At 45.1% G+C, this 71,614-nt stretch overlaps 4 protein-coding genes across 4 annotated transcripts; all 4 read right to left on the bottom strand.

Annotated features, from left to right (window-relative positions):
* Positions 1 to 12: 12 nt before the first annotated feature.
* On the bottom strand, positions 13 to 8,213 carry LOC142563965 (uncharacterized). The gene is made up of 4 exons (XM_075674720.1): positions 7,817 to 8,213; positions 5,406 to 5,589; positions 1,381 to 1,528; positions 13 to 182 (listed from the first exon to the last, which is right to left on the bottom strand). The coding sequence occupies exons 1-4, from the start codon at positions 7,896 to 7,898 to the stop codon at positions 93 to 95; spliced, it is 504 nt and encodes a 167-aa protein (XP_075530835.1). The 5' UTR covers positions 7,899 to 8,213; the 3' UTR covers positions 13 to 92.
* Positions 8,214 to 24,795: 16,582 nt separating this feature from the next.
* LOC142564507 (uncharacterized) lies at positions 24,796 to 33,325 on the bottom strand. The gene is made up of 4 exons (XM_075675525.1): positions 33,304 to 33,325; positions 32,410 to 32,593; positions 28,117 to 28,264; positions 24,796 to 24,909 (listed from the first exon to the last, which is right to left on the bottom strand). The coding sequence occupies exons 1-4, from the start codon at positions 33,323 to 33,325 to the stop codon at positions 24,820 to 24,822; spliced, it is 444 nt and encodes a 147-aa protein (XP_075531640.1). The 3' UTR covers positions 24,796 to 24,819.
* A 6,277-nt stretch (positions 33,326 to 39,602) lies between these two features.
* Positions 39,603 to 59,906, bottom strand: LOC142564505 (uncharacterized). Its single transcript, XM_075675524.1, has 6 exons — positions 59,872 to 59,906; positions 46,701 to 46,929; positions 45,920 to 45,956; positions 43,508 to 43,709; positions 40,990 to 41,137; positions 39,603 to 40,178 (listed from the first exon to the last, which is right to left on the bottom strand). The coding sequence occupies exons 1-6, from the start codon at positions 59,904 to 59,906 to the stop codon at positions 40,089 to 40,091; spliced, it is 741 nt and encodes a 246-aa protein (XP_075531639.1). The 3' UTR covers positions 39,603 to 40,088.
* A 6,143-nt stretch (positions 59,907 to 66,049) lies between these two features.
* LOC142564504 (uncharacterized) lies at positions 66,050 to 67,832 on the bottom strand. The gene is made up of 2 exons (XM_075675523.1): positions 67,769 to 67,832; positions 66,050 to 67,408 (listed from the first exon to the last, which is right to left on the bottom strand). The coding sequence occupies exons 1-2, from the start codon at positions 67,830 to 67,832 to the stop codon at positions 66,075 to 66,077; spliced, it is 1,398 nt and encodes a 465-aa protein (XP_075531638.1). The 3' UTR covers positions 66,050 to 66,074.
* Between the last annotated feature and the right edge of the window lie 3,782 nt (positions 67,833 to 71,614).

Here is a 71,614-nt window from a genome sequence, read left to right as displayed (position 1 = left end):
ATTCAACGTAGGTTGGCGTATCGTCCCTGTCTTTATTAGTGCCTTGAAATCAAAATTCAGTGCGAAGAATTTGCAAACAGATGACTGCTCGTTCAGTCATGCTCGATTTCTACAGGAAATGTCACGCACTCAAAAATATAACCTTCGTCTCGTATCTTGAAGGTGAAAACCAGACGACCATCCTGAAAATGAAACAAAATAAAATGTGCGTCAAAAGAACAGCTACAGTGTAACAATGCATACATGTTGCTACGAATTACCAAATATATATCGAATGAATTATGCGATTTGGTTGTTCGTATGTATTGCAAGATGACCACATAGTTGCGCTGTTACTGTGTGTTCTTTTTTTTTCTTTTACGTATGCTGTCTGTTCCGCATAAACTATATATTTACGACTTGGCGCTTGTCTTGTGTTTACGCCCTTGTCGCACCTAATGTGTGTGCTTGTTAATCATATGAACCAACCAGCTTGCCAACACGGCATATTAAGATAGCCGAGCTCTCTAATGCAGCGATAAACTTTTTATTCCTGATAAGGTACTTGATCGAAAATCACCACGATTTAAAGTGAAAGCAAAAGGACAACCTAGGCGTTAACCGCGTGAGAGAAAGCTTACTCATAAGGAGTTACACGTAGCGGTGTTTTTTACCTAGGAGGTAGTGTGAATATGTTCGCGCGTAGACAACAGTCAGAACTCAAGGTATAGAGTCTCTGGCGAGAGGGCCACCTGGATCTTTCACTACGGAAACGAACTTCCGAAACGTTTTGCATAATACGTCGCCGTGTGCGAAAATGCGAAACTTACGTCCTCTATTCAACTTGTTTGCCTACGTGTTCTTTCCGTGTCCTTCGTCACCATGTCAGAAAATTTGACACTGCTGGACGACAGAATATACACCACACGACAGACAACATCGCAGAATAAAACACAACCATAAAGTTTATATATTATTGTTTATTGTGTGTTCAGCTGAGATTAATGAGTGTCACCTTTACATTCAACATCGTACGTCATGCATCACTGCCTGGAAATGCGCGCCTTTGAGGTGACAAACAGTTCATGTAGCACATTGCCATGAATTCCGCTACAACGCTTTAAAAAAGGACTACGAAGTATCACTGGTGTATTGCGGATACATAATGCTAAATAATAACTTTTTCTTGTAATAACACATCCTTAACACACGCAGAAACTTATAACCAACGTAGGAAGGCTGAGCAAAATCAGACAATTAAGCTGTTAGAAGTGAAATGGCTCTTGTAAAATGTAATGTGAGTTTTCTTCTGGTAGTATTGCGCAGTGCAATTGAGACGCTTTAACCAACACTGTTCGTACGTTTGGGTACACCTGTCCATAAAAAAGATAATTTACGTACCCCTATGCACTTCTCGGCGGAGCTGGTTCGAGGAAGCTTGAATACAATGTGGCCGCTGTATAGGCCTGACCTTAGCGGACACCGGTTTCTCCATTCTTCGGTAAATAGCCGTTCCAGAACAGTAGCGCCGCGGCAGATCCTAAGCTCGCTGCAGGCAGTTGGTGCGGATTACTCAAGTGCATAAGACACGGGAAGAGAGTGGCATATGTTAGAGAGCTAGCATAAGTAGGAGATATTTCAGTTAATATAGCAGGAAAACAAAGAGAGACTGGCAGACCGCGTGATAGCTATGGGATATCACGTGGTATGTTGCTATGGTCTGATAGCTATGGTCTAACCGTTGGTCTGTTGGAGTTGGAGGACGAGTACCAACAGAAGTGGCGTCATTAAGTTAAGAAAATTTCGAGTTAAGGAGCTGACGGAAACGGCGGCAGTTGAAGATCGCTGGAAGAGGCTTTGAGACATAACTTATTTCCATGTTGATAATGATGATCCTGGTGACTAAAGTGTGAACCAAAGAAAATGCGCAATCGTCGAACACTAATTAGGAACCCAGTTGCGTCGCCTGACTGGCTAGACCCAGATAAAGAATAGCTGCTTCTGCAAGGCCTAAGAGGTCGTAAAGTTATCAAAGATCCTATACTTGGAACCATAAAAAAAGGGAAAAAGCAGTAATTTGGAAATAATCACCCTAAGTTAGGTCTGAAGACTATCTTGCCAATGAAAGTGTAAGTTGGCTTAGATGAACTCTGTGAAGGTTCAGCGGATAAATAATAACGCCTCCATACTGCCTCAAATAGTAAGCAGTGCGTTGACGTTGCAAGTGCGGCTGACAACTGTTCTTTCACGCTGCGTACTCTGCATCTTGGGAAAACAAATAATACGATAAGCTTAGCTAAGTGGTAGCTTCCTATACAAATTTATAAGACACAGTTATTTCATTTTCTCTAGCAAGTAGACTATTCCCTTCCTCCATATTTTCAGTGCCGACTGAAGGAAATTATGCATCATGATATGGCGGGAAGCACATAGCAAAAAAAAAAATACTTCAGCTGTGTTGACCTAACATAATCACAACCGAATGTCCAGTGAAGCGGTTTCTCTGGAGCAGGTCCATGAACAATTTCAGTTATCTTAAGTAAACCACCCACTTGAAAACGTTGCGCGTCGAACTACTCTCCCGACGTATGCGCCCTGTAGCTGACCCACTCACTCTAAGGTTACGCCATCCTAATCACCCCGCATCACTCAAATTAGCCATCATGTTTCCCCCACTTTCACCAAATCTTATCTTAATGGCTGTTACACTTCTTTCAGGAAACCTGGTCAAATTCTCCGCCTTCCGTAAAACAAGCTTATACTGCTCCGGAACGCTTGCATGCACTATTTTCTGCAAATGTTTTATTTACCGCAGCGCATCAAACCACACACTACCCATAATCTGTCCCCTATTTAAAAATAAAAATAAAAACGACGTCACTCGTTCATTTTGTCAAGGACACCCTGCGCGTTTGCAAAATACCTAGAATTACAACAAGAAAGTTTAGGGTTTAGCAATTATTTGTGAAGCTCCAGTAATTACTCTTAGCGAGCCTCCCATTTTCATCATATCTGAAATTGGTGCGACGTAGCATTTTGTCGGCTCTGGGAAACATTGCAAATAAGGAGTTTTGCTTGTTTAGAGCGCGGTAAATATTTTTTACAAACGCTACAAATCAGCCGCACTCACCTACGTTTGAATTTATGAGAGAGACTGTTGCCCTCTTTTTTAACTGTTTTAACAGTGTTGGAACCCAGCGGTGGTTGTAGTTTCCCCAAGAGGGACGGCTAAATTCTTCACAGTTTGTAAAACACACTTATACTGCTTGAAAGTGCATGAATACGTAATTTACGGCGAATTCCGTAAGTGACCGCAACACTTTGAGGTTTGGCTGCAGATCGTTCACAACCTGTTTCTTGTTTTTGCCCAATATAAAGTATAAGAACCGCGACTTAACTGCATCCATCCGTAGATCTATGCTCCCTTACACTACATGGCGCTAGCAATCTTTAGTTTCATTTATGCATCACAAACAAAAAAAGGCCGGACACCGCACAGTCGAAAATCATTTCATAAATACATACGAAGAATTAAATATACAATAAATATCCCTTAAGATAACAGCTGGGACAAAGAATCTCGACCAAGGAAGAACACATGCCATCCACAACGGTTATTATATGCGGCGAACCTCAATAAAAAAACATCTGCGTACTTTGTTCCGTTTTGTTTTTGCTTTCTTGCCTTACCTGCGATTATTGTTGGTCACGTAAGCAAATTACTACTTAAATACAAACTTCCCAAAATAACTTTCCAAATCTCTCAAAGGTCTGCTCATGAACTCGAACGTAAATCCAACTAAAGACACCGCAGGAGTTCATTTAATAATGCAGATTACCGAAAACCGAGCATTTGCCTTGTCGCAGCTCATGGCGTAGCAATTCCCAAGCCGGTTATCAGGTTTTTAAGTCGTAAACTTCCTGGAAGTTCTTTTGAGACTGCCCTTGTTACGGATACTGAGCTCGTGGTAACGACATAGCTGACGGAGTTCCGGGAGAAGACGAAGTGCCGAAAGAAATATGTTTAGTGGCGCAAAAAACACGTGCACATACGTGTAATTTAGAGCGTGAGAACAAGCACAAAATTGGACGGGGACGAGACAAGACACGTGACTGCCGTTCGTCTGTCTTCTCTAGTTGCTGTCAAGTTTTCTCCTCGTTCGCACCCGCTAAATACGTACCACCTCTGCGAACCGCGCCCGTGCCTAAGATACGAGTAAGCAAAAGCAGCCTACGGCCATACTACGACTTGCTTGAGTGCTTTATCTGGAAAGACGTGCACCGGGACAGCGTCCCGTATGCTGACAGGCAATACGTTTCATTTAGATATTTTCGATGCTGTCAAAAAATGCAAAATCCTGTATGACTGTACTGCAAGTACATGGGCTACCGACACGTGCCCGCCAAGGGTACGCTCAAGTCAGCCTGCCATCTACGCCGGTCAGCAACTTTTTTCAAGGCCACACACAATTCTAAAATAGGGCTGTGCGTATATCCGAAATTTCAAATACAAATCGGTTTGTTCTTTCTATACGCTTCGTATTCCATTGGATAATTTCCTGTCAGAAGTCGTCGAGTGTTCTATGCTTGCCAATATAGGAGCGACAGCCCCACTTGTTTGACAGTTTGGAAGGAGAGAGAACCACAGAAGTGAGGACTGTTCCGAGTGATTTGGTGACACGAGAGCTGTGGTTGCTGCGCAGAGGCACGGCTTCCAGAGTACATGGACGGTGCAGAGTGCTTCTGCTTATTAAATTCCAGCCGTTCAATAAAAATAGCTCGAATTTAGGCAGCCTATTCAGGAGTTTGTTTCCATATGCTACTTGGTGAGTCTCCCCATTTTCGCATCACTTTAAACAATGTGCCGTTATGTGGTATCACGCATCTCACCACCAGTGAACACAACACTGTACGCGTGTCCGACGACGTGCTAATTTCATTCTTCAACACAGTCACTGCCATGGTGCCCCACATAACAGACAGCTGTTTCTCTTTCTTAAATTAAGTTCCTCAGTTATCTTAACTTGTATTTGTCAGTGGTACCCACGCACATGCAAAATAATTTGAACAACCATCATAGCTTTTTTGCAGAAATGGACTCCGCGCACACTAACATGTCGCGTTGTTTTAGAAAGCGAAAGATATTAGATTCGATGTTCGGCGGTCGTTTACTGTAATCTTCGCATTCGATTCGATTCCGAAAGTTAGGTGCTCGGACACCCGTATTCAAGAGAGGCCGGAACGAGAGCGACCCCTCCATGCGCGATCACGAGAAATGTGCTACATGTGTACGTTGGTGTGCACTCTTATACGCAATGTAAGCGTCGAGTTCTTCAACGCGTAGGCCATACGGGCCAACCTGAACGGGAAAGCCGTAACGTTTTGGCATAGGAATTATACGCTGTCATGAAGTTGTACGCTCTTACTCGGGCAGGTAGTGGTGAAAGCAGCGCAGTCGCTCTCCGCTGGCGGTGTCCACGTAGACTTCCAACACGGGATACGAGCCGATGGGTTTAAGAACGCGTATGTGCGTGTCCACGGTCATCTCAAGTCCAACTTTTGCGTTTCCGATGGTGACGCCAGTAATCTGGACAAATAAAAAGTCGCTCCCTACGAAGCAAGGAGAATGAGAGGAAACTTAAGAAACGACAGGGATCAAAATATGTTGTCCTTGGTCAAGTTCGATGGTACTTAATAAAGCCACTGTGGCGTGAATAAAACAAAGAAAGACCAGACACCACGGGCACTACGCTCAAAGAATACATTTCCCTCCACTAAAATTTAAAAAGAAACGTTCAGAATACTTCGCATGCGTGCGGGTTTAACACGGAATAGATCTCACTTCGAAATATACAGACGTGTCGCTGAAGTATTGCGGCATCCCCGGTGTCCTGTCTTATGTTATCTGTGTTTGTTTCATATGCGCCACGATCGCTTCACCAGGCCGGGAGGCTCACGAGTAAGGCGATTTGTTCAGTGCATTCTCATTGGCTGTTTTTAAAGTGATGCTTTCTATCTTTTCTTGTGTTTGAGTAGGTGCATACGGACGAGCCTTGCGGGTGCAAATGCGAATTTCCACGTAGCCAATTTAGAAGATCACTAAATAACTAGTTATTCACATTAGTAGACATATTCGAATTGCGACATTGAATTCACGCACTAACGAAGTCGTGTCAGCTAAATTCCAGCAATCCTAAGAAAGGAGAGCACGATGTGCCTAGAATTATTAACGCTGGAGCCTCCAAATAAACGATAGCGAGACAAGGGTACAATGGGTAGCAGCAGATCCGTGTATCTGTTTGGTCTGGTACGGCATCGTTAATTGTCAAACCAATCTGCAGGTAGATGAGGGAGGGCGCCACACTATAACTGATCACGTAAAGGTAAAGATTATTAGAAAAATAATCCTTATACATGTCCATCTAAACTAGAGCGGCAGTAAAAAAGGAAAGAGTAATTTCGGTGCCAAGAGTACTCGCTTCCTTTCCCTCATTTCTCCAAAAAGCATCACGATAATGCAATTTAGCATTGAAAAGCAACACAAGCGACAGCTTTTAGCAAAAGCGACGAGGCACATTCGCAAATACATAAAGCGCCGCTCTTATGTGCTTTCTTACAATTGAAGCGTGCCGCGTCTAACAAAGGCTGGTTTACATCGAAATTGAGAGAAGGAATTATTACGACTGTTCCGCAGACTTAACAAAAGACGATTGGGACGTGTTCAATATGAAGGCAGGTGTTCACGAAAAAGCCCTGCGCAATTGAGTGGTTCGCGAGAAGAGGCAAATGGAAGATATGCAAAAGCCTGCCAATAGTTTCTCCTCGAACCTCGTGTAACCGAACCAAAATGGCGTACCGCTCTTCTAGAACTGTGATTCAGGTGTCAACATGCGTACTGGTGACGTAATACCATCCGGCTTCGCGTTTCTGCACCGTCCGAAGTTTCAAAACGAAGTTTCTCAGTTCTCACAGTGCTGCTAATGGGAACGTTGTAATTTTGTTTAGGGCATGCTGGATGTGTAGGAAAGCCTGCTTAGGGAAGTTTGCATATCTTCCGTTGTTGATTGTGAATTTAGTATTAGCAAAGATGACCCACCACTACTCTTCCAGAAAAGTGCGCAGAAATTGATATTGGAAGACCTGCCTACAGAGCACCCGAATTGCTGACTCGTACACGCTTTTGTCATCGCATAATATTTAAGTTTCGGCAGAGCGAATCACTCGTTCCGCGTCTAATCATCGCTGAAATCTCGTTTAAGTGCGACGCGAGAAAGTGGTCTGAGAAACTGGCAAACCACTCGGCCACAAAAAAAAATAGGTTATCGCTTGACAAAACAGTGAAGACAATGCAAACTCCACAGGCACAAACGATTAGACTTGCAGATGTGTGGCCCCCATTTGAACACCTGAAGAAACTTTCTGCGCATTTGAAAGTCAGACACGCAAATAATAAATTCTGGATTTTAGAATAACTTTCGTTGGCACTTGTTGTAACTCAACATGGTTAGAATGAAAATAAGTGCGAACGCTCATCAGTCATTGTCATAGGGAAAGCGATGAATAGGTTCTTCTAAAACATGCACAGAGAAACGAATATACTGAGAAACCAGAAGGGGCAACAAAAAGAAGTAAGCATCAATTGCATCCTGTGAGAACTATGCTGCGCAAATATGTTCTAAGTTTCCATATTTAAGAAAATACTGTGAATTGTAATATTTCTGAAACGGAAGGGAAAGATACTGAAATTCGCTTACGAATTGCATTTACGATACAGATATGAAACACAAATAAAGATTTAGGCAAGAAACTGAAGGCTTAAAATTTCAAACAGACTTACGCGGACACTTCGTTACATTGGGAGTCTGCATCCAGGAGGCCACCAAATTTAAGATGGCCAAGAAACAAGCAATTGCCAACATATCGTTCGTCAACCAGGACGTACGAGTTGTTTGTGTCCTTCGACAGTGCTGCCTTTGCCTATCTTAAAGCACCCCTCTTGCTCACTTTGAACAGTCCACGAGAGTGGAGAAAACTTGAAGACCGGATTGCCTCGTTGATCGAGCTGCCAGCGCTTCTTTTGACGCCTCGACAGTACGTCACTTCCGTTGCTTTCCGTTTCCGCACAAATGTCCACAGTGTCGATGGTAGTTTTGAATGGAAAGGAGTTCGGTCAGATAGACTTCAAGCTTTGCTGACACATTTGCCTCTATAGTGTTCTCGACTGGCACTACGATGTTTACGTTTCCCATGTTTGCGTATCCTAGCCTCAACACCTGTGGATTTAAATTTTGTGCATTCAGAGAATTGCTGTTTGCTCTTTTGTTAACCGAGAACAATCCGGCTTAAATATCTTTAACTGCGCACAGCTGCATATATACAGTCGCGGTAAGGCGAAATTCGTTAGTTCTATGGTTTTATGACGCTGTTTCATTTTATTATTGCAGTATACTGACAACTCCTGAGAACTCCTGACAACCATGGGTGAAAAAGGCCGCATACTCGTCCGATTCTTGCTAACGGCTTAGATCATGGTGTCCACCTTTGTGTGCGCAAAAATGTACCCAATTATATCCAGTAATCTAGAAGAACAAAACGCTGGAATTGAGCTGCTGGTCAAGCAATCCATCTGCTTACCCCCCCCCCCCCCAATGATGCTGATGAACCAACACTGATGAACGTTGCAACGAATGACCCCTTTACTAAAGGCAATACCGTGGTTCACGAAACGTTCGACGCAACCTGTTCGGTTATCAAGGGAGAAGTAGTAGTTTCTAGTTCCACGTTATGCCTTCAAACAATGATAAACTGCTACAGAAAATCTAGACTAGTTTGTACGAGTACGCACTAGAAAAATCAATAAAATCCCACCCATCAAATCATGTTCATATTGTTTTATTCGAAAAGAAGAAACAACTGCCTAGACGCTGCTTGACTAGGCAGTTTATCTAGGGTGCCACCTCTATAGCTGGCAGCGTGGGAAAGTAGTTACACAAACACAAAAAGGTACAAGTATAGTTTCACTGGAAAACTCATGATGGCCGGCACGAATAATAAAAACGAACAACACGCCCAGACTAAGCATGGATCATCGCATAATTACGTGTATGTGATGGTAATTCATGCATACAAATCAAAATTTTTTCCATACAAAAATCGATTCACAGAAAGGAGGTTATAAGAATCTTTACAAGATTTTGGAACAAACATATCAGGTAGGTAGGCTAGTTAAGGAAATCAAATTACACAAGCATTTGCATACCATCTTTCCTTACTTCGAACATATTCTGGAGCGTCTTGGAATAAAATTATACGATGACGCGAGTCATGGTGTCCTGTCAATGAATGTGACAAGTTGGGGAAATGTGTGCAAAATACTAATGGCACACTGTAGCTTGCAAAAGAAAAAAATGCATCAGTGCTGTGTCATCGGGGCCAGAGAGAATGCTAACGCGACGAAGCGTTTTAATATGTACAAATTGCATTTTAACTACACATTTAGGGTCCTATTGCTGCCGCATAATTGAAGCTAATGAGGGCACAGAGCGCGCACATTTCTAAGATACATTCTTTGTTTCTGTCACTCTCAGAAAAATGCATTGCTAAACATTTGGGCAATTTTTTCCTAACACACACAGGACTGTTGGCAGTAACACAGATATATGTACAGTGTACTTTAGGTGCACTAAATAATTAAACGTTGCCTGTGGTAAATATCACAATTCTAACCCTTGAGCTAGGTTACTCAATGAAGTGGTCATTACTTCCACGAGAAATGCAAAGGCTGACATGAATGTTTATATGCAAATACAGTAATTAAATTCTTAATTATTTAATTTGCGGCACATATGTCAATCTATATATTGTAATTAGTGAGGTTGCAAGATATATCCGCTTGGAACGAATTCTGAGCATGGCAGCAGTTTCAAGATGTGCACCGTCAAGGTTGCGGTAAAAATGCGATGTCGCTCCACTTACTTTTTTTTAATGAAAACGCTATTTTATGTATGAAGCGCAAAAGCAATTTGAAGGCCAATGAACTTCATCGAAATTTTTAAAATTATTATCTCGAAGATTGTGTAGTCCCGAGAATTCGTTTTACGTGAATATGCCTTGCGAACTCACCGGATAAATTTCGTAAATTTTCAAATGTGCAGTACAGTAAAAAGAGTGTTTAACTGAGCTAGTTTATTTTTCAAGGATTGAAGCAGCATAACTTATGGAATACGGACACAGAAGGAACGTCCAGATGGTGACGCAACTGCAGCTGCATCAACGTCTAGTCATTTCTTCTGTGTCTGTGTTCCTGGAGTTGTGTTGCTACAATCCTGGCAGCAAAATAATTATTGAATAAGTCAGTTGGCGCAGTTACGTTATTTCTTGAATTAATCATTGTGATTTTTCGTGCAAATAATGGCTCCCTGGTCGAATAATTTAGCTCAGCGGTTGAAATTGCGATATCTACCACAGGCAATTTTAAAATGTTTGGTGCAGCTAAAGAAATATCTTATAGGGCAGTACAATTTTGAACATATTCTTGAATGTGGTTCGAAAGACATATTTTTCTTAAGATGAACATTCTTTGCATACTGGCTAACGCGCATTTTTTTAATTATGAATAAATTGTCCCATCCCACGCTAATTATATCATTCCAATTTTGCGACTTAATGTACCGAAAGCGTAGAGTGGGCTATGCAAGGACGCTGTTCTGGGGGCACCTGCATTCATTTCAACTACCTTCGTTTCTTTACCATCCTATGTTAATTACTACTTATTCAGTAAAGTTTTCTTCACCTGCGAATGATATCAATTACAGCCTCTCAAACGACGTACTTTGGTGAGGGTCTCCTTCCCACTATCCACAATATTTTTCCTTGAACACAGATACTCGTTCGCAAGTACTAGTTCGAATTCCTCTATGTTTCTCCCCACCAAGTGGTCCTGCTCGTGCTGTGAAGTCTCTCCTATATGTCCGCTCAAGTTGAGGATACTCCAGGACCTCCCTAGCCTCTGATTACTGTCCCTAAGCCTACCCGGATTCTCTACATAGTACACAACGTCGGAATCGTTACAAGGTCAACAAACGTATTTCAGTTTATTGTAGCTTCGTATTTTAACCCATATTCATTTCCTGGAAGCTTTCTAGAAAGTTGCATTGAATTGGCATTTATTGCTTTCCGGTTTTGATGTTTGCCTGTACGCTTTGATAACGTCGTTTTTAGAACGACGTATTCGTCACGCGCCCACAAGCTTTTCCGCAAATTTCCACCAACATATCTTCTCTACTATTTCTAGAACCGATGCCACAGTTTCTTACTGACTGGTTTCTAGCCTGCTATTCCTAATCTTTGCATTGAAGTCAGCCATCACTACAATGTACTAATTTCTGAGCTATTTTGTTCTTGCTTCAATGTCCTTATAAAGAACTTCTACGTTGTACGTTGGCATGATCCTACACCTGCACAATTTGTTATTAATACTTCTTCACAGGTTTATTGCAATGGTGGCTGTGTTTTAAACATTGCAGCTGAATTCCTCAATGTTCACCACTATATCAGTATGCAGCATGTGATAGATTCTGCCCTCTATCTGTTATTTGAAAAGCCTCTGTAGCAGAAGGCGTACTCATTGGTGAGTACTCTACATGCCTAACCAGTTCTTCTGACCTCTCTAAACACCATGGCTCCCTAGCTAGTCTGCCAATACCTGAAAGAGCTTTAGTAATTCGACAGGTTTTGCCTGTTGGACGCCGCAATATTTACTTTCAGGCGGACATTACTAGGCACGCGAAAGGTGCTCTGTGGTGAATGACAGCTCAAACGGATTTTTAGATGTATTCGCTGGACTTGAAATCTATTTAAGTGCGTTGTGCGAGGTGTTGACCATCATCATCCTAGTATGTTATATTACACTGAAAGAAATACTTAGCCCACCAATCTTTCACCAATATCTAATAGAGCCTTGCCCTCCCAGCCAGAAGGTGCTGTTGCTCAAAGTGTTGTTGGAACTTATTAGGTTTGGTTGGCATGTTACAAACTGCGCCTGCATTTGTTTTCCGCGTTTTGCATTTTTTCTCACACATTCCCAAGCCTTTCTTTCGCCCTAACACTTGCCTATGTGCAGGGTAGAAGGCCAGATAAATTTCTTCCAGTTAACCTTCCTGCCTTTTCTACCTCATGCACATTATATATATATATATATATATATATATATATATATATATATATATATATATATATATATATATCAAGTAAAAAGTAACCAAGTAAAATTATCCTGCAGAATCCGACTCCATGTAGCAGCATATTTTCTATACCCAGATACTGTGTTTTTTGTCATTGACACTCCCTATGCTACACTTGTGCAACACTGTTTATCTCGTGTGGGCATTTAATGGCCTGCGTAAACCAACTTCTTATTAATCTGGCCTAGAATGTTAGCAATGTGCATGCTCGTCTGGCCGCTAATCTACACCGCTTTCATCCTGGTTCCTCACGTTAGGCCCATGATTTGTTCTCCATCAATCACTTGCAAAACTAAGCCCCCAAGGGTGGTGTGCTAATAGATGTTTGTATATTCTTCACATTGCACACTTTTAGATTGCAACATTAATTCTATACTTTTCACATATTGTAACCAGCAGGCTATGACTTCTGTGTACGAACCGTATGCGTTCAACTCCAAATTATTCATTTTCCATGTCCCGTGTGATAATTTGGCCTATTTAAGCACACTATTGTATAACTTCATGAGGCTGGCTAATTATCAAGGAACAGTTGTTCCATTGCCCGGGTAATGAATATTACTTCGCTGTTTTGTATATTATTCCTCAAACCTTCTTTGCAGGTTAACATCGTGGTCATCGCGCGTGGGTAAATCGGCAAGTCAAGACCAAACACAGTGACAGTGGAGTTACGCCAGACATATATTTTCGATTCGAATAAAATTAGTTACATGTGACTTATGTACCGAAAGACAGGCTGGAGTATTGCTTTTGTCACTGTTCCAGTGGCCACAGGGCTACACATAATTTCTCATAACTTCGATTTTTGTCTTGCATCATGAAAGCGTTAAAAAAGCGTATCTACAGTGGTTGCATAGGAAAACTACTGTAGTTAAGGAAAAAAGAGGAGGATATGTTGACGCATTCTCTTCACCTGTATCAGCTTTATTATATCTAAGTGCAGCGTGATACTCTTGTGCAGATTTGACGGCGTCTTCAAAGACGGACAATGTTCACAGGAAATGTAACAATCCATAGTTAACCTCCGTCTCTCATTCTGAAAGTGAAAATCAGTGGGCCATCCTGAAGACAAAAATGAGGCGCTGCAGTTCGTTGGCGGCTTAACAACAAGAACAGCATGAACCACACCAACAACGACGACGAAGACCTTTCTTGGAAAGTGACAAGAAGGGACACGCAAGCGCACTAGTAAGTGAACCTAGAACATGAATTACACTGTCGTTTGCGGTGTACTGTGGGTAAAACGCGGCATACCAGAGCAAAGAAGCATTTGTTAGTAAAGTCTCTGTCACGTTTCTTTCTGATATCTGCCACGATCACTTTTCTTTATGTTCGCGTGAATAATTACTTAACTCACGGGTCAAGTTCTACACTGGTGTTCACTCCACCATCGGCACGGACACTGCTCAATGAGGTTATATGACGAAAAATTCGGAAATGACATGATCGCCAAAATAGTACTCAGATTAATGTTTACTCAAAAAAGAAAGATGTGCACATCACCGCATGCCTCAGTACATTCGAAGTCATTCAGTAAGTTCGTGCCCAGAAAACAGCGACATAATTTAAGGCATCGAATCTTTCTTCGGCAAAACGCTTTCACTATTTTTTTTTTCTGTCGAAAACCAACTAGAAAGCATTTTCCCTTCAAACGCAGGTTAAGAACGCACGTCATGTGATGTATGTGCAAGGGTAAAAGAATTATTGTTCATTTGTAATGTTATCGTTAAGACTTGACGTAACTGAAGGGTATCATAACAGTTACTGTCATCTAACATCTGTTTAGCGATGGCAGTGCAAGCGTGTGCGTTAAATAGGGTACCGTATTTACCTTGCGTACCGTAGCGTAATAATACATAATGTTTCGACTGTCTTAGTTCATATTGTTCACTTCCCTTAGTCTATGAGTGAAAACATGTTACGCTACGAGAACGAGCACGATACCGCTGTATAGAAAGTAAAGGATAGAACCCGACCATTATAACATAACAACTCCCAATTGCTTTCGGTTCTATGCATTTAGAATAAATCATTGCTCACGACCAACTAGTGCTCGTGATAGCGCGAACGGATAGAATTTCAGACAGCCGGCAACGCGTGAAGAGTAATGATCGAAAATAGAGATATAATGACAAAGAGACTTAGAGACAATAGGTTGGACTGCATTTGAATACAGTGAAGAAATAGTGTGTGCTATTAAAAATATGGAACCATTATCACAAACATCCGCCAGAAGAAATGGAACTCCCTTCCTGGAAGGTGGGACGTACTGAAAACATTGAGGCAGAAAAATTATGACTCAGCTTGTATCTTGCATTTTGTGAAAGTGCAGCTCCGTAGCTTTTCCAAGGCTATAAGGAGCAAAGCTCGTGCATTGTAGAACGTGTGATGGTGACACCAAACCGAAAATTGACTTACGCTTACGCATGACTAGGTGAAGGAGGCACGGGTAAGCATGAATAAAAAGTGGGCTGCGCAACCACCCACGCTTAAGGGGCACCGGTCTTTCCATTCGGCACTCGGCCTTTGTTTCACGGCTGTCGTGTCATTACAAAGCCCAAGCTCTCTGCAGGAAGCAAGTGCAAATCAAATGTAAATAATGGCCCAAAACTTCACACTCACCCAAACACACTCACTCAAACACCCCGTTCTGCAGCTGATTGGCCACCTGGTTGTCCAGAAGAGTGGTCGAACAACGGATGCCACACTTGAGCCAAATTTGCAACATGGAACTTGTCTTCTTTCTGGCCCTAATGTATGCATTGAACCAATGCCGTGACGAAGACGAAACGCGCATAAATATTGGTTCCTACCCGAAGCACTCGATCTCCCCCTGTCTGTGAACATGTCTTGTTGAAATCAAGATAAAGCGAAACTTTCTGCGCACATCACTTTAACTATCATAACTGCGCCAAGCTTCTAAGCACAGAACCACGAATTGGACCAGAAACTTTCCAACACGATATTCCGCAAAGCAAACTGCAAATATCTTAAGTGAATGTTGCGAAAGGAGAGGATAAGTTACATGGGTCCGCAGTGACTGAGGTTGCAAGCAATGGGTTGAGAGTACTAGCATTACTGCCAGCTGTTTCGTCATGTGATTTACTCCATTGCTTGAAGGATAAAGATCATTTAACCCTAGGTTGAAGACTGGGCGTGTTGTATAGCATATTGGATGGAAACAATTTTATTTTGAATCCGGCAAATTTGACGACCCGGGCTCAGGTCTCCCATGAGGACACTTCGAGGCCTTGCCTCGTCCCCGCCTCTCGGGCTTGCTGGACAGCCTACTCTTGTGTCTTGAGGTTGGAACTGCGCAGAACGGCGGCCCACTTCGACACAAGAGCCTCCGGAACTACTGCCATTGTAGCTGATGTAACACGACACTCCCACAACACGTGTGACCGCGTCGCTCTAGTTTCCTGACATAATTTGCAAAGAGCAGTCGGGTATGGCGCGGGGAAAATGTGCTGCAATCGCGCCGGACTGGGGAAGGTTTGTGTTTGCAATTGTCGCCAGACGACTGCCTGGCAACGTTTCAGCAATGGGGTGAGGTGGGGGCAGCAACCGCATGCCTATCTGGTAGTGCTTGGTGATGTCATTGTACCTGACCAAGCATTATCGCGTATTTTGAACCAGGAGTTCAGAACTAGAAGAGGCGGTCTCCAATTCTGCGCGGCGGGTTAGTTCTCCAGCATATTAGAGGTTGGATTGCGCAACATTTTGACGAGACACACAGAAGACAAACACCCACCACAGAGCGGTTATTCTGTGTGTCTCATCTGTGTGTCTCGTCCAAATGTTGCCCAATTCAACCTCTAATATCCTTTAACCCTGCACTTTGTTGTTTTCGCGGTTGATACTCTAATTTTTGAATTTTTACCATTTTTCGACACCTAATATTTAGGCTGAAAGCCTGCGCTTCGAATAAACGTTTCAACAGGAATGACAGCCAGGTACCATCGAAAGTGCAAGCAGCTGCATTGCAACAATGTGGATAGCAAAGCCGTTCCTCGAGGGATGTAGTTTGTTTTAGTGACGCTTCATGGCGAATCATACTAGAATATGTTTAAAGTAGCAACACTGGGCGTATGTTCAATTGGTTCAAGTGAAACTGCTTTTATAAAGCACCTACTTACTCGAATCATCAACTAGCTTTGCTAAACCACACTGTATGCCTCTTCAGGTCGAGCGATGTCACTATGTTGCATTCTATGTAGTCGAAAAAGGCTTTTGATTCGAGGCCTGTTCGCAATTTTTTTACCTAATCACACGCTTCAAAGCTGAACAAAGGCGGATAATCCATATACTATTACAAGAAACGAAGTTGCCGTATTTGATAGCACATAAGAGTTGGATTTTGTAATGGATTTACGGAATGGTCAAGGTGGGCTGGCTGGGCCATAACATTGCGGTAACAGACCTGCTTTCTTCTTATTTCCTGTTCTCACCGTAGCAAGTAGTTGTTGAAGCAAGGAAGGGATTGTCCTGTTATTGTGTTCACGTAGAATTCCAACACTGGGTACGGGCGAAAGTTTCTGAGAATGTGCACTTTTTAGTGCGCTGCTACATCCTTTACTAACTCTTCTTTGACGCTGACGCCTTCAATCTGGACGAAGGACGAGTTCTACCCTGCGAGCGCGTGGTGCAGAGCGCCATACATACAATCCTTTCATTTTGTGCACTGCTGCACGAAGTTCCTTATCTCCAGATATTGATTCTACACATGACGCCTACAGTTCTTTCATATGGCATGGCACGGTACGCAGCACAATGTTTATGGCCTGTACGTCTCTGGAGCCAGCATACCGACAAGGACACTTGCCTCTGGAACTGGAAGCTTGACAAAGAAACATGCCTTAGGCTAGGAGAGGAAAGCTTTTCTTCTACCAATGCTGATTGCCTCATGTCGCCGTCTTCCTCTGTTAGCATCTCTTTTGTTTGAAACCCTTGCTTTGAAACAAAGCCCTTCTTGACACGTCAGTGTAGACCAGAATTCCCACCCCCTCTTGGCGGCCACCACGTTTCTCTTATGATGATTGAGAGGCAACTGCGGAAATGGCGCGGTGGATAGCGCGCCACAGCGTGTTTGGGGTTAACAGCCGCCTGTGGTGGATGGTTCCGTATGTGGTCCAGCCATCTTGTCTCTGAATGCCGGTGTGTATTCTTTAAGGCGATCACATTCTGACAACAAAAATGGACCGCGGATTTAATTAAGCGAGAGCACTCTGCGGCATCATCTACTTTAATAGAGCTTCGTCTGCTTCACCGCACTTGCACCGTAGTCCAAGTGGCCTAGCTTTCTGCGAGATCCGCATAACTATACACGTCCTTTAGAGCTTGAAGTACAACATAAAAATACTATAGGGCATCTAGTACGCTACACCTGGTTCATTTTTTTTAAGACGAGGATTATATCAGTGCCGCGCACTACCGCCACACAATGTGCTGTATCTTTGCTCTGCTTTGCGATCTCGATCGCCGTGTGATTTTAGCATTCTACGATTGATATGTATAAAATAAAGTTACTTTCTAGCTTTGCAAGCTGCACACAGCTGCAGCGAAAGCTCCAGCTCCTATGTCCTTACGTAAGACTTCGACAAAAAGTAATTATGAGCATCATTTTCCATGGACAATGGACACATACAGAAACATATCCAATTAGTATGATAGTCCAGTGCGCACAAGATCTAAGCCTTACATATTATGTCACGTGCGCTACCAGTTACACACCTTGCATTATTTTCACCTGGGCAGTCAATAGAGAGCACACAATAATTTGCGTAACTATGTACGACATCGCTAAGGGGCACGTACCAGCTCTGTTAGGAAGAGCTGAACGTCCTTCTCGTGTGGTTGAGTGTGAGCACTGCTCAATTCTAGCAGTTCAAGCAATCACACAAAGAAAGAAAAAACTCGAAGTTTCAGCCTAAAGACAAAGCATCGATTGCGAGAACAAACTAGTAGAGAGCTATAGGAATTAAGGGTAGTTGCTCTATCAGCCGTGTAAACTCGTAAAAGTTCGCTTACTAACTATATTAACAAGCACGGTGTTGCGCGCACACAATCAAGCATAAACGAATCTCACTCGATCACCGCGCACACTCGCTGTCAAAATGCAGGAGTGAGGAAGCACCGCGGCATCAGCGAACGAGTTGACGTTCGTGCTGCATCTCGTTTAAGCGCGAACTTAGCTGCGACACCACAGCGCACACGAAGCTATCAGCCCTCGGCTCACTCTATCCCTATCGCAGATCGCGTTCAAGAAAGGGCCCGTGCAGTCACCGCAGGAGTACAACGCACCAACTCCCCTGCGGTGCCTTGCGAGCGATGGAAGACGGCGCGCTTCCTTCCCGCTTTCTTCCCTTGCACGCGCGAGATTGACCCACCATCGTCGGCTCACCCTCGCAAGTTTTCACTGCCCATGCAACACATGGCGCGCGGTGACGAAGTCATCGCTCTTGGACTGTAGCGATGCCACTATCACCTAAAGAGCCAGCAAAGAAGATACTTCGCGTGTACGTAGCGCGAGGATAGAAAACACTAGCGCGCTCAACCAGAGCGGCCGCGGCAACTGCCTCTCCAAAGATCTCGTGGCACCTTGGCTTAAATGATCCGTCGCTACGGCGGCTACCTCATCGCACCGCCTCCCACCAATTGGTAACACTGGACGACAGAGGCTAGTCATGCCAGCGTCAACGCACCGGCACTATGAAGGTGAGAGTGACGGGGCCTCACGTTGTCCGGCAGACTTCCCGCGGTTTTAGAGTGTCCGGGAATTCTACATCGATATGCCGGACATCTGGTTCATCCAGGTGGACAGCCACTTTCGTATCAACAGTCTTCCAGGCTCCGGCTGTCATCCTTCGGCCACGACTTGTACGGGCAGTCGTGCCTGCTCACTACGTCATCTCGAGCGCGCAATCACAACAACTTTCGCCGTTTGAACCGTCGCGTCATTTCGCGTCTTCTCGTCTCACATCGCCTGTGTCCACCCTTGCCGATCATCGGCACCCGCCCAGAATCGAACCTCTACTTCGTCCGCGAGTCTCCTCCCCAGCTCAAAGGCAGCTGCGCGACGACTTTTTTCAAGGAATTCACTGTACCAAACGCAAGCGCTTTGGGCTACCCTACGACCCGCTGCTGTCCTTCCTTGAACTTTTCCCGAAAGCTTTCCGTTCGGGGGCGCGTCACTCATCGCCGATTCAGAGGCTCTTCCACCGGCTCCACTAGGCGCAAATTTCGCTCTCACAGGCCCCGCGGCGCACAACCCCAACCTTTGGCGATGCCTTCAGGCACCAGTGCAACCCTGACGCGATCGGCATTCAACATTTCTCCACAAGCAGCAGCAGGCGAGCCTTCCGATATCCTGTGCTTGTGCCTTCCGCGGAAGCATGGCCTACCGAAGTTCTGCAGGAGCAGCTCTGCCATCTGGTTCGTTCAGCTCAAGAATCCCTTCTACGTTGGCAGCGTTAGTTACCAAGACTTGCCCTATGTCCACGTAAGTCGCGAACTGCTATACGGTCTCCTTTCGGAGCTCCGACTTCTACCACGCCCTGGAATCTACGAGAACGTGTGGCAGACAGTGACTTCATAGTACTGCATCACTGTCGCAGCGCCTCACTCACAACGTACGCCCCCGGCGCTGCCTGGTACACCACTCTCGGATGGCATCAACTCTAGAACCTACCAACAACGACAGCATCTACTTTCCGCACTGCGTTGCGAAATGCCTGGCAAATTCGTGCCAAACGAGCAGAAGCCGCGCTGACCACGCCATCTCGAGATCAAGGTCTTACTGGTCGTCACAATACGGCGCCCTGCACACCCGTACCCGCACCTGAAATCGTGAAGCAGCATGAATCAGCAAGAACAAGGCACAGCGCCACTCGCAGTTCTCCGCCACTGCCACCGTTGCATGCCGTTCGTTGGCACCGTCTTCTGCCTCAACTTGAGGTTGGCGCCTCAACGGCCTCAACTTGAGGCATGCACGCGCCAAGCAACGGCCAATACACCTCAACTCGGCTTGCCGAGTTGCACAGCACAGAGGGCGCAGACGTGGACAACGCAAGACGACGTCCTCCTCGGCCAAGACAGTGCACTCTTGACTTCAGGCACTCTGAGCCACGACCACCAAAGAGCTATTTGTGCCCTTCGCCGCAACACGGACTTGGACTTCTTAACGGATGCTACGAATGGCGATTACTGTACGTGGGCTTGCAGTCGCTCTTCTTTCTGCACGCGCGCCTTTTGCACATATTTCAATCATGCTTCGCACTAGGAGCGGGACCCTACAGCGGTCCCACTATCACTTCCAGAGCCGGCGAACAAGACGGCTCACGCTTATGTAGTGCGAGAATAGAACACGCTAGCGCGCTCCATCTTTGCTGCCGCTCCCATGGCACCAGGCCTGGCCGGACTAAATAAAGACCGCTCGATGGCCTTCAACAGAACTGTTATGCCTTTATCGCAGGCACGCAGCGCGGGAAGGCGATACCCATACTTTCGCGGTGCTCGCGACAAAAAAACTGTTACCTTTGCAATTCCAGCTCAGAAGATGCGGTAAGAACATGTCTAAAGCAAGGACCTCAGCAGATGCATCAAGGACACGTCTCAACACACTACATTACGCGAACACGCAGCCCAAAGTGCAGCCACTTTCTCCCGCCTCCCGCTGTCCTCGGCAAGAAGGCAGCACCCGGTGTCGAGAGTAGCGGCGCTCTTGGCACTCGTGCTACGAGGCTATAAAAAACGTGGTCTACAGAGCACCAAGAAATGCGTCGCGGGCTTGTTTGATAGCAGCCCAGAATGATTTTTTACAGGCGTCATCAACAGCGTTTAAGCCATTTACCCAATGTCATTCGATCCCACCACCTTGTTTGAAATTCTTTGCCTTATATCGCGATAATTCATAGTTTCTTTTTTTTTACTCTTGTGCTTGAACATTCTGTTTGTCCACGAAGCTTATACGGAACCAAGCACAGTGCTACGCACGATTCGGCTGGGCGTTGATTTGACCCGCCGCAAAGCAAGCCTTATCGGCCAGTCGAACAGCCCAGACTGTGAACACAATCAGATGCCTGAAACTATGGAACGCATATTATGCGATCGCGCAGCATATATGAGAGAAAGACGGACGCTGGGAAATTTCCTTGCTAGCATCGGCAGCTAACCACTGTCGGAGGACGTTATGTTCAGCCCGTAGCCTGATTCTACAGGGCGATCATTTTAGAGCGCAGCTCTTTGGCGTCCGTTCCTGGGTTTCGCGTCGTCGTCGGCGTTGTCGTCGGCCTCGTAACCAGCTCCGCCCCCCTTTCATCCCCCCAGCGCTAGCAGCGACCGACTGATACCGCTGGATGCCGCTGACGCCGCTAGAGAGTCAAGATAACGTGACTGCATAGAACACCGTCGCCGCCATGCAGAAAGAGGAGGAAAGGGTCCCCCCCCCCTGTTCTTGTGTGGCGGATAGGGTGCTCTTCAGTTGCCGACGCGCCGGTTATTTCACGTAGACCCCGGCACGTCGACGAATACGTGACCACCTTCCCACGGCTACACCTGGTTCTTAGCGCTGCGGAAGCGAGGGTATCATATTGTTTGTGTCGGCATCGGCGGCGTTGTCCCTGAAACCAACTCCGCAGCTGGGGTTGACTCACTATCGGCGTCAGCGGCATCAGTCAGTCGCTGCTATCTCTTCCCTCCTACCTTTATCGTGTTGCCCGCTTGCTGCGCGCGCTTCTGCCCCCATCGTTTGCCGCTGGGTGTACACGCCGCCCCCCTCCCCCCTCTTTCTGCGAGTCTCCGGTTGTCAAAGCGCCGGCTCGAACTTAATTCCTTTCTTCGCTCCTCCTCCAATGCAACCCCTGTGCGGTGGCAATCAGAGAGCCAGATCGGTGGCGGCGGATCTGTATATGTGCACCGCCCGAGCCGAAATTGCCGCTGCCGTTCGCCCTGTGCGGTGGCAATCAGAGAGCCAGATCGGTGGTGGCGGATCTGTATATGTGCACCGCCCGAGCCGAAATTGCCGCTGCCGTTCGCCACTGCGAAATTATCTGCCAGTTCTTTCTGAGCCATGAGCGAGACGACCGATGGAAGTCCTCCGTCTGCTGCTGCTGCTGCTGCTGCTAAACGAGCTGCCAGAGCAGAGGCCCAGCGCCGTCGCCGTCAGAATCCAGAGGTGCGTGCCGCCGAAGCAGAAGCTTACCTAGTGGAGTCTTTGTTAAAGGAATACGTGTGAAAAATAAAAAAAAATTCTGTGATAGCGCATACATGTGTTGCTCGATTTCTTTGCCTCAATCTATCGAAAAGGTGAAACAGCTTATTTGCTGCGCTCAAATTTCGCATTAGGAAGTAACGTAATCGTCGGTAACTTTTTTTTTAACCTATACGATTTTTTTTCAAGAAGTCGACTGTTGCAGATAACCGAATTCTATTCCTTGAGCTGGATTGTTTAGATAGGCGGATATTACATGCACCTAAAATGGGAGCACATATTCAACTAGTTGCCAAAAATTTACTGGTTAAATCTATTATTTCTTCCTTTGGGGCAGATATTGCAATTTACGAATTACAGCCGGTGTGTTAGTCAGGCGTATCTACTTGGAATGAATTTCCAGAATCAGCGTGGACATATGCTCCACCAAACTAAACATAGACATCACCAAACGCCTTTTCATGCATTGAAGCATTAAGGCGACTGGAACACCGATGTATTTCATGAAACATTTTGGGAAGTAATATCTCGGAAGTGTTGTCATCCTCGAAATTCATTGCTAGTGGATGTGTTTTTCAAGCTCACTGGCTACAATTCGTAAATTGGGTTATGTGCTGTAAATTATTAACTAAGAAGTTAATTAGTCATTTTTTGTTCATCAGTTGAACCTTTGTTTCCATTTGTCGTGCTAGCAATGTCCACCTTTTCGGATAGGCTAGCTCAAGGGCAAGAATTGTGCTGTCTGACGCCGGCGGTTTTTCAATATACGATAAAACAAATGCGATGCGGACAACGAAAGGGCTGTTTAGGTTCCTGCATGACAGAAAATTAGACTAGTCGCTTCAGTAGGGCCGCTACCTAATGTGCAGAAGCACTCGCCACTTCTCCTTATGATCATCCCTCCCAATATTATCACTCCCTTTTCCCTTTTCCCCAGTGCAGAGTATCAGATTAGAGCGCACCAGCCCAATTATATCTCTCGGCATTTCACGTTAAAGTACATACATACATACATACATACATACATACATACATACATACATACATACATACATACATACATACATACATACATACATACATACATACATACATACATACATACATACATACATACATACATACATACATACATACATACATGTTTAGGTAGTTCATAAGCTTTTTTTTCTGTTACTTCCCATTTCATCAGCCGCTAATCGTTCGCTTTGTCTGCTTTTAGTTAAAGAACTTGCGAAGTGCCGACAGTGCTGAAAAAGATTGCTGGCTTTAAGTGGCAGCCACACGGCGAACATTGATTACAAAGTACAAGTGGCCTCATTGCATATTTGTCGTACTTTACGCACAAAACTCCTAACTTTACAATGCTTATAATCTTCTGTTCAAAGATCATACGAGAATCATCCATTGTACATTGCTAGACGGATAACCGCACTGGAAATATAATCCTGCCAAAGCACGGTAGATGCGTTGGTGCTGTACTGTAGACGAACTGTGCTCCTGTCTCAGTGGCACTCGTAATTATCATCGTCGGCGCTACCACCAACAGCTATATCACACACCAACACCACAATCATCATCGCCGTTCTGTTTCAAGTCTACTGCAGGACGCATGCTTCTCCCAGCTATACCGAATTACCGATGTCTTTACTAAGCCAGCTCCATCCAATATCGGCAAATAGGTTCGTGTTGTCACAACACTTAATTCTGCGCCGTCCTCGACTGCGTTTATTAACACTCGTTATCTTCTTGTCAACAGAGCACCTGGTATTTACACTCGCGATTACCATCAGTCATGCCACTTCACTTTCTAGTCTCAACTACGGCACCCATCCACACCCGTTTACTCACTAATCTACGCTGCCCTCTTCTGGTAACCTAACACTACACTGAAGGTTTCTTTTTTTTCAATCCCTCACTGCGCGGCCACTCGTTTTTTTCTCAGGTTGCATTGCCATCCTAGCGATGCTGAATAAAATGCAGCAATGGTGGGCGTCTTATTTTCATTAATTCGAATACATTGCACGTTCATCACTTGAGCATGTCCGTTTAAACCACTGAACCCTGTGACTGTGCAAGCACGACAGAAATACGCATTCTATTCTAATAATGTGAATTCTTTGCAAACAACGTTCTGCAAAATAAGGGTAAGCTAAACTATTTCTTTTTTGTCCGTTTTAGCGCATGAAGCAAAATGCGTGATTTATTTTTGTTTGCAATCTTGCTCCATTAAAGCAACAAAAATAGCGTATAATGCATAGTTTTTTATAGAAGAACTGCTGTAACCAATGAAAACTTTTCAGTTATAGGAGCACATGTCTCCCTTCTTTACTGCTTTCATTGTAGCAAAATACAGCTCGAAGCATCTGTGAAGAGTTGGCGTCGTGTTCAACGACGATCAATCTTGACAGGAAATGTCACACAGTCCAATACATAACCTTCGTCCCGGATTTTCAATGTGAAGACCAAATCCCCATTCTGAAATAAAAAGGAAGTGTTGTAGCTTTTCTTTTAATATAGAAAGAACGATAATCCGACTTTCTAAAAATCCAAATCCCAAGTGCATTGCTCACGCAAGAATAACCAAGAAAAAAAACAACAAAAAAGCAACCCAAACACGAACGCGTTAAACCCAGACAAAAGAGGCAAGCCCACAACCCCACTTTCAATGATACAGCTACAACACCGACCAAAACAACAGCAACAACGCTTTACAAGAAAAGGAGAATATTAGAAATGAAGACGCAGTGTACTATTCAACCCTACCAGGGCGTTCGAATAATTTCGCACAGCGACAACGATAGCAGGCTTTGACATATGTCTTTGCTTCTCGGCAAAAAGTATTTGTTTCTTTTTACGGGAAGAATAACTGTCCAGCTCTTCAAATTGGCGATAGATGTGTGAGGTCGCGAAGCAAGCGAAGGAAGAAAGCCCCCTAAAGGCGAACAAAATTTTGCTCCGGGGATAGTACGAAGGAGCGCGAGGAGCGCGCGGCATAGTACCGCCACCTAGAGGAATGTGTAAGCAACCTTGAGCGAAGTGGAGATGGAGAAATGAGGCGAAGCGTCGCAGAGGAAGAAGGTAGGCGGATTCGCGCTGTGTTGACCTCCTCTGGCTGTTGCTACTGGCTTTCTTTGCGATGCACACGTAGTAGGTACGTCTCGTGGTAACATCGCCCTCGCGCGGCGTACTACGATTTTTGTGCGAGTGAAAGCGTACGACGGTGAGCCAACGATGTCGGCTCAATCTCTCGTGCGCGAGGGCAGGAAGCACGCCGTCTTGCGTCGCGCGCATTACACCATGGCAACGGGGGAGGGGATGGAGCGGGGGCGTTGTACTTCGTTCGGCAGCGCGCGGTCGCGCGCGCTTTATCTTGAAATCGATCTGGTTTGAAGACACAGTCTCTTTGGACAGACGGCTCGTAGCTTTGCATGCACTGCGTTATCACCGCTGAATTTCCATTGAAGCGTTAGACAGTGTATCGTCAGCGAGTGTTCGATGACATCGAATATGAAGTGTTCATGTTTGTCTGTGCGCGCTGTCACCATGCTGGGTAATTTAAACAAAAAGCGAATGTTTACAACGGTGCGCTCTACTCCGGCTGCTGCTGCTTATGGGGCTGCCGCGCGAGCCCTGTCTTGAATACGATTTGTGATGCGTCAAGGCGAACGGAGTGCCGATAGCGTCATGTTCGTTATAGCACCCATAAGCCGCGTTCACAATGTGAAACTTCACTGCAACATTATTTTTATAGAGAGACATTTTGGCAACCTCATATTTATATTGTTATCTTTGATATTGCACCACCACCCTTCCGCTTCACGCTAACTAGAAATTTCACACGAAGAAACAAAATACGAATGCGTGCGACAGAGGGCACGAGAAGCTGAGAGAATAGAATATAACGATTCCTTTTGTTCGGTTTAAATTTATTTCCGTAACATCCAGCGCCCCCACCGGACGATGCTTGTGATAGCGCGTCCGGTGCGGCGCCTGTAGCAAGGGAAATGCGCAAAAGGAGAGCGATTGATACGGAATGGTCTCAATAAGGCCGAGCCCGGACATCATCATGTACCATCTTCTGACATTTATATTCAGCCCTGATTCAACGACGTATACAAATGCTCCTCAATATTCTGAATGTTCAGAATTACTACAAAAACCCATCAAACGAGACGGAAGTGTTTCGTAGATGGCTAATTTTCTGTACCGGAATCTCTTAATACTTCCAGCAGACCATTGTATCCTATATAAGGACCATTCTGAGGTGATAACACACCAGGCTAGCGTTTAATAACGATGCTTATTACATATATGGAATGAGTAGCTGTCGAACGAATTCTTGAGGGTGCATGGTATAGAGGCCGGCGTGGAAGTACGAGCACAATAAAGCGAGTTCAACACAAAGGCCGCCAGTCAACCTAAAGGTCGCACAGAAATAAACATGTGTCAATATCGTCCTCAAGTTCACAACGGCGTTAGTAGTTGTCATTCGGCTTGCAGGTGTATGTAGAAAAAACATTGAATTGTGCGGAAGAAACATGATCACAATGATCACATGGTTTCGTCTCGTTCCTGCCTATATATATATATATATATATATATATGTGTGTGTGTGTGTGTGTGTGTGTGTGTGTGTGTGTGTGTGTGTGTGTGTGTGTGTGTGTGTGTGTGTGTGTGTGTGTGTGTGTGTGTGTGTGTGTGTGATCTGCTATTTATGTGCTATGCAGGATGAAGGCCTTAGTTATTTTTCTACTTCGGAGTTGCCTTCAGGCCTTTATTTTTTTTAAGTGAGCACAATGAGAGAAGCACTTGTCCTGCTTTTATCACCTCCCCTCTCTGTAATCCTGTTTCTGGCGCGCTAAATTCAAGATTATCGGAACTGGAACTTCAAAACGTAGCGCGAGGGAACACATGCACGAACACATGCATGAACACATGCATGAACACATGTGGGTGAGGGTGTCCGCATGTGTTCATAACTGACGCATTTATTTTGTCCTCGTTCTACTGTGCCCGTGTTTAGGCACTTGCCTTTCTGTATCGTGAATTTATTATCTCTCGGCGTCTCGTAAGGTTAATCACATGCTAAAACCATTGAGGCTAACAAAACCGAGGGATTTACTTACTTTTATCAGTACCATGTAGATACGTAAATAATGAGAGGCACAACTTCGCGGTTATGAAGGTCGGTCGACGGCCGAAACTGTTGAGTAAATAAATCAAAAGTAACCGCGAAGTTGTGTTTCCCATCGTTCTAAATGCATTCTAAATGCATCGACCTGAACACTGAACGTTTCTCGCTGGCCCACCAGCCGAAAATGTAAACACGTCTTACGTCCAAAAAGTTGGTCGTCTCGTCTCGTTCCTGCCTATATATATATATATATATATATATATATATATATATGTGTGTGTGTGTGTGTGTGTGTGTGTGTGTGTGTGTGTGTGTGTGTGTGTGTGTGTGTGTGTGTGTGTGTGTGTGTGTGTGTGTGTGTGTGTGTGTGATCTGCTATTTATGTGCTATGCAGGATGAAGGCCTTGGTTATTTTTCTACTTCGGGGTTGCCTTCAGACCTTTATTTTCTTTAAGTGAGGCATTTGCTGTTCAAATGCGATCATAAGCAAAGCTCGCGCTTTCTCGAACTGTTTTTGCTGGCAACAAAAGTAATAAACACATACTTACCCCTATGCAGGACTCGGCAGATGGAACGTTAGGAAGCTTGAACACAAGATGGGCGGTGTATCCACCTGGGCTTATGGGGCAACTGTTGTTCCACTCTGAACTCAGTTTTGCTTCCACAGCCGTCGTGACGTAACAAAGCCTCGCTTCTCTGCGGAGAGTAGATACGAACGTATTGCTGAAGCGAGTTCAAGGGAAGCTGAATCCACAGAACGAAGCTATGCAACACTGAGTCTCGCAGCTTCACGTGTCACCAGAGCTATCTGTGCGAAGTGAAAGGTGGGAGCTTTTGCGAATCATTCTTAAAGATGGAGTGATAGGAATGAAACGAGAGAGGCAGTTACCTGTCAATTATTACTAGATTTGCTGCCCTACAATAGGAGATGGGGAGGCAGAAAAAGAGACAGAGTGCAGCCGCATCCACCCAGCCGCTTCCGATAACAGCACTTCATCGCGCGTAGCACAATGAACACAAATGACGGCTAAGGCCGTTTGCACAGTTTCATCGACCTTAAAGGGGCACTATAAAGGAGCACTAAAGTAGTTTAGGTTGTAATTCAATCTTCAATAACTTTATTCTCGCTCATTTCAGATTAATAATGCTATTTCTCCGTGTGTTGCTAATCTCTCTCAAGCTCTTTAGAACTCAAAGGCTCTAAGGTATCCATATGACACTGCTTTAACATTTAGCGGCGACTCAGTCTCCAGTCTTCCGATATAATATCTGATATACTGCTTGAGTTATCAAATATTTCGTCTCGGTTTTTAGAACATAATTTAACTTAAACAGCGAAAAGAGCAAATATGCTGCTTTGCGCTAGAGAGGACAAATTGTTGACAGTAGTCAAATAAATATTAGATTAAATATCATTGCCACTGAAGAAATTGCTTCTTTCAAGTATTTGGGTGTCGTATTTTGACCTACATTTATGCTGGGAATCTCACATTCATAATATTTACGAGAAGATAAACTGAAGCTGTTGCATTCTTATTAAAACTAGGCAATAATTGCTCCTGGAAATTTTTCAGTCACTGCATTTTGTGTTTTGTTGTAATCATACTTGTCACTGTCTGGAATACTGAGGCGCGCATGACATACCTGACGCACTTAAAAGCTTGCTGAACCCCCAGATAAAGGCTCTGCACACAATTACTTGGTACTCCGCTAATTATGTATTTAATAAGATTTTCCGAACGAAACGTGTATCGTCAGCGAGGGCACTAAGCAGCCCTAATATCTACATTCCAGACAATGATGTTTCACGGACAAGCTTTCCTATTCCCCGAAACATCTTTTCTATACCAGCACGGAATACAAGGCATGCTTCCAAAGGCAACATTCACCTGCCATAGTGTTACAGTGTACACGACGAAAGAGTAATTGAATTCTGTGGCAAAATGATTGGAATGTGTTACTCCTGGAGTTTAAAACCCCACGTAACATCAAGGAGAGTTGAAAATAGTTTCTTTTCGGAACCTGCCTCGCAAATACATTTAATTTGTTTTGTGTATTCATGTGTGTTTCTTAGCTAGTCTACAAGTTGCACAATTTTATCAATGTGTTTTGTTGAAAATTCCGCAAGTGGCCTATACGATTCTGTTGTATTCTCTCGCTGGACCGAAAACTAGCCTTTCTTGGATACCTGACCCGACATTTCTGTATTCATTTCAGTGTATTTGAAAAATGAAGTACTTTTTGACTGGTTGATCAATAGATAGATCGGTGGATTGATTTATTGCTTGATTCATTGAGCTTGTGGATAAGTGATTACTAGACAAGAAAATAAAGCTCAAACTTTCGTGTTTTTGAATTTTGCACCTGAACACTCAGTGTGACGTCACAGATTTTAAAGTATTGCTTCGTACTGTGGCTCAACAAAAGCTGTCGAAACTAGGGAAATTCAGTCTTTGGCTCTTTGAGAAGTCAGTGGAACCCACGTTTACCTATAAGAGATTACCTAAGCGGGAGCAGACGTCGTCACAATCACTGACGTCATCGCGAGCTGTTGCGAAAGCTTCAAGATGGTGTCACCACCGGTCTGTCCTTGTCGTGTCTCGTCCGACTTGGGAAGCTTACTTTCACGGTAGCAGTGGTTGTTTTGGCGTTGTATAAATGTTTTTACTAAGACGGCTCAAGTAATTTTTTTATGCATTTGTCGGGTTGTGCTGCGATGGCTTATCAGGTCGGCATTTGAAAACGGCTTGCTCCGACAGCAGTCTGTGATCAGCGCGAGTGAGCGAAGTGGCAAGCTTGCATACCTGTACATGCACTATAGTGAGGAGTCACGCAGAACGTGTTTAAAAGTCTCATCGCGATCATAGTCATCGCAGTTTGCCTTGTAGACCATTCCAATCGGAAAGGCAAAGGACCTCGTTAATTGTTCTTAGAGACCATAAATGTCCGAGGGTCATGAGCTCTCTTTCAAAAAAGAGGTATGACAGAGGAAGCAGGAAATGCAAATCGTTGTATATTCTCATTCGTCCAGGTGCACTGCATGGTGGTTTAAGCGAACGTTGTCATAAATGAAATACATTCGAGCTAGCCGAGATAGTAACGAACTACGTTGAGGTTATACCTGTCGTTTCTATCTGTTCTTAGATGCTGTTAGCCATATTGTTTATATGAAAAAAGGAACCTAACACGAATTCAATGCAGGGAAGTCAGCTTTTTTTCTCTCTCTAGTCTCCAGGAGTCAGGCATTTTTTCTTCAGAAAGGAAGGCTATAATACATTTTTCGTGTGCGGAAATCAGAAGTTAGGATACCATCACGGGGTAGCTTCAAAAAAAAAAGTTTACGATGCTGGATAAACGCTACAAGTCTTAGAGCCCAGAAGAAACAACAAAATGTACATACACCAAACTGCTACTGGCCTTTGCCTCACACCGAGAGATAAAGAGAAGTGCGCAAAATGAAAAGGTGTTCACCTTTTTTACAACCTTTACGTTTCAAGAAGTGCAACATACGTACCAACAAGAGAGCTTAATATTCCTTGCCAGAGAAAAAAAGTTGTAGTTTCGCCCGAAAACCTAAGCATTGATTGCGATAGCAAATTAGTAGACACCTATACGAAGTAGGATAGTAGTTTTATCGGCCGCATAGACTTGCAAACATAGGCACACTAACTAAATTAACAAGGGTCGTTTCACGCGCAAACAAGCAAACGAACACATTTCACTCGGTGACCGCGCAAACGCGCTGTCAAAGCGCTAGAGTTAGGAATCCCGGCAGCAGCAGCGAGCGAATTGACCTTCGTGCTGCATCTCGCGTCAACGCAAACTAAACCGCGGAAACAGCTCGCGACGATCGTTCCCCCCCCCTCCCCATGCACACACAAATGCCTTTCATGATACAGCGGCCCGGGCAGGCCGCCCGGAGTCGAACGCGCCACTTTCCCTACCCTCGCCCCGGAGCCTCCCCCTCCGTAGACCCTACCCTCCCCTCGGAGAAGACGGGGCGATTCCTTCCCGCATTGCTCTCTTGCGTACGTGAGATTGAGCTGCGATCACCGGCTCACCCTCGCAGTTTCACTGCCACATACAACACACGGCGTGCGGCGTCGCCCTTAGACTATACACGGAAACTGACGACAATGGTGACGCTGACTGCGTTGGCAGAAATGCGCCTTGAGTGTTCGTATAGTTGCTGGCGCAATAAAAAAATTCGCTTTATTGAAATCACATTACCGTGATGTCAGCGTGCCTGAATATATCTCGGTTCGCTTCAATAGGTGGTAACGTTTGCCACTCGCACGCGCTGCCACGTCACTGAAGGAAGCAATACACATTACAGCAACGCCTACAACTGCAAACATTGTATAATTTATATTTCCTCAACATTTGGTTCTGACTGTATTGCTTTTTCTGCAAGCCAGGTGTTCTTACTTTACTAATGATTGTGTCGCGATTTTTCCTTTTTGTGTGACGGATGTTTTTAGTTTAGTATGCTTCCGGCACCCTTCCGCCGTGCGCATTAAACAAGTGAACTTATATTGCCCCTCCTTCCTTCTGTAACACCATATTTGCCTTTTAGGGACGGAAATGAATAAATTAAAGATAAATAACTAATGATTCAACGAATAAATAATTAAATATATATACGCGAGAAATTGAAGCGGTGTAAAAATCACGCAGCACCTGAGTTATTACTTTCTCAAGGGTCCCAAGCATGATGTGCTAAATCATAGATTGGCAGTCGCTACAGTCTAATGGCAGATTCGATTGCAGGCGTGATGCGACGCGCTTTAGTGATTCCAGATGGCGAGGTTGTCCCTAATACAATCGACAATAATCCTCACTTAGGCAGATAACTGTAGAAGCACTCGAGTTGCTTTCCTTTTGTTGTGTTGACGTATATTTCCAAGACGGGATAGCTTCCAAAGGATCGGAGAACTTGGATTCTCGCGTCCACGGCCACCTCCTGTCCCAACTCAGCGTTGTCGATGGTGACGCTGTCAATGTCGATGATTGATAAGTCCGACCCTGCGATAAAGTGGCATAACCGAGAACGCCAGATAAATTTATTCTTACAGACCAGTATCTGCAGCGCTTGAAGGGGCAGCCATCTTTTCTAGTGACTGCGGGAGCTGGCGGAACGAATGGGCGTTATAGTGCTCGGTCTGTTTTTGTCATATTCGTGCCACAAATGTTCCCTCTACCGTGCAGTGCGAAGCTGTGTACTTCAACATTCTTAAAGATACCGCGCACATAAAAAATAGGGGGAAGTGAGCGCTGAGAGTACACCTTTTATGGAATACATATACACAAGCAGTAGCAGCAGCAGAAAAAAAAGACGTGGAAGTGAACAGCAACGCTGTTTTTAGATTACGTCTGACTTTTTCAGTGGCCTTGCTTTTGCCGATTTCGTCTACTCAACGAAATCGTGTGAATAAACTTACTCGAAGGAAATGCTCCATGGCCCATGAAGTTTTCCGCTTCCACAGCAGGGTGACACAGGCACTACACTTAAGTTTTTTCTTGTAAGCAGTTCGTATTTTTGAATCTTGCGCCGCGCCATTCTTCATTGCCTTTGCACGTCTTTGCTTTTTCGAACAGAATCTTTTTTTCCTAAAACTCGACGCGACATTCCCGGCATAGTAGAGTGAACCCAAATTCCTGAGTTTTACAAAAGAATGGGAAGAGTTGGCAGGTATGCTCTCAATGGCTTTGTCGTTAGCCACCCCTTCACAAACCAGCAGCCCCGGCGATGACCATGCCGACTAATAGTGACGAGGTTCGAGATTAGGCGCGCTTGCTCTAATGGCAGGCACGAGATTAAGATTCCTGGATTAAAGAAACGCTCTTAGGACAAAATTATTCGCAAGAGCTTTTTTTTATCTAATCCTGATGCTGGGAAATAATATTCAAGGCTGCAAGCCAATGGTGAAAAGCACTCAAGAAAGAAAAGCTTCGTCGAGTCGTCGCCTGGTCTGTATAGGACGCCAGACAACGCAGCACTTTGCAATGATTTCTTCGCGAAGTTTAACGCTCCTAAGTCACTGTGGCCATGAGACACCGTGGAGTAGGGTCGCAGATTAGTTTTCTCTGCCAGGGGTTCTCTCACACGAACCAAAATGTCAGTGTACTAAGGGTAGCGCATATTCGCCAACGAAACGCGGCCGTCACGCGTGGACATTCGAACCTGCGACTTCTTCCACTGCAGTAAATCTCCATAGCCACTAAGTCACCACGGATGGTCAGAATGTCTTAGGCCCTCGCTGTGTTTTGAAACGTAATTTAAATTCATCCCGTTTCATGGCGTGAAGTTTGCCTACAATGCAAACAATCCATACTTGATATCCCGTGTGCGAGTCCAGAGGAAGTATCACAGGAGAAAACAACGATAAAAAATTACGCCTCGTGGGCCCCTGCAACCACATTACGTGATTACATTCCCTGCTACAACATTTTTTTTCGTGATCTCTTGTAAACGATAACTTGTAGTTGATTTTTTTTATAATGCGCACACATTGTGTCATTCGGGATACTTTGTTCTTCTTTTCTTCTAATTTGTTCAATCGCATCACAGTTCTCTACAATGTTAAGGACAAACCTGTGCGAAAAGTTAACTTTATTGAAAGCATTCTAAGCTGCAATTCAACGGCGACAACACACAATGGCACATGCATAATTGTATTCCACTGCCCCATCAATGTATCACAGCGTATTCCGATTTGCAGGCGACACTCCTGCATTTTTCCGGCTATGGGATGGCCGGACAGGAAGACTGCCCTAGTTTCAGGGAAATTTTGTCCTAACACAACACATTCACAAGGTGACTTGCTAGAAGGTAAAAAAACTAGACACGGTGCTTGCTGGTACCTGCATATGACGGGACATGTCATCGCACTTGAAAGCATTATGTTTCACACTCAACGCGAGAGCTTAAAATAACGCACTGTTGATCTAGTTAGTTAGCCATGTTTATGTAAGAGAAAAATGTGATAATATTCACTCCCAATAGACGAGAACAAGGTAAAAAAAAGATTAGCCTTTTTTCACACAGGGCAAGCCAAAAATAAAATTTTTTTACCCATACCCCGAAAAGCTGATAGCGCAAAAACAGACAAGAGCAAACCACGACCATATAAAAAAAGAAAACTAATGGTCCATGGAAAAATAATACTTTCACAAAAATGTTTCACCAGGTTATTTTTCTTAAAATTATAATACCACGATAACAACTAATTGAATGGACCCTCGCTAATTTGTAAACGTTCTCAGTTTACGAGTACCCATTACGACAGAGATATATAAACCAGGAGTATGGGAGTTCTGGTCGAGAAAAGAAAACTGAAAATCCACGGCAAACTTACGAGGACACCTCGTCACATTTGGGCTTTGCGACGAACAGGCTGCCAGGTTTATGGCAACCAAGAAGCTAAGGCAGGCGATTATCGGCATATTCGTTGTCAGTCGGGGCATTCTTCGGGTTCAGTGACAGGGCTTCCTACGTCTTTCAAGCACCGCTGTTGCTCAGGTAGAAGAGTCGAGGATAGTGAAGGAATTGTGAAGACCGCTCTGCTTTATTAAATCCACCTTCGTGTCTCTACAAAGCTGCTGGTGTTTTATACGACACATCAGCAGTAGACGTCACTTCCGGTACCCGCCCCCTCTGGTTCCCCGTTCGTGCGCTAGGGCTTGATTACACTCGCTGCGTTGATGTCCATTTCGGTTAGTTAGCGTTCCAGCTTTACTTATCATCTTGATTATAGAAGTTGCGGCAAGTAGTCTAAATTTACATATTAAAGCCTGCACACGTAATTTGTTGACTGTCAGTTGACAGTCCCTCGGATTGGTGTTTACTCTTCTCTTAACTGCGAACAGTTTGGCTACATAACGAGTGCTTCATGACCACATGTGCCCAAATCTCAGTCACGCTGGCGTGGCATTTGGAGAGGTCAGCGGTTTCAGGAAGCTTCTTTGATTTACTATCGCCCGGCACGGGCAGCTCTTGACTTTATTGCGCTACAAACAGGCTCTTGATCTCTCTGTTTCAAAATGGGTACGGTTAACGTGATGCTCGTGAATGCTTACGATAGCAAGTAGGAAAAAATATACAAAAGCGCTGTCCATTTCTCAAATGGAGACGTAGGGCGGAATCACAATGACACGTTTCCAAATCGATTAAGCAGTGGTCTTTTCTCGTGTTGTCATCTTCTCATCCTCTAGTCATCTTGTCTGTCCATACGCAACCACAACATTGTGGTTTTTTTAGACGGACTACTATCGCATGTTCTTTATATTAACTTGCTACCTTGGGCTATATTTTCCTGTTTAGGCATTTTGCTTTTTCTTTCTGTTATCTCTTGCTACATCCGCCTGTTACTATATGCTCACGCGCTCACGGCCTTTGGCTAAAGAGCCAGAAGAATTAACAGCTTCGGTCGAGAGCAATATGGTCGCTTGCTATATTTCGTAATATATGGTTGTTATTGCCAATGGAGAAAAAAAAACGTCCTTAGGTTTCTGCCTGCGGCATCTTCTGCAACAGACGATAAAGCCACGACAGCTACCTGAGAGCTTCATAACTGTCAATCAAAAGCAACGTACACCTTTCTTTTGGTACACTTTCCAGCTCCTTCATTGTACTGTTATGATCCTAAGTGCGTCATTCTATTCGAGCAAAAGATGTGACATTTTTTTTGCATTTCCATTTGGGGCCGAACAGGCGCAGCAGTTCATTTTCAGTCACTGACAGGGAAGTGACACGACGTTCAAATGCCTCGCCTGGTTGGAGACCTTGGCAGTTAAATGCCGGATTTCCTGCGCAGTCTTGTCGGAGAACCACACAGAATGGACGTCTTTTAGGTGCTTCCATAAATGAATACAGGCAAATACACGTCTCCCTTTTCCTTCAGTATGGTGGCTATGTCCAGCTGTAATCCAAAGTTCGGAGCTAAACTGAGAAATACAACACTCAACTGATGGTTTTATTGATGAACCTTGCGTCCAGTTATACAAACGCCATGCAAATTCCTGTTTCATTTCTTGCTTGTTAATTTGCCCGGAAAGATCGCGGCCCGCGAAAAAAACAGCGCGAAAGATGAAGTGCAGTAAGGTTGGCATGGATGAAAGAAAGAAAAAACCATGAGTGCGCGTCACGGTACAACTTTGAAGCGCAACGGCGAAAAAAATAAAACATCCACATCCAACGCATATGGTGGCATCTTTGCGCAGCAAAGCTTAAGCAAAGCGACGAACGACATTCTTTGCACCTAACGGCGATGCGTGCAATTTGGTCACGACAGGTGTACGCACAGAAAGGTGTGACACGTGTCAAGTAGGACATAGAGATTCTGTACGTCTTGTGTCACAGTGGAGCATTCTCATTCTGGACGATCGGACAAAAACGGGAACACACGTCCAGTGGCACATACCAGACGCCTAAATTAAAGAAAGTAAAAGGTATAAACAATTCATTAAATATAAGCAGCCATTATACTAACAGACCGGTGGGTTTTATATATACGTATATATGTGAGTCGACATTATATCTTGATGGTTTATGCAGCAATCGTCAATAGTGGCACATGACCTTCTGGTAGATTGGCTAAGAACACACTGGAACATAAGGAGTGCCTAAATCAAATCAAATAAAGTGAATCGATATATCCGATACATATAATTCACCATTCCATGAACAGTTGGGTTTGTTGACGCCTGTGGGCCGACATTATACGTTCAGGCGTTAGATAAGCAAATGTTTGTGTTACTCAAAAGACAGCTGGACAATATATATATATATATATATATATATATATATATATATATATATATATATATATATATATATATATATATATATATATATAGGTGTCTCTCTGTATGAACGAGAAGGGAAGAAACCGAAGGGACCTGATCCCGAGATTTATTAGTTATATCATAAGAAGCCAACACATAATCACACCAAGCACAGCACAGAGAAAATTAACTGCAGTTCTTAATAGACTTAAAGAAATGATAAATAAATTGAAATGAAAGTGGATGGAAGAACTGGCTATGGGTTGGATAGGAAGCCTTGTCTACGCATTGTGCGTGCGATACCCATACCAATTGAGAGACCACGGCGGCGTTTTCCAATCCACTTTCTGGGGAACTAACCCTGGGAGTGTTCGCCGGCGACATCCGCCTTGGCGGCTGATGTGAAACATAATTTCTGCCGCAGTGCCACGCGTCTACGTAGGTAAACGTAACTGGTCAGTAAACCCAGACATCCTACCTGACGGCATCAAAGCAACCCGATTCGAGACTTTCACTATGTGAGACACTATATATATATATATATATATATAGCATCACAGGCATTATTCGAAGACGCGGGATCGTTGCCCATCTGTGACAGCTTTCGCATCCACTTTTATTGCAATTTTTTTATTTACATTTCTTTAATTCAATTAGTAAGTACAAGGAGTTCACCCTATGTTGTCCTTTGTGCCTTTGTTGGCTTGTCATGACATGATATATATATATATATATATATATATATATATATAAGAAAGTACCTATTTATGCAGCGCATGTTGGCAATTTCATTGATAGTAAATGCGCCAGGTAGTATCGTGTCTTCAGTCAGGATTTTTATGTGCTAGAATTCGTAGAGTACTTCAAGCGCTTTCCGGTGCTAACTGTCAATGCATCTATGCCTTCAACCATTTTCCTGCCTACCTGAGTCACCGTGTAGCCCGTGGTCGAATGGTTAGCACATAGGGCTGCTCTACTGAGGCAGCAGCGTTCCAAACAAGCCATTGGACCAGCTTGGGTCATTGAGAATGTGGCAATGTGCACATACGTGCCACTCCTCAACGAACCTCTTCCACTCCGACATGGGTCACTGTAGATGCGGCAGTGGGTAGTTACCGGTGTTCGAAGAAATTCTTCGAATTGGAGCACCGAGTATGTGCAAGTAGGTCTGTGCTGGTCTTCAACAAACCTCTTTGATGCCAACTTTGTTCCCTGGGTATATGCCGGTAGACGCTCTTCAACGAGGGCCTTTGGCGCCAAATTGGGTAAAAAGGTATGCGTCCAGGGGAATGTGCCGCTCTACAATGACGAAAACAACCCTAAAACATATCCGATGCCAAGCGGTATCCTACCTCCGCCCGAAGGGTTCCTCAAGGACAGCAACCCGACGCGTTACAGATTCACTAGATGTGTGCCACGTTTCAATGAACGCCTTTCAGGACAGCGCTTTTGCGAGCTGCGCCCCGACCACATTGGGTATGTGCCGCTCTTCATTGAATTTCTCGCCAACTTTAGTCACTCAGAATGCGCCACTGGTTGTGCGGCAAGCCAGGGAACAATTGTATGCGTATGGGGCCAGCGGCATGCGGCGCCTCACCTCTCGGATGCCCCGCACGGACTTCTCGGCCGCACCAATAGATGGCGCGGCGTTTGAAAAAAATGCCACGCCCTGCTCGCATATTCAGGTTGCCCTCAGCAACTGAGTTAAGTAATCTTTTTACATTCTTGTGTCATATGTGAATATTTATACTTTGCTGCTAGGCCGTTACATGTGATCGAAAGTTCCTGACCACCAAAACTACCGGCCGATGTAGCTCAGGGGCGGTGCTGTCATGGACGCGATCCTGGCCACTCCGATCCCATTGTGACAGTAGCGAAATGCAAAAAACACTCGCGTGCTTAGATTTTGGTGAAGGTTAAGGGCACCCAGGTCATCAGAATAATTTCGAGTTCCCCACTACGGCGGTCCTTATGAACATATTGTTTTTAGCACGTAAAACCCAACAGTTTGTTGATATATTGCCAATAGGAACGTAGAGCAAAAAGAAGACTTATGCCGACATTCTTTACATAGCTTTGTGGGTTACAACGTTGGAACCCCACAATATATTTGCGCGAGGATCCGCTGTACGAAGGTGTGCATTTCTTGAACGAAACTAGGAATGCATTGAAACATATACGTCATGTTTTCACAGAACCAGTTTATTCGGGTCAACAATAGCTTGAAAAGAAATGAGCCGTGCACTAATTTGCAGCTAATGAAATAACCATTTTTAAAGCAGCCCTATTATCATATCAGGGCTCAGAAAATGGCTTTCTAAGCATGGCTCATTTCTCTTTTTGTATAGCACAGCACAGTTGTGGAATAAATTAGCGACCGATCTACAATTGTAACGGTGATTTATCTCTTACAAAACTAACCAGCGAAATTTCATGCTTGCATCACTCAATCAATGAGAAAGCAGCAGGTTGGTACTGTCAGAAACGCTCTTTTTTCGTTTATATTTCATACATTTGTTGGTTATGTTTATACAGAAACATATCTAGTGATCCCTGTTGCAACTCCTTCGAGAGATATGGGATCCCACATTTATACAATACCCAATGTACAATCCTTCGTGCGATACAAATTTACGAACTTGTTAACTTCTTTGTGCTATATTCGGCGAGCGCGGAGCTAAGTTACCTACATCCATTCAGTTTGTATATTACTGCTCAAATCCTGACGTCTTCTTCAGTTGAGCCCAATTGTGACTGGGAATGACACGCAGTCCAGTATGTAGCCCTCGTCCTTTATCCTGAGAGTGGTCTCCAGCTTCCCATCCTTTAAAAGAAAGGTTAGAAACATTTATTACTAAACAACTTCCGGGGGAAGGGCGGTGATGTTGAGGCGAAAATATTAGAGCAAACGGTGATGGCGGATATTGATGTCCATATCATTAGCATTATAAAGATGAAATGGCGTTGGGCAGGTAATGGAATGCGCTTGGCAGATAATCGGTGGATTATTAGAATTACAGAATTACCCTTCGCGTCCCATGCGAAGGGGAAGCGCAGTCGAGAACGGCCCGGAACATGGTGGTGCGGTGTCTTTATGAAAGTGATGTAATTGTTCCAGATACGGCATGGGGTCAGCTGGTGCAAGACAAGCCTAATTAGAGATCCCAGTGAAAGAGAGCATTTCGCATGGCCTTGGATATAGAATAGAATGATTATGAAGAACGTGGGTGCAATTTGTTGCAATAATGCGTTTTCGTAATTTCTTGGTAGCGAGCGATAAGACTAAGCGAGTGCTCTGGAGTGCCATGATACAGATCCTAAGGTTTAGTAACGACTGACAGGATAGTCATTGAGAGTGCAGTACTTTCACAATTTAATGACGGAAGCCAACCCATTTCTTGACACTTTAAAAGAAATAACACTAGAACGTACTTTGTCAGACATTGTTGCGTGCGTGCGTGCGTGCGTGCGTGTGTGTGTGTGTGTGTGTGTGTGTGTGTGTGTGTGTGTGTGTGTGTGTGTGTGTGTGTGTGTGTGTGTGTGTGTGTGTGTGTGTGTGTGTGTGTGTGTGTGTGTGTGCGTGTGTGCGTGTGTGCGTTTGTGCGAGTAAGCGTAAAACAATAAAACACACTCACGTCTACGCATGACCTTGCTGCTAGACCATCAGGCAGGTCGAACGATAGGCGCGCAGTGTATGTGCCAGCTTTAATGGGGCAGGTGTTGTTCCATTCCGCGCTGAACAGCTTCTCTCGGTCTGTCCCACCGCCGCAAAACCTCAACTTTCTACGAGGTCGCACACGGGGAAGAAATGAAAGAGGTGAAAGTGAGAAATGCAGCCCTAATAAATTTGTTCACGTCGGTGTTTCATATGAACGCTGCTCTTTGCTTGACAAGAGAGAACGATTCGCGTCTTTTCTCTCAGGCTACATTTGACCTCTATCCTGCAGCAAACTGCACCTCTCAGGCAGTTTGTATACCAGAATATTAGTCATAAGTATGCAGGATTTCAAATGTAAACGATGTATACGTAAACATCTTTGCATGCGGTATTAGTGTACTCTTAATTTGCCTCGAGAGTAAAACGTCTTTGCATGCGGTATTAGTGTACTCTTAATTTGTCTCGAGAGTAAGACCCAGATTATCCAATAATGTTTTCCTTGATATAGCATCAAGCAGTAGTCTATGATGCATCCCAGTTTTAATGAAGTTGTGAGAACCACTTTGACGTTTGCAAATATGTTTATCCTTTTTCTTTTCTGCTTTCACGACGTTCGCGCAGTCCACCACGCTAAGCAGAAAATTTCATGCCATAAATTCAGTTTTATTTTAATATTCCCAATTAAAAATCGTTCTAGCAAATTAGGCAGCTGTTGCTGCTGTCACTGTCTTGCACGCCGCATCGGGAGGCGGCTGAGAGCATGTATATACATGGCAGGAGCGCGGCATCGAGGAAAGGCGACGTGAGAAACTCATTTGGACCTTCCGATCGCGTCCCCACAATGACCTGTGGAGCTCCCTAGATGTCGCCACTGTATCCCCTCCACGGCTATAATTGCCGTTACACCACAGCAAAAGCACTGCACAAGCTGCAGTGCTTAGCTTTGTACTATCGCTCAAGTGTCCAGAGGGAAGGTAGTTAAGTGCAACAAAGGAGATAAGAAAAGGAAACAGGGAATGGGTAGACGCGACGCAGTGATGAAACCAATGTATGACAACCTTGACACTCTTCACTCGCAGCTCGCATGCATGAAACGAGCAAGTGAGAGGGAAAAGCGACGTAAAAAGGCAACAAACGCTACCACTAATCACTTGAGCGATTGCAGAAACCTAGGTGTGAAAATTCATCGGTCCGGCCTCACAATCACATTACAGTTTTGGCATAGAAAACCCCACAGAAAAATGTTTTAATTCGTAGCCACAAATGTAAACCCATAGTACTCCCCATCCTAACTTTTTGTACGGGACGGATCAATGCAGAGGCGAAGGATGAGCGTAGGGAAATGTAAAAGGATTGCACGCGTACATATCTGCGCAGAAAATGCAATTGTTTTCGCATGTCGTTTCCCTTCCTCGTCGACAAAGTATAAGTTTCAAATACAAGGGCCCGTCGCCCGGCTGTCTCTACTCAATCAGCTTAGTGTGACTGTTTGATAGAACAGAGTTGCAGCACTTCTCGTGTTAAGGAATCTGGAGCTGTTTCAGAGCACCGTTAGCATATTCCAGGAAGTGTTACTGCTATATATATATATATATATATATATATATATATATATATATATATATTACTGTCCCTCGTTTACTTTCATTATTCAATAAATAACCTTCCCTTATATTAGTTACGTCCGGCTTGAATGACAATCAGTTGTGCCAATTAAAAACTCGAGCTGCTCAGCCTTTGCAATTATTCTCCCTTGTTGCAAAAAGACCGTCTAGACTATCGCAGATTGTATGCCAGTCAGGCAGCTGACGAGGTCTTATTCCCATATCACGCTGCGCCTGCGGTGAGAAATCCACCGCCACGGCCATGAATGGCACTGGCTAACACTCACAGGCAAGGAAACATCTTTACGCACGACTAAGCGCTTGTGCATGCGTGTGTTTGAAATCTCTACCACGTATAAGTTGTAGTATCTAATACGCATGTGCCAATACTCAGACAAGTAGACGGGAGTGTGACTGGCATGGTACGTTCAGTGACAGAGCATCGCACATCCAGTGCAGAGGTTCTGTTCGGCTCTCTCTTTCGTTTCCCGGATCCTCATTTGCTCGCACATTTCAATTGAAGATAACAGATAATCGGTCTTACGATTTCCTCATTTTCATTCAATGTGGGCACATGTGGTCTCTTCGGGCACCGCAGCCAATGGCCCAGGTTACCTAGCAGGTCAGACTGCAGAAAGTCGCCTGCTCGGCCACATGTACAGCGGATGGGGTTTCTGCTCACCAAGGCAGCAGCCACCGCACACCTAATAGCCCAAGCTAGTAGACAACTTCTGTCACTGCGTGAAAAAGGTACGATGCAAACGGAAAAGCCGGACAGTGCGTAATGTTCACCCTACGAGGAAGATGTGCCACTATAGTATAAACAAATGTTTCACATAAAAAGATATGGTGCCATCCAGGTCCTCTTACTGTTCTCGGTTTTGAACTTACCTCGGCACCACGCTGTATGCGCATGGCAGTGGCGTGGCACTCGATGTGTTGGCAACCCGCTCACTGCCGACGGAGAACTCCAGCGCAGGGCTAAATCCGAAGGTCGGGTCGACGCGAAGCTTCAAGTCAGCGCGCAGGGTCAGCCCCAAGGTGGCGGACTTGACGTCGACGCTTTCAATCTTGACGAATGGAGCGTATGTTGCTGCGAGTGACACGATGTTCAACATGACACGGGAAAATGAAACTCAATAAAGGAATATTCAAAGGAAGGACTAGCTGCACAAAATAGTCATCGTCATTTGGAACCCTGCACATTCCTCATGTACTTCAGATTCATCTCTAGCAGTTTTGACATAACTGGTTGAAAATACTTACTGAACGAACGACCTCGAGTATTTAGTAATTTCAGTAAAAAGGCACGATCTTCCACAGAGAGTGATAGCAATAATGCATCGCAGTTAGCTTCCTGTGGGATCGGGATTGTTCAAGGATGAGCGAATGATTAAGTTCTCGTACAAATGATAGAATAAACAGTTGTTCAGTGCGGTTTGACATAAACTCTTTCAATCCGTTAAGATTTGGAAAATCGGACAGGTGAAAATATTTATTTTCTTGCTGGGAAGCACAATATTCGGCCCCCTAAAAACGATTCAAACACTAGCAACTTCATAATATATAACTCTGTCTAACGTTATGCCACTGTACTGTACGATATATTTCCACCAGAGCTATTTAGATATCTTGCACTTGAGCTGTCGTCTTAGTTATTCGTCCCCATGGTTTTCTTTTCTCTCTCTTTTATTTTTGCTGTAGTTTGGCATGTGCTCGCCTCTGATCATACTTCCAAAGTCAGTCCGACACACGCTAGAAATATGGATGTCACAGCCGGCATTGGCAAATGAAGCTAATCGATGAAATAATATTTTCATGGTATTACGTGTTCCCGCCCCAAAAGTGCAGGACCGTTGATAGCGTTAAGAAAAACCTAATGAAAAAGTAATGCGGCAGGATGAAAGAAGGCCGCGTCCTAGTTGCGAATCGGCACTTAGCAAAATTGTAAACATGCTCTGAGCGACGCAAAAATTTTACGAAATAACTAGCTAAGACACACTCTAAGAAAAGTTTACACCCTTTGGAGTGCTCCTTCTGCCACACAACGATAATCGTCATCTGCCTTGATGCGTTTCCTTTCTTGAAAACGCCGCGCCCGATACTTTCCTGTCGGGAATGATATCGTGCTGATAACGCGCATGCCGTTCGTTACTGGAAAGTACCGGGCTCGCAGCGTTAAAGAAAGGAAACGCATCAAGGCAGATGACGATTATTGTTGTGCGGCAGAAGGGGCACTCCAAAGGGTGTAAACTTTTCTGAGAGTGCACGTTTAGGCTAGAAGGCTTCCATAAAGCTGTAACTTTGAGGATACGAGTGATTTAGCGCCAGAGGTCTTACTATTGCATCTTGTCAGGCTCGGCCTCTGGACATTGCCAGCGGTCAAGGGCACAACGGTGAGCAAGCCAATAACGGAAATGGTCAGCATTGTCGTCGTTCGTAAGGAGCTGAAGTGTGTCCGTGTGCAGCACAGCGTTCGCTTTGAGGCGTGTCAATAAACGCATGCTCAAACGGCGCCTGGGAAGGAAGCAGGTTTTACGAACCTGTCGCTCCCGCCCCCGAATTGTTGGTCTACAATCAATCTTAGGATAACTTCCGCCAGGACGACTACAACCCTACTTCCTCTTTTCCGTTCTGCATGCTAGACTCTACCTTTCACAATACATTGCTCATTGATGAGGATTTATTAGGCCAATGACCGCTTCTAAATATCCGGAATCTAGGTTCCTGCGGCCGTATAATGTCTTTTTTGACTCTTACACAGCGGCCTCGAAAAATAATAGAACCTGTGCGAATCCTGCTTGTAGATTTATCGAGCACCTTGGCAGCAGGTGTTGCTGACTGAAGCACCGGGTGAATGAGTGAAAGTGTCACCTCCATCATTTTTTGATGCCTAAAATACCGAGTTCTGTTTCTTTTTATCGCGAACACAAGTTATTGATTGTCTTGCACAGATATCACGTGACTGCAGCTCAGAGGGTAACTGCAACCAATTTTCACTTTGTCTAAATTTCTGATAGCTGAGTCGTACTGAAGCGATAATTGCAAAGCCGCAGGGCCGGGAACGAGTGAGTGAGTGAAATAACTTTATTTCGGTCCAGAGAAGACGCAGGGGAGACCCCGCGCCACCAGCTAGTCCCACGTAGGGACCGCCAAGCCAATCTTGACGGCCCGATCGCAGGCACTCTGGACGGCCAGGGTTTGATCGTTGAGTTCAGGGCTGCTCAAGAGCGCAGCCCACCTATCCTCGCTGAAGGAGAGGCCGATGGCTTCACACTCCCACAACACATGATACAATGTTACCCTTAGTCCACAGGCAGGGCAGTCCGCCCTGGGATACCTATATGGCATGAAGAACCGCAAGGTTAAGATTGGCACGGGCTTGTAAAAGTCGAGGGGTCACCGCCCGCGCTCGGCATAAGGCGGGGTGCGGGAGGGGGAATACCCGCCTTGATAGATAATAGTGTTTGGTAACCTTATTTAACGTGAGCAAGGGTTCCCCGCGGGGCAGGGAGACTGCTGAGGCGGCGCGGTCAGTGAGTCATCACGCGGCCTCGTGCGCGCCCTCGTTAGAGTTAGAGGGAGAGCCGTCAGTCGACCTCAAGTGAGCGGGAAACCAAGTCAGAGAATGGGGAGAGATACTTTTGGCGCTTTGGAGAAGGCGGAGGGCCTGCATGGGGACCATCCCGGTTTGGTAGACCTTAATGGCTGCCTTGGAATCGCTATATATCGCCTCTCTGCGACCATCAAGCACAACCAGAGCGATTGCAACCTGCTCGGCTACCACTGGCCTCGAAGTGCGTACCGTAGTGCAGCAAGTGAATCTGGAATTGGAGTCGACGATGGAGAGAGCGAATGCCTCTTGTTGGACATATGGCGCGGTATCCACGAAGCTTGCCTCAATGTGGTTGTTGCGGACATGCTCCAGTAGAGCTGTACCCCTGATCCGACGTCTGCCGACGTTGTCTGTGGGGTGCATATTGCCGGGAAGAGGCACGATGTGCAGGTGAGACCTAATGTCGCTGGGAATCCGCACGGCGTCGGGGCACTGGTCGACAGGATTGAGGCCCATCTCGTCGAGTACCTTGTGGCCCGCCGCGGTGTCGGATAACCTGAGCAGCTGCGAGCGCTCCTCTGCCTCGATAATTTCTTCGAGCGTGTTGTGTACTTCGAGCTTGAGCAGGTATTCGGTGTGGGTGCTTACAGGTAAGCTGAGGGCAAGCTTAAATACCTTTCTGATGATGGAGTTATATGCACCCCGCAGACAACCTTGGCAGACGTTGGGCCAGAGGTACAGCTCTACTCGAGCATGTCTGCAATAACCACATTGAAGAAAGCAAGCTTCATGGATGCCGCGGCATATGTCAACAAGAGGCATTCACCCTCTCCACTGTATAGTTTTCTTGCTAGCAGTATTTAAACGGCACGTAAGCTGACGACGCGCGCAGAAGTCCCAGCCCTCCATTAACAGGTTTTTGCAGCGCACCACTAGCAGCCGCGGGCATGACACCGCCTTATCTAGGAGGCCATGCTGAGCATCACGCGCATTACGTCATGCGTTACTTCCGGCGAAAGCTAATTGCAGTATTTTTTGTGATGTTACAAATCGTATAACACAAACCTCCTCTAAATGTACACTATCTTAAGATAGGCATTTTACGTGGTGCAAATTTGCCGCAATTGGTGCTTAAAGAAAGGAAATGTCATACTTAATCTCACACACATGCATCGAATTGCTCAAAAGGCAAGATGCACAGTCTCCTTGCGCATTAGTGTGGCAACATTGTTTATTTGCCCCCTCTGTTTGAGCCTCCGAATAATCAAAATTTCAGTGTGGTTCTAGGAAGCTTTTAATGACAGCATGCGTATATTTCGTCTCAGGCACTCTATTTTAACTAGAATTGATAACATGAAACGCTTTCAAATGCTTTCAAATGCGCACGAGCGCTAAGCTTCAATTACCGGACTTTGATTTTCGGCTGCGCCTAAATGTTGTTTCTAATAGGTGCCCAAACACAGAGCTACTTAGTTTTTTCTGCTTGGAAAGTAAACATGAAGGCAAGGCTATATTGTTGAACTTAGTTAAGCCTACTACGAAATAGAATATACTTCCCGTCAAGGGCTCATTCCTTGAATTTGGTGTAGTAGACTCGTTTCCACGGTATGTTGCTAGATGTTTTCACTTCCACCTAGTTTAGCCTAACAAAATATATTCAACATGCTATGTGGTTTGGTAGTACTAGTCACGTCTATGATGCCGCCTATGTCGTAAATTATTGGAGTGAGCATGTTGAATGCACTCTAAAAGCTAGGGAGGGTATCGCAGGAGTGAAGCGGCTGATTTACTCTTCAAATCATTGTTTTACTCTCTCAAAATGTCGAGTGGAGTGAATTGCATTGTTCGCTCCATCACGAAGGAAGGAGGAGAGTGAAATGTGCTTTTCACTCTGCCCTTCAGAGGGAGAATATAATGCCCGTTCTACTCTTTGCGGCAATAGACAACAAAATGTAGGGTAATCTTCTGCTTCAACTGTAGGAGGCTAGCCCCGAACATGGCGATGTATCACTCACGCACGCTGAGCAAAGAACACGCCGTTTCGCTTCTAAGAGAACAAGCAGCCACAGTTCAATTGAACGCGGAGCGAGCACTCTACTTTTTCACTCAGAGTTGCTGCACTGCGCGCGCGCTCAATATCGCGGAACAACACAGCACCGGAGAAAGGTGATCCGCCCAGCGAGCAGCAACGAAGGCCATCCAAGGGAGATCGTGTGTCAACCATTTCGCGTCGCCGTGAAAACACGGCATTCGTTCGTCATTCCTCGGATACAACAACAAATCTTCCACGGTAAGTGAATTCTAACTTAGGTGCACATTCTGCGTATATGACATTCTATATCGCCAGGAAGTCGTCGCGGCGCTTAGCCGACGCGATCGACAACGGACTAGGCAACCGCGCTGTGTCTCTCGATGTCAATCGAAAAAGCCCGTCGTCGCGATAACTGCATGGGATTTTATCACTAGCCGCTATCCGTAAGTGCTTTGAAAATCGCAAACGCTGCGTATGTTCAATAAGACGTGAGGCGAGAGGACGCTTAAAATGGTTTGTTCACTAGCCCATGATTCCGAGCCTATCATCAGTGTGTTTGAATTTATTCACTTTGGCAGTCTACTGTGGGTACAGAATGCTGTTGAAATAAAGAGTCACATAACAGAAGGCGTCATTTAGCTGGCGGCATGCTTTCGTTATAAATAAGCCGCATGCTTGACGGTGTTTCGCCCATGAGTAATCTGCGACCACTGAAGTTCCGTGCAGCACCAGTGCTAGTTAGAAACTTTGCTGCAGGCATTCTGCTGCATGCTGCAAGAGATCAGTTGGGCGCGTCACCTTGAACTTACCGAAAACACACGAGGAATTCATGTTTTATGCTGAATAACGTATAAACCCTATATAAGCGACCTTGCGCGCGACAGCTACAAGCGATGCAATGGAGATGGCTGTCGAGTTCGCTCGTCGCCTGCAAGTCGTACTCCGTGCGAGCGACGATTTTGAGTGACGCGTCCCCAGTGTTTCCGGTATGAGGGCTGCAAACACGCGTCAAAACAAGCGTGTCGCGTGTTTTAGTAACTTGAGTTGATGTATTTTACTGTAAAATGTAGCATAAAATATTTCCGAGGGTCTTGCAGTAGGTCAGTATCCTTGCACGTATAAAAATTCAATCGCTTGCTCGTTCCGCGTGACAATCGGTAGTATTTGAGTGATGAACATCCAGACCCGGCTTCGCGCTATTGTTTAGTCGCTCATAGCATTTCCGGGCGACGATCCACGAATTCTAGATTTCTGGAACCGACCGATCTCTTCAAGCGACGGCCCGTTTTGTCGCTCGAAACCGTCGCTCGTCGCCGTCGCGCACTAAATTGCTCTCATGGTGTTTAGCCTTAAGACTGAACTGTTTTTGCTCATGTATTGAAATGGTGTGATTATATGTCTCATTTTATGCCTCATGTTGCGGTTTCCGAGCACGGTGCGAATCTGAAAGGGTTCTTATGTCTGCGAACTCGGTGAATTGTCAAGCAGGAAGTTATGCATCGGCATCGAATATAACGGCTGCTGTGCGTAATTACGATTGCAGGGGCCCTTTGCGTAGGCTTATTGTTTTGGACATGTCTGTGCATTTTCCAATATGAGTTGGCGTTTCATTTATGTCAAATGAACTGCTAAATCACTCTTCCTCTGGGGGTTACAAGCGTAATGTGTGCATCTTGATACTGCATGGCAGATCAAAATGTGTTTATCGTTTTGTTATTGTTAGTAGAGAAATAAAGTATCAAAATAAAATGTTGCTTTGATTTCGTGTTACCAGTCGTCTGTCGCACACAAAACAAAGAGTTAGACTCGTAGACTAATAACTGCGGTCTAACTGCAACTTTTACAAGCCTTCAAGAATTTAGAATGCTAGATTTCAAACTGCAGCAATAGTCGAGCCTGTCAAAATGAACTCTATTGTGCACTTCATAAATGAAAATAAGTTCATGCCTGTTAGTAAGCCTAGATGCAGGCCGCAGTGAACTTTCTTGTTATTATTGAAATGTCGGCAAGCTTGCCATAGCAAGCCTTGTTGCCCTTCCTTATAGGCACATGCAGCCATATCCATTGAACTGGAGGACCATATCTTCATTCCTACTGAGCATCATGTTTCCAGATATTATCCTCAAATTATGCTCGTTTATAAATAATTTCTTTCATTCATCACAGCATGGATTTCGTAAAGGTTGCTCCTGAGAAACTCAACTAGCCATTTTCGCTCACGACCTGCATGCCATCCTTGATGCTAACCTCCACGCTGACGCAATCTTCCTCGACTTTGCTAAGACATTTGACAAGGTACCCCATAACCGCCTATTTCTGAAACTTTCCTGCCTAAACTTGCATTGTGGCATACTAGCATGGATAAAAGAGTTCTTGACTCATCGCTCCCAATAAGTCGTCATTAATAAACAAATGTCTAACTTATTAGCAGTTTCCTCAGGGGTGCCCCAAGGATCCGTCTTAGGGCCTCTTTTGTTTTTAATCTATATTAACGACCTACCTCAGAAATGAGATTGTCATATTCGGATGTTTGCCGACGATTGCGTTATTTACAAAACAGTTACTGACACCTTTAACCAGCAATCCCTACAAGATAACCTAAATCTGGTACAAAATGGCTGCAACCACTGGCTAATGACACTGAATATACACAAATGCATATATATATCTTTCCACCGTCACAGTAATCCCCTCCTGTTTCCCTACACTATCTCTAACGTTCCTATCGACCCTGTCCAATCATGTAAATATCTCGGTGTTCATCTTAGTCATGATCTTACGTCGAATAGCCATATCGCGAATATTATTTTATCTGCTGACAAAACGCTTGGCTTCTTAAAGCGTAATCTCCACTCTGCCCCCCAGCATGTCAAGCTACTCGCATACAAATCACTAGTTCGATCACAATTAGAATACGCATCGCCCATTTGGTCTCCGAAACAGGTATACCTTGCTAATGCACTTGAATCAGTTCAAAACAGGGCAACTAGATTCATTCATTCCGCGTACTCTTTTGATATCAGCATATCGTCTCTGAAATCGCAGTCCAACCTACCTACTCTTGCACTTCGTCGCCACATTGCTAGTTTATGCTTATTTAATAAATTCTTTTATTCCGAGCTATCACAAGAACCCTACATCTGCCCTCCCCCACCACGTTCTCTCTTCGCACCAGACATCAGCAGCAGGTATCTCCACCACGAGCCTGCACAAAAACTTTTTCTTCATCATTCTTTCCCCGGACTGCTAGCGACTGGAACGGCCTTCCCCAAGAACTTGCTGCCATCGTATGCCCATCTATGTTCCTTAACTAAATTACGCGTGCGTTTGCATCACAATAATATTTTTTGTTTGTATAACTCCTTCAAAATTTTTTCTGTACTCTGTTGTTAACCTATATGCGTCTCACTTTTATGAAATACCCTCACACGAGGGTCTTTAAGGAAATAAAGAGAAGTGAAGTAAAGTGAAATGCCTTGAGCAGTGGCACAACCAGAGATGGTGCGGGGGGCACACTTGGCACCTGCTTAGTATGTGTCACAAGTGGTGTTTGCGACACACCAGACTAATGACAGACCTATGACATCTGACAATGACCAATATTCTATTTATTACTAGGAGTATTTTAACATTGGTGCCGAACGACGGTGAACTGTCGGTTATTTCTTTTTTGTTTCAATCTAAAAATTGAAGTAAGTTTAGCAGTTGACTGTTGCAGTCATTTAGATGTTTCACATGCATTTCCGTACGAAGACTAAGAGCTAAGACTTTCTTTATTGCCATGACCTTCACTTTACTCAAAATGATATTGCGCAACAAAAGCGACACGGACGTAAGAGGGAACGACACACCAAGCGCAAACTTTCAACTAAGTTTCTTGTACCACTGACACCGATTTTATACGTGTAAAGCAGCGTAGACCGCGCATGCGCTTACATGAAAAAGAACTGCGCATTCATGTAACATAGTTACGAGTAATGTGATGCCGCCTCCAAGAAACTTCGTTCTTTTTCTGTGAGAGCCAGAGAAGGGAAGCTAACACACTTAGAGCAGTCAATTGACTGCTCTTCTGATGCCTTCATTCTGAAAACTAAGAAAGCGTTAGAAACGTTTCATATGTCCTTAGTTCCCCTTCAAACTACCCAAGAGATGCCGGTAGATAGGCCCCTTCGTTTTCTTGATCTTAGCTTGAGCTTTCAGGACAGCCACACGTGTTGGTCATATGAGCCGCGAGCCAACAAGCCACTTCTACCGTATACGTCCGCACATTCTAAGCTTGTTAAGCGGGCCATTATCAGTTTGTGCTTCAAGAATGCCCTTAGTAGGTCTTGCTGTCATCAAGTGGACATAAGCTTTGAAAATCAAACTCGACGTTTGTCCTTGGCTGGATACCCCAGGGTGGTGCTAGTGTCTGTCGCGGAACGCATTTTAAGAGAAGCGCGTTCCAGCACGCAGAAGTCAGTTGCCAATGCCCCTCCCGGCATACGCCCTAAAGTAAGTGTTATAACTTACATGCACGGGATATCCCATAATTTCAAAACGACGGCCCAAATGGCGAGTGTAAGAGTTGTTTTTTCTGCTCCCAACAAGCTCGGCAGAGTTGGCAGGGTTTGCAGGTTGACTGATCCAAATGACGTCCCTTCTGATAAGTGCAGAAAGCATCTCCGCAAAAAGTTCGTCGAGTGTGTCCACCGGGTGGTTTACAACCTCCCGCTTTCATGTGGGAAGCAATATATCGGACAAACTGGGCGTAGCATCAATGATCGGCTCCGCGAACACAGCAACAACGTAAAAAATAGGCCCGGTGCGTTCTTGGCAATTCATTGTTGCGGCCATGGATGCAAACATATTGAGGACCAATGCACGATTGGTTCCCGTGGCAGCACGCAGCTCATCCGTGAAATAGCAGAAGCGCAGATGATCGCGAAATTGGGTGATAAGTGTGTTAGCTTCCCTTCCCTGGCTCACACAGAAAAATAACTAAGTTTCTTGGTGGCGGCATCACATGACTCGTAACTATGTTACATGAATGCGCAGTTCATTTTCATGTAAGCGCATGCGTGGTCTACGCTGATTCACATGTATAAAACTGGTTTCAGTGGTACAATAAACTTAGTTGAAAGTTTGCGCTTGGTGTGTCGTCCTCTCTTACGTCCGTGCCGTTTTTTTTGTTGCGCAATATCATTTCAGTAATGAATTACCAACTGGCCCGGAATGCTGCTCTCATTAAGACCTTGACTTTCTTGATATTGTTTTACACCATGTCCTCGTGTTGTCTTTTGCACACGCTATTTTTCAGGCACCCGCTTTATATAACGCAAGAAGGCAGCTGCAAGGACACAAGGATGTCAAAAAGCCAGCCCAGCGAAACTTCACGTAGTGCAGAGGGGCGCACGCCAAAGAATCAAAATACACTGCCATGCAATTTGGACAAGAAAACTTGAATGTGGGTATATTGGGTGTACCATTTGGCTAAATTTCAACAAAATGAAAATACAGTATGTCACACCACGATGAAAATTCACACGTACTCTAGGCAGTCATCTTAACATGGTATATTTATGTAATGTCTCTGATGGGAAAGTCAAAATCAAGTATGCTCTCTGGAGACAACCACAAAGGAGCAAGTGTCATTGAAAAGTTAGAAATGAGTTTAAAAAAAGCAGATTAGTTGTGATAAGTGACTGCTTTTTGTCTTACCTTTCAACACATATATCGATGTGATAAAAAAATAGTCATACAATGAAATTGCGTATTTGCTTAGTGACATGATACATACTTGCAATGAGCATGGTGTCTGTGTTCACTATAAAAAGCAACAGCTCATGCTTGGTTAGGTCCTTGCATACATTAAGTATCCTTAATAGCTTACATTTAACAGCATGTGAATTGAAAAAGTGCAAATACACACCACTGTGATTCTGTATTGTAAGTGCTGATATGAAGCAGGCAGATTTCCATGTCTTCCTTTTTATTTTTTATACTTAATTTTAGAATTACGGCTTCCTTTGAGGTTCCAGAAACGGGAAGCATTGGGGGAAGAGAATCCCATGTTTAAGAAGTCATTATCGTTTATGTGCATGCTCACAAAACTAGTTCATACGAAACGCTCGTGTCTCCCGAAGCGAAAGCAAGAATCAATTAAGGTCTTTAACTGTGTGCACCTTGGTGCACACCTTACGTCTTAAAAGCCGGCGAGTCACTTGGAAAAAAATTATTTTAAAAATGTAAAATTGTGGTTTCTCCAATCTACTTGCCAACAAAGTATTCTAGTGGTGATAGAAATGTGTTTAATGCAAAGAACTTAGAGCATTTGAGTAAAACACTTGTTCATCAATTGGCGGCTGTGAACATATAGTGTTAAGCAAAAGCCCTTTATTTTCATGGCTTCCGTAGACATAGTTATTCTGGACTTAAGATAGAGTGCACAGTCAGGTGATGTATTAATGTTCCTAGACACATATGTACTCGTTTTGAGACGAAGATTCTGTAAGTGCGATAATTTTTCTTACTTTAGCGCATCGTAACCAGTTCAGTTGGAAAAAAGCTTTGGTTTCAGGTGGTTGCTTCATTGTGCAGGTATAAGTATAGTCGCATGTAAAATCAACATGCATGGAAGAGATATGTGAAACAGAATAGTGCCTTTTTAAATTTGGCTTCTTTCTCTTTTTCATGCACTTCCCTGCCTGTACTTATGCTTATGTCGCCTTTGATGCATCGTATTTATTGCCTCTGATTTTCGGTTCACATCCGAAGCCATGCTGTACTTTAGTTAAATTGCATATTCAACGAGTCACACTAATTGTTCATGTAATTATGCAAGCTGCTCCTCAAGAAGTATAGCATTCTTACCGTAATGGGATTGAAAAGCTACCACATATGACAAGAAATTTGATGCGCAAGATTTTAATGCCACTGCTCGTCGCTGTTTTATACTCATTTGCTAAACACTAGATAATATAGTAAACTTAATTTTATTTATTTGTGAGAAAGTGTAACGGAGTAATTCTAACAGCACCAGGAAAATACTTTTGTGAAGAGGCCGACCGAATAGGAAATATAACTACGCCTCTGTACCAGTTTGAGGCCTGGCAGGATATTGCTGCAGAACCATGACAAGACACACTTAGAAACAATCGGGTGCACCCCATACATGAATAAGTATATGATATATTAGCAAAGCTAGCTATACCTGTGGCGTTACATGAGAATATACAGCACATTTCTAAATGCACTGTACTCTCAGTCAGTAACATCCATACACTGTACAGGATGTTGTCATATGAGCTGCTCTCTAAGAATATGACACACAAAAAAGTTTCTTGCACAATTTACCTACATTACCAGCCCCATATCGCAGCTCATCTGGTAACCTCTGCCATAGAAGTGCACGCGTTTTGTGCCAGAAAAGCGTTTGCTCGCCAGTAATGTGGCGCATACTTCTCTTCGATCATAGCGTGAATATTTTGTGAGTTTCCACACGTTTGTTCTATGTTTAACTTTCAGTTGTATACTTTATTTTTGAAAAGAAGGAGCCAATTGAAATTAAAGAATATTTCTACACTAATACTAATGAAACTTTTGAGAATATACTTATGTTTTATTACAAGATGTATTCTAAATTTCTTGGGCATCCTAATCTGATTTTATGTGTTTTCAGTATGTTTATCAAATTATTGTTCAGCTTCTCTTGTGACTGATGAATAAAAATTTTGACCTTTTAAGAGAGAAAATGTTTCATGGGAGTAACTCGTCTACTACAGGTTACATCCCTTTCGCCAAGCATACGTGCAGAAGCTGCTTATGAAGGAATCAAATATTGCGCACATGTAAGTATTTCCAATCCCTTCAAACGTCACTATGAATCTACGTCGTGCTTTCACACTATTTGGAAGAGTACTAGCACTCTGTTCTGAAGGAGTACAAGCACTCTGTTTGGGGGAGTAGAAACACTCGGTTTGGAGGAGAAGTACTCGGTTTGGAGGAGTAGAAGCACTCGGTCTGGGGGAGTCCTATTACTCCTATGGGGACAGTATTAGCGCTCTGTAGAAGAGTACTACCACTCCCTGTGGGGAGAGTATTAGCACTCTGCGAAAGAGTACTAGCGCTCCCTTGCGGTGGAGTAACAAAACTCTGTCAGGAGGAGTTGCCCTACTCTCTCTCAAAGAGGGTCGATCCACTCTCGAAAAGAGAGTGAAATATGAGACAAGGAGATACTCCCTCAAAGAGAGTGCCCGGAACTTTCTTTGTTTTTTAGAGTGTGGCTGAACGATCGTTGTCGTACGGACATTCAGGTTGTAGTTGGAAATGTCTAAAAGGCACATAACTTCAAAAGTAATCCCAAAGCATTATGACACGATGCCCTAAAGCGTTTAGCCTGTGCGCTTCGGTCAACATGCTTTTGCAAGCTGCCTGATGAATCTATCATCCACGAAACAAAGGCACGGTAGAGGTTTTCTGTACGTGCTTAGATATCCGTGCGGACTGCCATCTCAATACGGTCACTGTTTTGAAGCAAATATATGCTGAGCTTTAGTGTGCTGCCGAGCTTTGTTTTCTTGTTCAGACCCGAGCCAATTGCCCTAACACTAAGCTTCTGAAGCGACTCCAACCTGCTAAACAGTGCCGCAGGTTGGTTGCGTATTCAGGAAAACCCCTCGTGCCTGGGTCGTATATAATCGATGCTCCGGTTCACGTACCGTTCTTTGAAAACGTACAAGAAAGCTCCATGTACCGAACTTATGAGCTGCACGTGCGGTCGCTATGCTGGCATTGTGTTCTCGGTTCGGGTGAATATACTGAAATTTTGCAAGACAGGCTATACGTGCCTGGCGAGGCGAAGGCAGACAGAGAGAACGACAGACAAGAAACTTTGTATGGTCTTAAATTAAGGCACTACGTTGTCGTAGTCGTGGGCCGCACTCGCGCCGCGGGTGGAAGACCGTGATCCTCAGCCCTGTCGCAAGCCCTCTGAACCGCCCGAAGTTGGACTTGAAGGTCATCGCTCTTGACGGCTCCTTCCCAGTCTTATTACCTGTTAGAAGGCGAGTGGTGCAACGCAGAAATGTGATGCGCAAGTTCAATGCCTTGAGTCACTTCTGTGCTAAACTTTATTCAATGAGCCGCAGCCCTATGATTCGTCGCACATAGCCAACGATACTTCCGAAGCACAAGAACTGCCGCGGTGTCAATGCGGAGCATGTTTTCTCTCTTTCTCGTTCCCGATCACACTCTAAACACAAATCAGGGGAAATTGTAAGTAATGCGGCCACCCGTCAAACTTCACAATAAACAGCTTACCCACAAACCGCGAACTGCGCGATGTGACGGTTCGTGCGCAAACGTCTTCTTCGAAATGGACGAACAGTAGGGGGCGATAAGAAAGAGCACTCCTGCGGTAGTACTGCTGCGCAATATTATTTTTACTCCTTTTTTATCCCCACACTAACTTATGTAGCACTGTGTGCCGCAGCACATTCCTTGGCGATGCGCTGTAAGCCCAGAAAAACTTAGTTCGCCTGAGGGAAAGTAAGGGCAATACGGTGTTTGCCTCGGCCAGAATTCTCCTGAGGGCGGAACTATCGAACAAGTGCAACGTCTTACATGCTGGGTGAATATTGTTATGTGAATAGAGAAGCAAGTTTTTTTCGAAGTTGACAAGTGTTGATGCACGCGGTGGCTTTGTTGAGTCGGAATTCTGTTGAAGCGGGCCGGAATTCTGGCTGAGCATATTTTCGATCTCGGATTCTGCACTGTACTGCCACAGCGCAACAACGGGACTTCTACGGGCATTCGGTGTCATAACAACACCACCGGAAACACCACATGCTGATTTAAACACCAAAGAAAAACGCGGGAAATGAAAGGCGTATGACTCAAAAGAAGGTAGCGTTGTGAAGAGGTGGAAGCTTGGAAATAGACCTAGCGGGCCTCAATAACCTCTACCGCCGGAGCGTTATGGTGGAAAAATGAGCAGTACGCGAATAATCGAGGCGATTGCGGCGATAAGTCACATTTACCAACTCATATGCCGTCTATATAAAATAACCAACAGCCGTACGTGAGACACATGCAGCTATGACGTGACTTTCAGGAACCTCATCTGTGCCTTCCCACAGTATGTTGCTTAGAGGAAGCTTTGCACACTGTGCTAGTGCTTTATCTCCGTAGTACCTTTCAGCACTGTGGAAGTCACAGGACACCTTACAAATAGGTAGGCCGAATGCCCCTATAGGGGAAAATGAACCTCTCTACGGATAACAAAACATATGCGCGGCAGTACAGAGTTTGGCACATGAACGACACCTCTCAGCCTGCTCTTCTTCGCTGAGGATCCCGTTTGGTCATATATTTAGCCTTTCGTTGCGTTCCACAGTGTTTGACACATCTAAGCTTTCTCTATAGGTGTCCTGACTTGAAGTTTGCCGCTAGACGCCATTGTTGCTCCTTGGCCTCACGGAGAGACGCATCACCATCGACCCGTGTCCCGGCACCGACAGGCGCTCGCGACCAAGCTTTTGCGAAGATGCTCCTGTACCCTCTTTAATATGGACTACAGCTGTCCGCAAAAGCCCCCTTCCCACACTTCACGACTCGCATAAAGATTAGACATAAAAATGTCAACAAACAGACTTACGTGACTTTGCCAACTACAACAGTGGTGCATATTTGGCTCCTTTCTTTTTTGCACTACCTGCCCGCAAATATGCACAAGTTCATGTATGTGTTTCGGTCCTTTGTATTTTAGAGGGTGATGTGGCATTGAACCGCAGGTTTTGTGAACAAATGCGTAGGCGAAACAGCCCTGCAGCGCGTGCTCCCATACATAACGCGCCGACGTGTCCGTACGAAGTGCCCACTTTTTCATTTGCTCTCTCGAGCGGCGCTGCTCAGCAATGTCAGTAGCGCCGCAGGACCCAGGTTGGAAAGCGTATGGACATTTCACAGTGAGCAGTTTCCACACCTCAACCAGAGGCCCCCACACGCCCGCCGCCATTGGACGCCTTCTGAGTCGACAGCAAACACGCATCACCCACCGCCCGTTGGTCCGGCAACGTTCCACCAAGAATCTGGGAATCAAATAGGGCTAGTTAATTAAAATGTATAATAACAGAGGAAAGACGGGCTCTCTTGTAAGCTGCGAGAACTGCGATAGAGACTTGAATGCGGGGAATGAGAGTGTGTGCGAGCCTCATCGCGTAATGACTAACCATCTGATCAAGTTCGGTGTCTGAGTATGTGGCAATGTGTACATACGTCCTACACAACTGGTTTCGGCGGTGGCAATGCGTTGTGTCGCTATACTGATTCAACGCGAAACGTCTCACCCTTGACGGTCATCGTGAGATGGGTTCTGCCAAATATTTTGTCATTATAGAGAGGCACATTCCCAGTGAAAATTGCCTGATTAACGCACCTACATAATGCATAATGCATAATGCATTGCATAATGAATCCTTACCAACTAGCTCAGCTTTCTGTCGTTCTAAATGCACCTACTGGCACATTCCCTGTGACCCGAGCTGCTATCACAGGGGTCCATTGAAGAGCCGGCACAGACCGAGAAGCACATACACAGTGGTCCACTTAAGCAGGAAAATGATTCATTGAAGAGCGGTAGATAACCATGCCACGCGCCCAATCCCGCATGCTCGCGGAATGACCCACGTTGGCGTCAAAGGGGGTTCGTCGAAGAACGGCATATCCGCATACCCAGTGATCCAAGTTCGTACTACACCTTGGTTCCTTCCCAACAGCAGCCCAACGAGCTGCCCATTCGACCATGGCCCGCCCAGACACTCAGGTTTGAGGGAAAACGCTTAGGTATATTAAGGTATTAATGGCCTGCGTAAAGTGCGTCATGTATGCTAAAATTGCGAACCTCATTAAAAGTCGTTTAGAATGTCCCCGCGATTACGCATGGCAGAAATTTTGCGTCACGCGGGAACTTTCAGGCGCCGCTGTCAGATGGCGCTGCGAATCCAGAAGGAAGCATGTTCGCAATAGGCATTAGTAAGAGGCGATTGGAGGATTGGTCGAAGAAAAGTTGGGAAACGACAAAAAATGGAGACGTACAAAAGCACAGTTCGCAACAGGGGATCAGAATATTTGATTTGGGTGTGATAGTTCATAGTGTCTTCTTTTTCTTCTTTATTGTTTAGCCTAGGTAGGACATTAGGCAGTATAATAGCAAGAGCTTGGCGACGCAACCCACCGCCCCGTTCCAAAGGAGACGCTGATAACATCCATCCATCCATCCGAAGCGCGACAGAAGTGACTGACTGCAATACGCACCTAATACGTGAGACGTTTCGGCGATGTCAGTACGGCGTGTTGCTACATTTCTTCAACGCTAATAGCATTAACGTCGACGAAGTCATTCTAATGTAGTTTCTGCCGGAATTTTTCGTATTACTGGCGCCCATTCAGTTGCGCAGCGCCGACAGACACCCACCGGGAGAAGACGCTAGGCTTGTTGGGCGCCTCGTGTCCCACGTTTCTGATCACGATAAAAAAATAAAGGCACACTCGATGACAGCTCGTGTGCTGATTTTCTTTACTGCAGCTTTGTCCATGTGGCATTATTGTGACGTCTTTTTTATGACTCAGATATTTGCGTATCGTTTCCATCAGAGATACGAAATTAAAAATAACTGTTTTCCGGTTTAACGTCCAAAGCCATTCACGAAAAACGAACGACACCGCCGTGTAAAGAGCTCGGTGCCACTGTTGACCGCGGCCGGAATTGTTTAACGCACACCTACAGACCTGGTACACCAATGCCTTTGCATTGCGCCTCCATAGAAATGTGGCCATCGCGGTCGGCATATGAACCCAGGTTGTAGTACTCGGCAATAAAAGGGCAAAGCTGAGGTCCTAGCAGGGTGGCTCGAAAATAGTGTGTCCGTGTTCCAATTTGATATACTTGAGAGGCTACTTATGAGAAAATCTATAATTTGCGACTTCTCTAATAGCGCGGCGTGCAACTAACTAGCTGTTCGGCACGTGCTGAAATGGCAGTTTTCTAGGCGCTGATATGACCTCACGTGGATAATTTATTGCGCCCATAGCGCTGAAAGTGGTAGACTTTGCTGCGATTAGTTATCGGGTACCAGTTTGCTTGTTTCAAATGCTACCAAAGGCTGCATCGGCCAATCATCCTTGTTGGTTCACCCGAGTCACGTGGGAGAGCGCGCTTTGCTTGTTTACTAGGTTTAGATCCTCCATGGACTTAAAAATTTGAAGTACGCTTGAGCTTCACCTATAAGAGCAGAGCGCGATAGCGTTCAAAGACCGCTTACTGTTTTTGATGCTTTCCGGCAACTGCAGCTGTAACCAAAACGTTTAGCGGGATGGGGAAGCGCTGGCTGCGAACGCTATGCACGATGACGAGCTTTCTGGTAGAAACGCGGGCTCTTGCGTGGGTCAATCTCCTGTGGTTGTTTCGCGCTTTTAATATTTCACTCTGAGAAGAGCTAACATAAAGCAAATGCGCTGTAGGTATTTCTTTACATTTGTTTGTGGGCTGCCGTTCTCAAAATTCCGACGAATAACTTTGTAAAGAATGAACGACGAGGTACGAGCAACTTTCGTGGAAGAGAAGCGGTTCGGTATGCGTGGTTCGGAATTTGGTTCCAAATCTCTTTGTCGATGCGACGTCGGACGCCGGACGCCGAAGTACATGTTAGCTCTGGGACGCGGCACCTCCTGGTGCCAAGTCATCTTCCCATGTGACAACGGCGCCGAATCTTCTGCAACACGGGATCCTTAACGCTATAGCGTTAATATAACGAATTCCACAGGAAAAGCTTCGCGTACCGCCCACGCATCGAAACCGGCAAGCGAAAGAGCACTGTCATGTTGGTACGCTGTGCAGGCGCGTAGACGCGAACGACGAGATGCACTCAAACGAGACGCACAATCAAACGCGACGCCAGGCTTTCCGCCGGTATGGTGGCGCCATCTAGTTGAGGCTCTCGCAAACAGTCCCTTTCATGAACCGTAAATTTTACATGGAATTTTACAAAGAGCCAAGACGCTGTCGGTCGCACGCTTAGTGATTTCTAAATTTCTTTTTTTTTTCAAGTACGGCAATCGTTCGCGATGTTTCTCATCGTCATGATGAGTTTCACCAACGAGTGCTACTAGCAAATCGACGACGGCACAAAAGCTCATCTCGATAGCGTCAAGTGAACGCGATGCCACGAGAATAAGGACTTGGGATGTATGCACCATATGGACGTCAGACTCTGGAGTTTTGCAAGACGCGTAGCGCCACCTGCCGGTGCGAAGAGGCAGTAATTGAGTAATGCGAAGCCCGACTCTCTTGCTAAGTTGCCTATGCAGCTAGCGACTGCGAAACAACGATTTAACTCGATTTTGGATTTTGGAGTGTTTTGCGCATTCAACGCCCATACAGAGAGCTGTGAATTTCTACGCTAGTCGGACGCGCCGCCGAACTGCCATTAAGCGCTTGCCGGCCCACTCTTCAAAGTGATGGCGGGAACGACGGCAACCACGATAGCTCCGCGCACTACGAAGAAACGCCGGAATCGACGCTACTATTGTGTTGTAAACTGCCATGAACGTGAAGGACGGAATAACAACGTTCAGTTTTGCCGATTTCCATCGCGATCGTATGAAGGGGTAAGGCGAGAGCGCTGGATACGGGCCGTTCAACCTGTTGGGTAACGGGATTACTTGCATTCCCCACAACACAGCGGCTCGCATGAGAAAGTGCGACAATTTTGTTCTTCTGTAATTGTGTTCCGTAGCCCTTATGGAGGACCGTGGTGACCAAGCGAAACCTAAAGAATCTGCAGCCACCACTTCGTTGGTAACAGAAAAAACAACGTTGCGAACCATCCTGCTTATGTGCCATTGATATCTCCACCTTTTAACAGAGGTCCGCCTCCGCTTGACTCAACGAGTGGAACGGAGAGATTTGGCAGGTCAGCTTAACCAAATACTTTGGTTCATTTATGAATTCAAAATCCTGTTCTAGAGCATTGTTGTATCGCGAGCTCATTTCTGCATTAGGTATTTTGCATGTCCTGCGCCGATACAAGAAGCACGCTTGGCAAGGTGCTGAGCCTGCTCGACTGCATTTTTCAAATGTGAGCAAAAAGGTTGCTGTAGGAGCGCTGGATGAGTAATTGAGAAGTAACGCACGTGTGTAAAGAAAAAAATGTCGCGTTTATTTACATTTATTTGTACGCGCTTGTTGCTTGAAGCGTCTGCGAAAAGTTCAAATCAAGGTACTGAGCGATGCTGTAGCTCCTGCGAGAAAGAAAGATGCAGCGCGTAGCCACTGTAGGAAGCTTAATTTCGTTATGATCTCACGCTGTTTGCTGCCTTGGAAAAGGCTATGAAAGGATTTACTCTCTGTAAATAATTGCGAGACAAAACATTACGATAAAAGACATAAAAATATAGGAGATACCTAAGTGGTGTGTTCAGGACATATTCAATATGAACCAATTTGAAATGCTTAGATTTTTATGCTGATATGCCTAAAGACAAACCTGATGCTCTTTGTACTTGCGAGTTGCAGCACGCCGAAATAACACTTCACACTTTATTTTATATTGTAGACGTACTTCGCCCTGCTGAGCTTCCCGAAGCGTGGATGGCGGAAGAAGCTTTGCAGGTCCTTGATTTTCAGGAAACCGTGCCTCAACACAAACGAAAGAGAAGGTTCCATTGTGGCTTATGCACATTTGCTTGCGGACAGCTCTCCTTGCACTACTCAGTTCGCGCCAAGGCTCCGATGGGGGCGCTGGTGGCGGGTTTTTTCGCAGCGCCGCCTGGGCAGAGTCTGAGGTCTATTGGTTGGGACAACTTCGAACTCACATTCTAGACCAGACTTGTCATGGTCACTTGCAGGTACGTAATGTATATATTGAGGCTTGCGTAGTATGCTCCACCTCATACCTTTGTAGATATCAAACCACAGGACACTGGACATGTTGTTTTTTTTACACATTCTCATATTGTTCCTACATGACGTGTATTTAGCATATACTGACACCATGTGGCCGCGTCTTGTGCCTACGCCAGTAGAAGTTCGCGGACGTACCAGGAAACTTAAAAAAAAACTTTTCTGTACGAAACCTACAGCATTTAGGACAGCTGTTCTTTAGGGAAACAAAAAACAAGAACCAACTATCACGGAACTCTAGCGTGAAAAATCGCTTTTAGAAGCCACCTGTTTTAATGCTTACCAACTTTACAGGCGACCACTTCGCTCGCTTTCTTTAACGTGATCCACGAAAAGGTGGAGCCACTGTCTTGCCCTTGCGGATTTGCCAGTTCAGAAGCGATGTGTGATTCATTACCATATGCAGTAATATTAATTTTTAAGGGGACATCTCACCCAGGAACAATTACAGCCTCTGCGCACAAATTCGGAATGACGAAGTTCCGACAGTTGCAGCCCACGTACGCACAAAAGCTGGCGCACACTGGTATGGCAGCGCCAGTGCAGTACCCAACCGTACTGCGTTTTACTACTTAACAGCGTGAGTAAAACTTTTCACTTTTTAATAGCGTTTTACATGAGCGTGTGCAAAATGACACCCTCAAGATCATGGCGCAACCACTGCAGTGGTTGTGCCATGATCCATAATAATATGGGAAATGATGGACATGATGGAATATGGGACATGATGCCATAATAATATGGGAAATCGCCATCCATGAGCGATTCCTTTGTGAGAGGGGCAGTCACATCAGAAGAAAAAGGAAGCCGAATAGCGGTAAAGGTGCAGCCCGAAACGGCTAGTGGGCGTCCAGACCCAGGACATCCCCACAACAGTATTAAAGCAGTGTTGAATCCCCATCAACGTCATCACCATGCTGTAAAAATAAACCTTTTTGCTCTGCTAATTTCAGTATTCACTGAAAACCTTGAAACAAATTGAAACAAAGTGTTCAGTTATCTGAATGTATCAATTCTAGAATACTCGGGGGAAGAAGCTTCTTGAACTTTCTAACTCACGCATCCAATTTTCTCCAAATAAGCTCTTCCATCATTAATATATGTTTACTTGTGCGCCAGATTCAGTAATAGCGACGTTCAGTCAGTCGAGCCTCACAAGTCGACATCTGGCTTATGTTCATAACGACTTGTATTACCACACTTCAACGAAATGGTGATAAAAATATTCTTATGTTGGGCAGAATCATGCATGTGGCTACGGGAATAAGAGCGCTGTTGTGAAGCGTGATCAGAGAAAGTTTGTCGAGCTTTCATTGCTTGAAATTTTGCTATGGTTTTGGGCTGCTAAGCACAAGGTCGCGGTATCGAATCCCGGCCACGGCGGCCACATTTCGATGTGGGCCAAATGCAAGAACACCCGTGTACTTAGAGTCAGGTACAGTTAAAGGTCCCCAGGTAGTAGAAATTTCCGGAGTTCTCCACTACGGCGTGCCTCATAATCAGAAAGTGTTCTTGGCGCGTGCAACCCCATTATTTATTTTTGTTGCCCTAAATTTTGTTTTAGTCAACTATAGCAACAGTTCACAGCAAGTACGCCATCCGACAATATCACACCATTGTGGTGTGCGTGAGATACGCAAGTAGCCGACGTTTCTTCCTCCAAACTCAGACGTGTCAAAAGAATATTGTAAATTTTAGATTCCATCAAACGAAAACAATTCTGGATGTTTCCGGCCTTCCTATAGCAGCTCTGGGACGTACAGATGTTCGCGTTCTACTGTCCCCCACAATAGCTTGTAGGCGTTTTCATTATGCAGCAAAAAAGAAATAGATCTGATATAGTTAGGTTTAAAACATATATAGCAGTACGTTTCAACACTGGAAAATGAAAATATTAGTCTTTATTGTTCTTCACGTGCTGTTAAACTCCTTAGTAGCGTTGAGGAAAACAACGTCGGTCACACGAACAATTCATATTTACACGCATTAGTGTCCTCACTACAGGATCCCGTTCAATACGCGCCGAGAACTCCATAAATGATGTATGAGCAGACAGGCTAGTGTAGTTCCAAAAGTGACCGACCCTGGCATAATGGCTCGACTCAGCGAAACGGCAGCACTGCCTGTAATGCCTGATGTAGGGCTTGTAGCTATCGAAAAATAACCGGATGTTTCGTGCACAGTGCCTCAGCACTTCATGAACCGCCGCCTCGCACACTAACCTCGAGCGAGCGATGTACTTCGTGAACCCCGCGTCTTTTATGTCCCCGGAATGATAGACAGACAGCCTCGTTTGAAGGGGCAAGAGTCCGCGGCTTGTGTATTGCGTGTTTTGAGGATATTCGAGGCAATGATACCTGCTAGGCACCCGAACGCTTCCGAAAGAACGATTAGTAATGCGCTCCGCCTCCTCTACCATGGCCGGCATGCTGAAATTCGGCATCGGAACCATGAGCTCGTCGATGTCGACGTGCACGTGGTGCTCCATTTTGGACAAGGACCGGAATATGCAGTCGTACAGAGCGGGCATCTGGCCGTGAGCGTGAACGTGAGCGTGTTCGACAGTAGTGTCCATAATAAGCTTGAAAGGGATGAAGGTCAGATCGACTCCCAAGGATTGCATCCTGGAGACAAGAAGCTTCAGGTCCGAGGTCACATTCAGGTCGTAAAAGTAGAAACTTGTCGCTCCCACGGCCCGGTAATGTGCAATGAATTCAACGACCTTCCACAGGCTTATGGCACCGAATAGAGGCCTAACACATACGACGCAACACTTCTCTGGGGATTTCTGTGGCGGCCGATGCAGTCGAAGCCACCGCAATGAACGCGCACGGGAATGTTGTGCTGCGACTGCCACTCCTATGTCCTCATCCTGGGAAAATGCTTTCTTCGGTGGTGGGCACAGTATCAGGGCGTTCCTAAAGCTGGGATTATAATAGGTCCACACCAGCCGGATGTGGGCTTTGAACGCGATGGTCTTCTTGGAGGTCCGAATGATGCACACCAGAGGTGGGTGTAGGATGGGAGCGCCATTTCCTTTTGTCTCGTGGCTTCGCACGAGGCTGGTGATGTGAATGGCGTGCTCGTTAGTGGTGACCAGGAACGCGGAAAAGACGTGGATGTGGTCTGTGATGGCGTGCCACGACTCTTGCTCCGTCCTCGGAGATCCTTGAACACGAAGACGGAGACCTTGCACGAGCTTTTCGTCCCACAAACGGAAGTTCCCCTCCGCTGCAATGTCCTGCTCGCTTGGACAGGCCGTCCCTGCGTGTAACAACCCGTTCAGTAAGCGATTGACTTGACTGCGTCAGTGAGGCATCGCTGTGAATGCGTGCTCGTGATTGTGTGAGTGAAGAAGCACCATTTTTGTGGAAGACGGCACATGACTTCTTACGTAGTGGCCAGACCATTATTTGAAGTACGCGGGATATTGGAAATGATGGTCATGTAATGTTTTTGGAAGCAAAGAGAAGAAAGCTGTAGTTAACCTATCCTTTGCGCAGGAACATTACGTACTGAATTCCGCTATGTACTGCACCGGAAACGCTGAAAAACGGAAACGTCTAGTGAACTTCGTTTGGTTGTGTGGAGTAGGCGAGCGCTGTTGATCCCGGCATGGATGACCTTCATTAGTGAGAGAACTGTACCTCTGAATGTTGATGGCCAGTTGAAACATGGACGAGGACATTCTAATGAACCTGGCGATATGTTTGATTTAGTTAACACAGTAGGCATCTTTCAAAAATGCTTTGATGTCAGAAAACAAACTGTCATTGGATTTAGTTTTGAAACAATGCTAAAACAATCCTGGAAGCTAGCGTCAGGGCTAGGCAATATCAAAAATGCATTGATTTCAGCTACTGTCTTAGTTTACTTACTGGTATCTTCTATATATATTATGATAAATTCGTAAAGACGGGTATCAATGTTCGTTTCTTAGATACATGAGTAGAAGTATAGTGGATTTTAAGATACAATATGCATCTATCACAGGACCCACGAAGCTGCCCAGAGATACTGCAGACTAAAAAATTACGGCAAGTAAAGTTTATTCCAATAGGCGACAAGTTTATCTATTCTCATATTTCTGACAACCGAACGATACCAGGAACACAAAATACATGTCCACCCAGAGACTTGGCTTTCCTCCGACCTAAATCATGGCGAGTTTAAGGCCGCCTCGATCTTCATGAGCAAATAGAGCGTTCTGCAGCGCGGCACAGAATATCAAAAATAAGCGTGGTTATCCAAAGCAAAGACTCCTCGTTATTATTCGCCAAACGATCAATCCGCCTTACCTTGTCAACAACTAAGACTAATATCATTAACGTTTGAGAATTTTGACTAACTTTTCGGGAAGTGCGTTGTAATTGTAGAATTAAAGTCAGCGAGCTGTCGAAACGCACTCTTCTGGTAGAAACTCCGTTGAACCAGCTTCGAGGTATATAGACTGAAAATGTGTCATAAATTGCATTCATGTCCCAGTTAAGAGTTCTTTTACACTTCATTTTCCACGTTCTCTAAACACGCGAACAATTTTTGGAGCACCCTGTTTGAATGAACTGTTGCGGCGCCGATACAATCAAGGCTAATTGCTTGAGCAGGTGCTCTGTAATAAAATACGAAGGGGCGAAATTAGTGAATCCGAGAAGGATGCTTTCTACGGAACTTAGCCCACTAGCGGCGGTTACCCGGTCGTCGCTGCTGCACACGTCCCTGCATACGTATTTGAGGTCACGTGTTGTTGTTCGAAGTCATTAAACTGAACAGACATTTTCTGCGTGATTGTTTAACGGTAGCTGCATCGCACTTCGTCATCGCTTTCCCAACTGTAATGATCTGCCTGTATCAAAATACAATTCAAATGTATCTTCGTCCAGCCCAGGCTAGCGCCGTATACTGTTCTCATCTCCTTTCTTTTTTTCCTACTCAGTTTTTCGCAATAGGTGAGATGTTTACGCTAAATTCGAGGTCTAGGTTGCCCCGCTATGGAAGTTCTCGACGTACAGTTCAGTTGGTCTGGCAGCGGGTCGGCGGGTGGAGTTGGCGGAGCTTGGCACTCCGTAGTTCCAAATTGCCACAACGGTGGCGCCACCGGGGACATCACGTGGGGCGTCAGGTACATTGTGGCTAGCAGGGCAGCAGCGCCAAACAGGACCAGTCGTATCAGCCATCTCGCTGCGTCGTGAAGTAACAAAGAAATTTCGCGCATGCTTTATGCCAGTCTGTGTGTGAAAATTTCCACATTTACAGCATATTGTGCGCTCGGGCAGATTTCCGGTGTGAAAGATTGCTACGCAGACTCCCTTAGTGGGACTTTCAGATAATGCGGAACGTTTATTTCCTCTCTCGCAATTTGCACTCATGCGGCGAATGATATTGATTCATCGATTGGCTGATTTACGCACACCACGGCTCACTGTGCCAGGGATGACGCAATGCGATGCAAGCGTTGCAATGACCTATCGCAATTACCGAACTGCTGAAGCTAATTAGTCGCAATAATTCTTGTGTGAAACTAATTTACCGGCATTTATTCTGAACTAGGGTTAACTGATGTAGGCGAATTACATTTTTAGTATGCGCAAGTGTGCGCTTAGGCGAGAGGAATGTTATTTCGTGTGCCTGTTACCGTTATTTCCTCACCCAACTTTTGCAATGCCCTGCACTATGCCGTATACAATGGTTAAGTAGCCTACCTCTCCTATTGCTCTCGTTGGCGATTTCAATTTCCCAGATATTTCCTGGGAGAAAAGCAGTAGTCCCTCCCAAGTCACACCCTTCCGATGGCACATGCGTCTTAAACATGTGCAACGACATCGATTTAACGCAGCGTGTGAAACAACCCACGTCTGAACAAAACTGGTCTGTCTTCAAAGATAAGTCTTATTACAAATAGATAAATATGTGCCATGGCGTTGTGTTCGTCGTTCTTTCCGTTTCCCTTGGTGTGCGTCAACCCTGAACCGCCTTCGCAAGGAGAAAGAGATTGTATCGGAGCGCGTCACTTTACGACAGCACAGCAAGGTGGACACCGTACCATAACATGGTCTTAGAGTATACACAACCCGCCGTGGTTGCTCAGTGGCTATGGTGTTGGGCTGCTGAGCACGAGGTCGCGGGATCGAATCCCGGCCACGGCGGCCGCATTTCGATGGGGGCGAAATGCGAAAACACCCGTGTGCTTAGATTTAGGTGCACGTTAAAGAACCCCAGGTGGTCGAAATTTCCGGAGTCCTCCACTACGGCGTGCCTCATAATCAGAAAGTGGTTTTGGCACGTAAAACCCCAAATATTATTATTATTATTAGAGTATACACAGGCACTTAGGGTAGGCAAAGACAAGTTTTTACAGCTAAGTTGTCTCTGGCTAGTATTCCAGGATTTCATCGTGACATAACGTCGACAGCAACAAACTTGGAGGACGCTTAAGCTTCGTCTTTAAGAGTGCGATGAGATATAATTCGCCAGTACATGTATCTAACTCACTTGATTAAGTTAATGACCACATCCTACCCGTAGGTCTCCCTAGTATCCACACCTAGCGTCCGCTGCCCAGACAGGCCTCTAACAGCAGCTGGAAAAAGGCTTGATGTTTGAGTTTCCGCGCAACACAATTACATTGTCTTATATTCAAATTACACTCCGACGCTATCATGTCTGTGGACTGTGCTAAGTCATTCTTTATGAGTTTTCTGATGCATTATAGTTGGAGAAATTCAATTATTTCAGTAACGCCTTTGCGCCACGCGGAAGACCTGCGTAGTTCGGGATGCGTGGTTCGGGATAATATTCCTCCGACGGACAACGCCGCCGACGCGAAATTTTTTGCGACGTTGGGCCCTTAACGCTTTCATCACCAGTGGCTCATACCCCCAAATCCAATGGTTCATACCTCCGTAGGCAGAGGCTACAAGCACTCAGTAAGTGAACCGAGCAGTGCGTGTATTCTTTGTAATCGCGCAGACAACCAACACAACAGCATGCGTTTCAATAAATACGTTTCAATAAGAAAAAGAGTGAAAGCAAGCGCCCGAACCATTTAATTGATGATAAGCCGCTCATGCGTCTGCACGCAAAAGCAAAGCACGTAACCCTCCCCGCATGCGCTTCCTGGTAAGTATTACTTTTGCGCAAGCGGCCGCGGCGATGGCAGCTTGACTGTTGCATGCGAAGCTGGGAGTGACGTAAAGTAAGACCGGTCTAGCCTAAAGTAAGAACCGGTCTAGCAATTGATTTGTGCTGTGACAGTGCTATGGGAAGGTCACTTATAGTGAGGACTCCTCAAAATCAGCGGGCACACCAGTGGCGGCAAATTGATATTCCCTCTGGTCCACTCTTTGTAGGTGCGCGAAGTAGCGGCACAAGCCGAGCCGCAGGACGTCGAAACGTCTTAGGTTAATAATTAGGTAACGTGCATGTGAATGTTGCCACGATCGTTGTAGTCGTCGTTTACAGCTTCGCTCTCCA

This window comes from Dermacentor variabilis, chromosome 11, assembly GCF_050947875.1.
Source record: "Dermacentor variabilis isolate Ectoservices chromosome 11, ASM5094787v1, whole genome shotgun sequence".
In the NCBI taxonomy this organism is placed as follows: domain Eukaryota; kingdom Metazoa; phylum Arthropoda; class Arachnida; order Ixodida; family Ixodidae; genus Dermacentor; species Dermacentor variabilis.
This window is presented reverse-complemented; position numbering and strand designations above follow the sequence as displayed.

Excerpts from the sequence above, each read along its gene's own strand:
- LOC142563965 (XM_075674720.1), bottom strand. The coding sequence starts at position 7,898 with ATGTTGGCAATTGCTTGTTTCTTGGCCATCTTAAATTTGGTGGCCTCC. Across the intron at positions 5,590-7,816 it reads CAATGTAACGAAGTGTCCGC|GGAGCGACTTTTTATTTGTC; the intron begins GTAAGTCTGTTT and ends CTTGCTTCGTAG. Across the intron at positions 183-1,380 it reads CCGCCGAGAAGTGCATAGGG|GATGGTCGTCTGGTTTTCAC; the intron begins GTACGTAAATTA and ends TTTCATTTTCAG.
- LOC142564507 (XM_075675525.1), bottom strand. The coding sequence starts at position 33,325 with ATGGTCATCGCCGGGGCTGCTG. Across the intron at positions 32,594-33,303 it reads GGTCATCGCCGGGGCTGCTG|GGTCGGACTTATCAATCATC; the intron begins GTTTGTGAAGGG and ends ACTTTATCGCAG. Across the intron at positions 28,265-32,409 it reads TTCTACAGTTATCTGCCTAA|AGAAGCGAGGCTTTGTTACG; the intron begins GTGAGGATTATT and ends TACTCTCCGCAG.
- LOC142564505 (XM_075675524.1), bottom strand. The coding sequence starts at position 59,906 with ATGCCGTTCTTCGACGAACCCCCTTTGACGCCAAC. Across the intron at positions 41,138-43,507 it reads GCATACAGCGTGGTGCCGAG|AAAGTTGAGGTTTTGCGGCG; the intron begins GTAAGTTCAAAA and ends GCGACCTCGTAG. Across the intron at positions 40,179-40,989 it reads CAGCAAGGTCATGCGTAGAC|GATGGGAAGCTGGAGACCAC; the intron begins GTGAGTGTGTTT and ends TTTCTTTTAAAG.
- LOC142564504 (XM_075675523.1), bottom strand. The coding sequence starts at position 67,832 with ATGTCCTCGTCCATGTTTCAACTGGCCATCAACATTCAGAGGTACAGT. Across the intron at positions 67,409-67,768 it reads CAGTTCTCTCACTAATGAAG|GGACGGCCTGTCCAAGCGAG; the intron begins GTCATCCATGCC and ends TGTTACACGCAG.